General features: G+C 36.1%; 1 protein-coding gene across 10 annotated transcripts; it reads right to left on the bottom strand.

Annotated features, from left to right (window-relative positions):
- Window positions 1–39,574: 39,574 nt before the first annotated feature.
- On the bottom strand, window positions 39,575–65,637 carry GPR174 (G protein-coupled receptor 174). Of its 10 annotated transcripts, XM_045847351.1 has the most exons (6): window positions 65,454–65,637; window positions 65,142–65,198; window positions 58,789–58,828; window positions 58,381–58,420; window positions 57,184–57,276; window positions 39,575–44,286 (listed from the first exon to the last, which is right to left on the bottom strand). In XM_045847351.1, the coding sequence occupies exon 6, from the start codon at window positions 43,760–43,762 to the stop codon at window positions 42,761–42,763; it is 1,002 nt and encodes a 333-aa protein (XP_045703307.1). In that variant the 5' UTR covers window positions 43,763–44,286; window positions 57,184–57,276; window positions 58,381–58,420; window positions 58,789–58,828; window positions 65,142–65,198; window positions 65,454–65,637; the 3' UTR covers window positions 39,575–42,760. The 10 variants fall into 10 exon arrangements, with proteins under 10 accessions (XP_045703307.1, XP_045703304.1, XP_045703303.1 ...); XM_045847348.1 differs by having other exon boundaries at window positions 65,142–65,637; XM_045847347.1 differs by lacking the exon at window positions 58,789–58,828 and having other exon boundaries at window positions 65,142–65,275.
- Between the last annotated feature and the right edge of the window lie 6,452 nt (window positions 65,638–72,089).

Here is a 72,089-nt window from a genome sequence, read left to right as displayed (position 1 = left end):
AATCAGCCTCATATTAGAACATAAAGGGAGTTTTTTATAGTGGGATTCTAGATATAGAAATTGAGAGGAGAAAAGTGCATGTTAAGTGAAATATTCAAGAAAGATTTGCTTAGCAGACAAGATTTGTGATGGGCTTGAAAACAATGGGGATGGCATTTGCTTGGATGAATGTCAAGTAGAGAGGAGGACATTTTGTTTAAAGGGTTCTCCTAAAGGGGTTAGGAAACAACATTTATGAGGGATAGGAAAGGAAACTAGCATGAGTGGATAATAAAGAGGAGTGAGACAGAATATTAGAAGTTTCCAAAATTTCTGAATGGGGAATCATAAAGTAATTTTAATGTACAGAGTGTATATTGTTTAGAGCACCCATCTCTATTCTCTGCTATAAAGCAGACAGTTAATGGCATGAAGTTTGAATTTTAATAAGTAACTCTTTTAGATGTTTTAGCAGAAAATTCTCATTTTTTTCTTGAGTTTTTTTTATAGTCTTCTTGCTTGAGTGAGACTTCTATATTGCAAATTTCATATTACCCCTTCTCCTCTGGAACTATTCTCAAATTTCAAAATGAAAACCTAGAAGAACATGTAAAGCAACCACCATGGAGCTGTAGTCAGATTTCTATCATAGGAACTGTGTCTTCCACCAGTTAGATATAAAATTTTGCATGATACTTCAAGACTAAAGTAACAGATGAGGTAAGGAGAAAGCCAAAAGCCCAAAGGCAGTTCAGAAACAAAACCCATGACTTCCTTTGTTGGGTGAGGGATCAGAAGAGGGCGCCACAGCCTTTAGGAGAACTTTTATCAAGCCAGTGTTAGCCCTTTAAAGAGGAAGTTAGTTAGAATGATGAAACCACATTATTATGGTTTTCAAATAACTATTGGGTGTTTCTGTATGAGCCCTTAAAGGAAGCATTTCCTCAGAAGATAGAAATAATCATGCTTGAAATCTATTTCACTAATTTTTAAAAGTTTTTATCCTGAACTCAAATTCTTAAGGCAGTTAATGTTTAAAGATGCCAGGTTCTTTTCTGTATGCCTACCTAATAAAGGAATAACAGAAGGTAGCACCTTAAACTTAATAATTTTTGCTATTTAAATCCAGAATCATGGAGAACAATCATGTCTTAGAGATCTTCTCTAACTCTCTTATATGACAGGAAAAAAAACTTGAGGTCCTAGGGAGGCACACTTGGATCTGACAAAGTTGGGATGCGATTCCAAGATTCCAAGTATTCCGTAGGGCCCTCTGTAATGTAGCAAGATAACACGCCCAGTAAAAAGTTATGTATATGGTAGTAATCTAAAACAAGAATGGTCCACATCACTTAGAAATGCTTACTAAAGCATTTATTAATAAAATGACATCACATGTGGAGTATGTTTTAAAATGCTTTACTAAATATTGTGAAGGAAGGCAGATGAATACAATAAGATTTACAAGATGTTCTTAATTATTAAAGCTGTGTCATGGGTGCATTAGAGTTCATCACACTAGTCTTTCTGTTTTTCTGCATGTTTGAATATTTCTATAGTAAAGAGTATTTTTAAAAGTAACATGTTGGGGGGAGCCTATATAGCATAAAATTAAACCATTATATATATATATAATATATAAATATATATATATATATATATAATATATAAATTTTCATGATCCAAGATCATGAACATGCTCAAGAATTTCTTGTAAAAGACATCTTAACCCCAATAGAATAGAGTGTGCCTGTTTATACTGTACACTATCATGTGTTAAAATGGGAGCTTTTGCTTCTAAGATAAATATGTTCAATTCATAGTTGCAGAGACTATAACTTTATTATTTGTACTATATTTCATCTGTTGGTTCCTTCCATTATACTCAGCAAAACCAACAAATCTATGGTAGAGTATATATGTTTTTGAATGTGGGGGCAGGAGGAGTAGGATGCTTCTCAATACAATTTGATTCTACAATGATTGATTCAAAAGAACATTTCCAAAACAATTTGATAATCTCTGCACCAAAACTTTAATTTTCAAGGAGCACAAATCAATTACAAAACAATTCCTCTATCATCACTCACTCTATAGATACACAGACACCGAATATTGATGAATCATCAGCAGGGGAGCATCAGTGAAATGGATCAAGAAGAGGAGAGATGAGACTCTGGCTACATATAAATATACTGGATTTTCTTGGAAGAGACAATATCTTTTAATACCTGTAGACAAGGATCATATGTACCGTCTGTTTGCATAGCACAGATGACAACTAATCAAAAAGTTAATGCAATATACAGAAACCCCTTCAGAAAAACCATAAACAAATACAATATGATAAATAAGCAAACCCCTTTTGTTATTTAGTAAAGAAGCTAGCAAACATACATACATACATACATACATAAACAAACAAACAAATAAATAAATAAATATAATTTAGAGGTGAGAGGGGACCATACTTTCCAAAGCATTTTTGGAACTGTTTTTCTATAATTTTTCTGCTCCATAAGACCACTGGATAGGAGAATAACTAAGAATGGCTTCCGCTTCATGAAATGCAAAGTACTTCTCACTTTCAATTTACTAAGGTAAATAGATAATTTGGTCTAAATATACTAACATTCAAACATACTGATACTGTTTTTTTCTCCAAATGTACATGAGATTCTATTACTTCGCCCTGAGTTTTTGTTTCAACTTTCATATACTGTAAATTTTTATTTCTGTTTCACGAGGCACAAGGGGCAATTTGCCAAGAAAGGCACTGGCTTAGTATTGAGCATTTGCAAACAATAGGTCTTCTTATAAAGTCTTGCTTTCTCTCCTTGAAGGAAGTTTCTGGGCAAATAATTGACATTTTGAAAACATTTTGAGAAAAATGTCTAGATATGGGAAAGTAAAGGTCATGGGGAGCACAGGGCTTTAGAAAATCTAGCTTGTGCAGGCAGTGTAAAAACGTTGAAATGTACAAAGATAAATGAAGCCAGGTGCATGAAAGAAAGACAGATGTCAGATCTGGGTTAGAGTCGAGTTACCCATTTGGGAGTCCGGTTTAGATTTGAGTTGGTATGAGGGAATAGGGCCAAAATATGAAGTTTTGGCTGGGCAAAAGCTAAATGAGTCTGATGAACTTAGAGACTGAGTTTTACTTTGAGTAAAAACTCACTGTAACTTTTTAAATGGAGCACTGCAATTTCGATTTTAAAAGAGAGGATTTTCACTTAAAAATGCCCTGTACTTGCAAGAATAAATACTTTCCGAAGCAAGGGTATAAGTGGGAAGTGAGAGAAAGAGAGGAAAAAGCTTATGTCCAAACAGAATATGCTATTTAGAAATAAGATTATAATTGCATTCAGTACACCTGGATTTTAACAGCATTTATAGTGCTAACTTGCTACTGTAGGCAAGTTCCATCCCTCTCTGAGTCTTAGTTCCTTCAGCTGATTATTTAAGATGATTATAAAAAAATGGCCTTCCAGGTCCTCTATAATTTTGCATATCTGGTTAAAGTTATTTAGAATCAATCATTTACTGCATATATGTTAGGTTTTTACTAGTGTTCATTTATAGCTAATAGCAACTAATAAAGCTAAATAAGCTAACATATTGATAGTAATTTTAGTTGGAGGCTCTTGCTACCATTCATATTGATGATAAAGAAGGGGAATACTTGGTTTTGAAGCATTATAATTAGCACCATGTCTCACTATGTCTACAGATAAAAACAGAGAAAGTATAGGGAATTGGGCTGACTTTAATGAATCCACTAAAACACATTCTGAAAGTGGCTGATTTGAAGAAATCTCTGACACTAGCTCATATGTATGTGTGTGTATATATATGAAGTTTATCTGGAAAAAGTTCAATCATTGTTAACATAACAAGAACAGTTTGTGTGACATCAATGTAACCTGGCAGCCATGGGCAGTGGACTGGAAATGCACATGCATGAACAATGAGGACTTCACTGTACTAGTCCGGGAGGATGGTAGATGCTGTTGAGTGAGCATGTGTACTGTGTGGCTGTTGCATCAAAATGGCTGAGAGAGCAGAGCAATGAACCTGCATCCAATTTTGTGTTAAGCTTGAACATTCCCCTGCAGAAGCTATTTGGATGATTCAGAAGGCTCATAATTGGCAGCTTCATCACGACACTGTGCCTACTCATGCATCACGTCTCATGCAGAGCTTTTTGTGAAACATCAAATCATCCACTACAGCCCAGGTTTGACACTCTGAGACTTCTGGCTTTTCCCAAAACTAAAATCACCTTTGAAAGAGAAGAAGTTTCAGACTGTCAATGAGATTCAGGAAAATACACAATGGGGCAGCTGATGGCAATTGGGAGAACTGTGTGAGGTCCCAACATGCCTACTTTGAATGGCATTGAGGTATAATTGTCCTATGTACAATGTTTCCTATATCTTTTTCAATAAATGTCTCTATTTTTCATAGTACATGGATGGATACTTTCTGGACAGATCATGTGTCTTTGTGTGTGTGTGTGTTCCAAATGCCTCCTTGGCCAGTAGGATTTCCAGTTAAACCTGGTGTTCTAGTCGTAGCTGGCTAGTGAATGTTATATAGCTGCTAGGAGATATAATCAATGTTTAATTTCCCCTTTTGTCTGTAAAGATTGAGGCTTTGACCATCTGAATCCATCTATATCAAGATTTTTTTTCTTGGTCCAACTCTGGGGATGTTCTTTCCCATATTTAAATTCTTCCCTTTAACTCTCATAATTGGGAGTGCAAGTCTAAGTGTGTCAGTAAATTTAGGAAGAAAAAGTTATGTGACAATCTATTAAGCCTCAAGTAATAGCTCTTCTTTGAAAAGACAATTTAATATGAAACTTGTCTCCATGAAGTGTACAGAAAAGAAGTTACCTTTCTCAGGTAGTGTAACGTTCCTGTAACCAGATCAGCCTTGTATTTCCTATGGCTTTGTTGTGTGACCTCAGACAGGAGCCAGCCTTTCTGGGAAAAAGAAATTATTTGTTACATACTCTATGGATACAAAGCAAGTATAGATCTGAACCCACTGGCCACAAATGGCATACAAGATAATTTTGAGAGATTTATGGGCAAAAATTTTATTCTAATAACTAATTAATTTTTATAATGGGTTACTCTTTATTTTTTGCAATTACCATATTTTTGTGTCAGGTGTGACTTGCTTTCCAAACATATAACAATGTAACATTTCCTGTTAAATAAGAAATAAAGTTAAATAACTTTAAATAAAATTAAATTTAAATAAATTATATCTATCTAAAGAATATATATGAAAATATATATATGAAAAGCAGGTATTGAAAAATCATGCAGTAGGTAAACCAATGATTGAACTTTGGGAAACACAGGACCAGATAACCTCAAAATTGCCATCAGCCCTCTGATTCTGTGATTTAATCAGTGGTCACTAAAAGAAGAATTAAATTATGAAATTATTTCCTCTCCACCTCCTTATCCTCCTCCTTCCAGACAGTGCCATGTGTTTTAGTATTTGATGTCTGCTGAGTGCTCAGTTGTTCCAAAAGCGTAACCACTGTCTAGGTTATCTTCAGCAAGAGTAACTTGCCTACTAGATGAAAGGCTGTCTTACCACATGTTGACATTGTTCTTCTCGGAAATCATTATAAGTCTATAAACACATATACTTTTTTCAAAAGCTGTCAGAACAGTGAGAGAGATAAGCCATGGATTCTCATTTCACCAATAAACATTGACTTAAAAAATTTCATCTGTAGCTGATGGTCAGAATAAACCTCAAATGACAGACTAGATTTGGGGGCTGCATGGTTGTTTTACATGCTGAGGTATAGGTTCTCTACTATTGTGGGACATATGCATTATGAAAGGCAAGGAGTTATTTGAACATTGCAACTCAGAATAAAATCAAAAGAACTATCTCTTATGGTAACCATGGAAAAGCAATTTCAAATTCCTTCAAAGGAAGCAACATAGCAGGATTATATACATATATACTATAGCAATTAATGAAGTTGTCTTTTATATAAGTAGCACCTGTACTTTCATTAGGGTCTTGAATTTCAGACAACCTAATGAAAGTAGGCAGAGCAGATGATATTGACCTCTTTAGAGGAGAGACCACTGAGACCTAGCAGGGAAGGCAATTCTGGTCCGCATGCTTCACATCATACATTAGTGACAGAGTAGGCAGCATAATTATACAACCAAGGAATTTTGGCCTCTATGTAGACTAGGCTGTCACTAGAGGTAGCAGTGATAAAGGGTTTTAGATGATGAGGCAAAGGTAGAGATGATGGTCCTAAGCTCTCCCTTCAATGTTCAGTGATATCTTGAAAAGCAGGCACAGACCCATACTCCTGAACTATCCCAAGAGCTGAGTATCCCTGGAAGAATATGCTCTGGTGCCCTGGTGCAAATGTGTAGAAGGAAACTTTCTGAAGTATGTTTAATATGCATGACTTTTGACCTGCCCTGTCTGAGAACAACTGAATCAATAGTTACACTGTTTTTTTTTTCCTTTTTCTTTAGGTGACTAAACTTCTGATTTTCACTTTAAAGCAACATTTTGCCTAGCCATAAATTTCCTCTAAACATTGATAAAGGCAACAGAACTAAGAACAGTATGTCTGTAGCTATTCCTCTGTCTCTGATTATGACAGATTTTCAAATAACATTAGTAACGAAAGTGAAGAGAACAAGAAGCCAAAACTAAAGGTTTAGGAATAATCAGTGTAGGGGTAGTAGTTGAAATCATAAAAGTAGATGTACTTGCCTAGCATGAGTTGGACGCATGAGGAGAAGAGCAATGACTCTTGGATGTAACCTGGTGAAGAACAATATTTAATGCCTGAGCAAGGGAGAGTTGTAGCAAAAGGAGAACAAAAGGAAATACACGTAGAGGTAGAAAGAAAATCAGAATAACTATTGGCTTAAGAAACCTAAGGGAATAAAATTTCAAAAAGTGGTGGTGGAGCATGGCAGACACTTTAAAAAGTCAAGGACAATAAAGACTTGAGACAATACCATTTCATGTATTGACTGGTGGTCACTAATGGCATTTAAAAGAATATTTTCATTACAAAATGGGGAGTTGGGGTTTTAAGAGAAATTGGGAGATAAAGATGGGTACAGGAGGTAAAGTTCATTTTTAGTAAAAATTTGAGTGTGAAAAAGTATAAAAACAGAATTTAAATTTAATGAAAAAGAAGTCTGCCGTGTCTAATATATAAATATTTTGTACCTTAAAAATCAAAACAAAATTGCTGTTAGATGAAGCAATGAAATTCATATAGCTTGTATTTGCCTATCTTTATGTTAGTAAGTTTAAGTCAGTAAACAAAAACACCTAAGTGTGTACTTTTGCATTTGCTTATAATATAGGGGAAAAGAGAAGTGAGTTCATTGCCATTTTAGCATGGCATGCCACTATATATCCCAGTACTGTCTTCCTCATTTTCCACTAAGACAAAGTAGTGCCACCCATACTGTTTCCTGACTCTGGGAAAATATTTTCCTAGTTCAAATGGTACTATTTTTAAAAAACTTTGTGAATGTTCTAGCCATTTATGTCACCTGTTAAAGACCCTCTACTTGTCTCTGTTTATAAGTTTCAGTGAAGACAGGTGGCTCAGGGAAAGAAATAGTAAGTGCTGATGAGACTAATGAATAGTCCAGAGACAAAAATAGTCATTTCCAACTGGGACTCAATATTTTCAGTTGCTTTATAAATCCATGCCTTTGCATGTTTATTCATATACAGTGTGTGCCTTTTCTTTATTTTTACAATATTTCATAGCAGCTTCTCTCTGTAGTAGTCAGTGGTGGGGTTCTCAAAATAGCAACCTGTTCATAATGAGAACCCAGGGAAAGTCTGACTAACACTGTTGGCAAAGTCTCAAGTTCCCTGCCCATCTCACACCTTCCCCTTTCTCCTCCTTGCATTTCCCTGTCTTCTTTTTCAGGCTTAATCCCCAAGTTGAATCATAGCCTTTCAATGGCTGCCAGTTCCCATTCCTTTACTAAGTGTGGCTGAAATATGAATCTATAGAATCCCCCAACCTGGGGTGAAACGTGTCCAGGGCCTAAGCAGTTGACCAGGTCATATTTCATCAGCAGCAGTGGGTAGTGTCAGAGAATGCGATGCATTCATAAAGAGGCTAACTTTGTCTTAGTTTGAGTTTTATAAGGGGATCCTCCAGGGATTTCATGGCTTTTTTTTCCCATTAGAAATGTATATGTGTTTCACATCACTAGTAATCCTCAAATGCAATTTATTGGCACCTGTTTGTTGAAATTCACTTGCTTATTTAAGGATCTCAATAATTTTACTTAAATTTCAAATTCCCAACCATCTGTAAGCTACTGGTTCTAAATTTTAATATTTGCAATAATTCTACTTCAGATCTAGGTATTTTTAAATGCTAACTTTTGACTTAAAATAACTCTGTATTGTTGCTTAGTTAACTCAAACCTTATTAATTATATTACTTTGCCATTCAAAGATTTCATGTAGTCACTATTTTTTACAGGAAATATGCTAAACACTTTATCTGGGAAATTTAAATTGTTCAGTAAGTGCTTTTGTGTCCACTTCCATATAGTAAGTATCCTGAAGGCAAACCTCCTTGGTAACTGCAAGGCTCTTAAATCTGCTAAGCCAGGATTATATCTCACCTACTAATCCTCAGCACCTATAAGGAGGTCCAGGACTACTCTCATAAAAAATGATGAAAGGATTTTTCGTTAGCACCAGAGACATTCCTTTGCCTCTACTGACTTGGATGTGCCTATTATCCAGCTCTATGTTTAACCAGCAGATCATACTACCTTTGAAATTCTTCCTCTTAGGCCTCAATTAAAATCTCATGACTATATAAAAACAAGCAATGCCTCTACAGTTTCTTAGTTATCTTTATTCCTTACAATAAAATAAAACAACATGAACAAGGAATAATTAATAATATATTTGGCCCTTAGCAAAGCCAACTTAATCTAACTACGTTGTGCATAATGTCTGTAATTAACATGAGTGAGATAACTACCAGAATTGCCTATTTTTAGAATATTGTTTTTGTCCAATCCATTATCCTACTGTATTTACGTAGGTGGGTATTTAAAGAAAAACATCTGTGTGCTTAGTCCACACATTTCTGATGGACTACAGCCTGCTTACTGGAATCAAATCTCTCCAGAAGATGAGTCTAAAGAATGGTGAAAAACATTTTCTTGTCAAAAGTTTTACTTACAAGTGGAAAGATACAACCATTTGTAAAGATTCAACTAGCTGGAAAAAGCTTGAGCACAGAAGAATAAGAAACACACTGGCTAAAGGACTTATTTAATATGCCTACATGTATGGTGATACACTAACTATTTCAACTATAGATATAAATATTACAGTAAAAACACAGTTCCAGAAAATTATAACAGAAGGTGCTGGATGACCAGTTTTCTTCATTAAACAGAAAATAATAGATGAGGTTGATGGGCTGGGGGACTTTGAATATTTGCTTGAAATATTGTTGACCAAAAATCATCCTGAACACATCTTTTCTCTTTTTAAGGAAATTAAATATAAGGCAAGATGTAGATCATGCAGTTTTAACAGTAAGAGCCTAATGGAGAGGAAGTCACTGCTGAGTTCACTACAAAGAGTTCATTTTCTCATCAAATAGCAATTACTTTTCAAACCACACATCCCTCCCCATCTAAAATATCTGTACCATTTAAATTCCCACCCACCCACCCACTAACATAGAACAGCAACTCACAAAAAATACCTAGACGCTTTGAAGAAGAGAAGAGTAGGAGTGGGTCAGCACCCACTTTTTCCTACTGGACTAAGAGCACTTCTTTCCACTTGGTAACTACAACGGTGAAGAGCACAGACTTTGGCACCAGACTACCTAAGGTCGAATCCTGGTGTGACCTCTTATAAGCAATGTGAATTTTAGCAAGTTGTTTAATGTTTTTTTTTTCTTAGTTTCCTCATTCATATAATGTAATAATAGAATCTGTATCATAGGGTTGCTGTGATGATTAAGGGGGGTGAAATACTTTTGTTAACATTATTTTAAGACACAGAATTGCTCATCATGCTTTCCTTGCTACCATTTTCATCTAAGCCCAGAATATTTATTTGTCTGGTTGGTTACAATGAACTTCAAAGTACTCCTTGATGTGAGGCATGTTTATATGTATATTTTGTTTGAGTGAGATGTTTGCAAACCAGAAAGCTTTGTCTATTGCATATATACAAGGTCCTCATATAGGAATGTATGTGTGTTTGTTTGTGTATATGAATGTTCCCTCTCTGAGCATGTCTACACCTGAAATTTTAGGCCAACTGACAATGTTTGCTATTTATCTTTTTCATAAGAGTAAATATTTAAGATGATTCTTACCCTTTTTTCTCTCTATGGAATGTTCTACTACCATGTTCTTTTTCCAGATTCTTAGCAGGCAAGTGCTTTTAAATATAATTTCATTCAATTATTTTCTTTGCTTGTGGTTAGTACAAGTTCAAATTAAACATAGTGTAGTGGCCTGTGAATATTATTAGCTTATTTTTATGTTTTCTTTAGTGCCAACATGTACTTCCACACCCTACTGCCATCCCCTATGGGTCCCCAGGGACCCACTTCTCTATTTCATAGAAAGAAAGGTGTGCACTTTTATCTTGCACATGCGAAACAGAATAGCAAAAGCCACTATTGCCCCACCCTGCCCCCAAAAGCCAAGTGCAGAAAAAAGTTGTTCCTCCTTTCTTTTCTGATTTTGCCTTCTTTCATATAGATCAAAATATGTTTTTTTTTAAGCTTTGAAACTCGTAAGGGTCTTTCAGACAATGTTTTATTACTGTTTTTTGAACACCCTCCCCACTGTCCTGTTGCACATATAGAGGAAAGGAGATAAGCTGTGCCTGTTAGATACATGGTAAAATAGTTCACAGCTGCTGCACCCAAGGTCTGCATTTTTGTTTGAATGTGGTTAAGCTGGGAAACTGAAGTGTGGGTGTCTATGGAAACAGCGGCCCAAGTGATTATGAGATGAGACATAAAGAAACTAACTTGTAAAGGGGGTGTGCTAACTCCAGCCTCCTCCAGCAGTGGCAAGTGATAACTCTTTGCATTTCTCAAATTGCAACTGGGGCTAGGAGGGCCGCCTTCAAATTTTCCTTCCAACAGACTCAGCAGCTGAGCTACAACCTTTCTCTTGGCTTAAAAAGATGGTTCTGAGTACTTGGGCTATAAGCCAATTTTTCTGGGTGCAGTCTCTAGCTACCCACCTGTTTCCACAAAGACTGAATTCTTTTGACTATCATCTTTTATAAGTGTGGCCTCCCAGCTTATTTGATGGTGCAAGGAGTCTTCTGTAGTGGGTCATATGAGACGATGGAAAGAACACTAGCATTACAGTTATGAACGTGTTCTCAGGTCCTGTTCCACTGAATTATTATAAAAAATCCAGGAAGCTCTACAGATTTTTGGAGTCAGAATGCCTGGGATATTAATGTAAACTCTGCATTTCATGGTTGCATAACCTGGGGAAAATGACCTAACCTTTTTTAAATCTCAATTTTCTCATTTATGAAATGGTTATAGTAATAACCTATATCTCGCAAAGCCACAGGAGAATTTAATGAAATAATACATATAGCTGGTCTAAAAAAAGATAGTAAAATTTTAGTAAATGTTATGTCACTACCAGAATTGTCATCATCATCAAATCTATACTACTATGCAGGGAAAACCAAATAACCTTGTTTCTCCTTAGTGGACATATCTATAAGCTGACAATAATGACATAACGTTATTGAGAAAAATTCCAGTATTTACTAATTCTAAGGAAACATGGTTGGTTCTGAAGTACATGTATTAAAGGGTAATAATAATTATTGATTATCAAATATGTAGCTAGCAAATGACTACATGCCTCATTCGAGGCCCCTTTTCTAGAGTAAATTTAATTGTAAAAGTAAGAGGACAGGCACTCTTTCCCAGCTGTTTCAGAGTACATTAATCTTAGTTGTCCCCTTCACTAGCATTTTTTAAATAGCCCTTGCGTACTTACTGTATTCCAGATATAGTGATGCCTTCAAGAATATCAGATCAGTTGCCCTAGAGCACACAGGACTCGGATAACCGATCTTTTTGTTCCTGGCATGATACATTATCATAAATTTGGAAAGATTATTCTTCATGTCCTTTGATTAGCTAAACCTGTATTTTCTTTGGGATCACAAAGGGATTAGAAAATTTGTGGTGCTCTTCTTGGTTGTCTTTTAATAGAATTGTAGCTTTTCTCCATAGCATGTCTTTTAAAAATATTTATTGACTATGCTATTACAGTTGTCCCAATTTCCCCATTTGCCCTCTATACCTGGTACCCCCCTTCCCTCCAGCAAACCCCCTTTGTTCATGTTCATGGGTCATGCATATAAATTGTTTGGATTCTCTATTTTCTATACTATTCTTAACCTCCCTCTGTCTATTTTTTCCTACCAATTATGCTTCTTATCCCCTGTACCTTTTCCTTGATTCTCCCCCTTCTCCCTCCCTGCTGATAAAACCCCATGTGATCTCCATTTCTGGGTTTTATTCTAGTTGCTTAGCGTGTTTTTTTAGATTCAGTTGTTGATAGTTATGAATTCGTTGCCTTTCTAATGTTCATAGTTTAGATCTTCTTTTTCTTAAGTCCCTATAACAATTCATGTAATAGTGGCTTAGTGATGATGAACCCCTTTAACTTGAACTTATCTAGGAAGCACTTTATCTGCTCTTCCATTCTAAATGATAGCTTTGCTGGATAGAGTAATCTAGGTTGTAGGTCTTTGCTTGTCATCACTTTGAATACTTCTTGCCAGTCCCTTGTTGCCTAAAAAGTTTCTTTCAAGACATCAACTGATAGTCTTATGGGAACTCCTTTGTAGGTAACTCTATGCTTTTCTCTTGCTGGTTTTAAGATTTTCTCTTTATCTTTAACCTTTGGCATTTTAATTATGACGTGTCTTGCTGTGGTCCTCTTTGGGTCCAACTTGTCTGGTACTCTCTGTGCTCCCTGGATTTGTATGTCTATTTCCTTCACCAAATTCAAGAAGTTTTATTTCATCATTTTTTTCAAATAAGTTTTCAACTTCTTGCTCTTTCTCTTCTTCTTCTGGCACTCCTATGATTTGGATGCTGGTACATTTAAAGATGTCCCAGAGGTTCCTAAGCCTATCCTCATTGTTTTTGTTTTTGAGTGTGTTTTTTTTAATTTTTTTCTTCCTGCTGTTCTGATTGAAATCTTTTTTCCTTCCTTATGTACCAAATTGTTGATTTGATTCTTGGCTTCATCCTTGCCTGTTGGTTCCCTGTAGATTTTTCTTTATTTTACTTAGTGTAATCTTCATTTCTTCTCTTATGTTTCTGCCATACTGAATAAGTTCTTTGAACATCTTGATCATCAGTGTTTTGAACTCTGCATCTGATAAGTTGGTTGTCTCCATTTCATTTAGTTCTTTTTCTGGGGTTTTGTTCTGTTCTTTCATTTAGGCCATAATTTGTTGTCTCCTCAATTTGGCATCCTCCTTGTGTTTGTGTTTGTGTATTAAGTAGAGCTGCTCTGACTCCCTGTCTTAGAAAAGGCACCTGCAAATGGGACAGAGCCTTAGTTACTTCCCAGGGTGGGACAACCTGCTTCACCACTTTGTGGTTTTGTGTGGGGGGAGGGCTTGGAGAGGGGACTCTGCCACTGCCTGGGTCCTGGAGGTTTTCCCAGCACTCACCCCATTTCCAGTCACTTCATCCACGTCCTGTATGCAACTGGTGCCCTTCCAGCTGTTGCCCTGGTGGTGAGTCCCAGACTGGGTGGGTTTGCCTATGTTGTAAGTGCATGTAGCCCTTTAAACGGATTCTCCTGTAAACTTGGAAGTTTCTTCCACTGTCCCAACCCCTACTGGTTTTTACAACCACAAGTTTTGGGGATTTATCTCCTCAGCATTGGAACCCTGGGCTGTGCATTCTGGCCTGGGGCTGGGATCATTCACTCCCCAGGTGTCCCTCCCAATTTTTATCCACCATACCTGAATGAGAGCACCCATTCTGCCACAGCTGCTGCCTCTTCATGCCACACTGCATTTCCACACCTCTCTGCCCATTTCCATCACTTCACCCCTCCTACCCACCTGGATGAATGTGGCTTCTTTAAATTCTTGGTTAGCAGACTTCCATACAGTTTGATTTTCTGTTGGTTCTGGTTGTTATTTGTTTAGAGATATAGCTGTAATTCTGTTTGTGGTTGTGTGAGGTGGCAAAGCCTGTCTACCTATGCCTCCATCTTGACCGGAAGTAGCTCTAGAAGCTATAGTATTTCTTTATCAACATAGTTAAGTGACACTTTTAAAAAGCCTAAAATTAAACTCTAATATCACATATTTCTACAATTGGTGAGGTTTGAAGAATGTCAGCTTTTTAATTTTTCTTTGTTTCTAATATATCTTTCTCCAAGCCAGAATTCGCTGGATGTATAGGGGGTTATGTTTCAATATTTAAGTGGATCCTAAGTTGCTTAAATCTCCTAAAAACTGTTACCTGTCATAATCATAGTACTTGCAGTGCCTTATATAAGGTATTACTGCTAACACTTAGAGCTAGGCAACACTTGCCACCATTTCTTGTTATCCAACCCTTTATCAGCTCACCAGGAGAGAGGACCAGTAGCTAAATCTTCAGAAAGCCTCCATGGTGTTTTTTGTTTTTTGTTTTTGCTTTTTTTAGTCTCATTTTCTTTTGTTTTTGTTTAATCCATGTGTGCCATGTCCATGGAGTGCCACCCTGTGGAGGGCTTCCCATTAAAAAAAAAAAACAAAACCCTTAAACTGTCGAAACTTTATTCATGTCTGAGGAAGTAAGCTCACTAATAATGTCTTGATCTTGAATGATAATTTTCATGTCTTTCTTGCATGAACACATGCATGTTTATGCACTCTCAACACAAGGGAGAGCAAGTATTTCAAATTATTCTACACATGGGGTGAAACTAAAATCCAAACAAGTATGGAAGACTATAGCATAAATAATTTCATTGCAAATATTACTTTTCTCTCCTAGGTCTTAGGTTCTCCATTTAAAGCATGTTGGGTGAAACTAGTCAATCTTTAAGAGCCCACACAGCTCTGACATTTTTTGGCTTCTTGTGTCTGTAAAACCTGCAGACCAGAATGAGAAGAGTATAAAACAAATGTCATTGTCTGTAGAATGTGGCAAAGGTGAAGGGATGAGTCTTAGGTGTTGTTCTACTTCTGCACATTCCATTAGTGCTCCTTGTCAGTTAAAATCATTTGAATATGTACCCTCATTAAATTCCATTTATTTGTAGCACATATACTATTGTTAAATCTTTATTAACAATACATAAAGCTTATTTTTATTATTTTTAGATTAAAATAAGTACATAGAGAAATTCTAGTATTTTCTTCCCATACCCAAAGGAATCATGTATTTTCTCTGAGTGTACATATCCCACTTTGAAGATATCTCATTTAAAGGGCATGTTCAGAATTCATCCCTCTAGATACTTTAAGCTCTATTTCTAGGTAAAATAAGACTTCTGAAAGCTACACATCTTATATGACTTTCTCTGCCCTATTCCTATAATTGGAAGTTTCCATTGTCTCTTTAAAAGCTCCAAGCTCATATATGTTTAGCTTCAAGTCCAGAAGACAGTTCCATCAACAATGTCAATATTGGATTTCATTAGTTTGGTTTGTTAATATGAGCATCTCTGGACTAATCATGACAGCCTGGGAATAGAATAAACTGACCAAAATTGGGTTTATGCTCACTTCTGAAAATAGTGGAGAGTGTGGCAAACACACAAAACACAGACTAAGAATGAAAGAGGTGTTTCCCAAAATAAAAATCTGAGTACTCTTATGTGAATGAAGAGCAATGGCGCTAGGGTTTTACGCATGCCCACAACATCTGATTTGGTTATTTTTATCATGAGAAAAGGTTGTAAGACCCATCATATTTCACCTTTTGCCTTGACTTCTAGGAAGGTGAAGACAAGGCTTTGTGCTGTGAGTCAACATTTATCCTAATTTATTCTGGCAGTCCTTTCTGTTTATCATCTTGGGCCAGCCACCCACACATCCATGTCAAATACCCACATTAACCTACTGTCTTTTGACTAGTGATCTTATAGTATCCATTTTAAATATTGTAACTGCTTTAGTCCCTTTGCAACTAGATGGCTTATAAATAATTATCTAGTAATATTGCTACATGATCTATTATCACATTTGGCTAACCAAAGAAGAAGACAAGCCCAGGTCAATGTAAATAAACAAAATGCTTAATTGCCTAACCCAAGTATCAAGGTATCTCCTTAACTTTTCAGATCCCCAACTTTGGGTACTACCCTAATGTGCAGGAATAGTGTATTCTCTGGAATAAACTTTTCCTCTCTTTTTTAATGGTGAGCAAGTGCTATGAAAGGAAATTCTGCATGGGAAAAGGTGACACTTCACATGGACAGCATACATTGCCTTTTAACATAGTGTGATTTGAGTGATACTAAGCAAGGCTACCTTGCACACATTAAAGAGAAGAGTGCCTTCACCTACAGGTAAAGGTAATTTCTTACCAAAGCCAATCTATAATGGCTGGAAGAAGGAACTGTTTCTTCATATGTGCAGACACCTAAGCAAGCTTACAAGAATAATGAAGAATCAAGGAAACATTACAATACCACGTAACACAGTAAACTTTCAGTAACTTCACCCAAAGAAATGGAGATCAATGAACTGCCTGACATATAATTTAAAACAGTTGTTTTAAAGATGTTCAGAGAGTTACTAGAGAATGCAGATAAACAATTTAACAAAGTCAGTAAAACAATGCAAGAATAAAATGAGAAGTACAAGAAAGATAAAACAATAAACAAGAACCAAACAGAAAATTTAGAGCTGAAGAATAAAATGACTGAACTGAAGAATTTAATAGAGAGCTTCAACAGCACACTTGACAAAGAAGAAGAAAGAATTTAAATTATCCAGTCAGAAGAGGGAAAAAATAAGAAATGAAAAATAATAAATAAAGGCTATAAAACTGAGAGAACACTTTTGACAGAAACAATGTATGAATCATTGGATTACCAGAAGGAGAAGTTAGAAATAAAGGGGTTGAAAGGTTGTTAAGGAAAGAAAGAAGGAAAGAAAGAAAGAAAGAAAGAAAGAAAGAAAGAAAGAAAGAAAGAAAGGAAGGAAGGAAGGAAGGAAGAAAGAAAGATCCAATGTTGGCAAGGATGTGCAGAAACTGGAACCATATGCATTGCTGATGAAAATGTAAAATGGTGTAGCTCCTGTGCAAAACAGTATGATGGTTCTTAAAAAATCAAAAGTAGGAATACCACATGATCCAGCAATTCAAGTCTTGGGTATGTATCCAAAAGTATTTGTAGGTAGAGTTAGAACAGATATTTATACAATCATGTTCACAGCAGAATTATTAATAATAGCCAAAATGTAGAAACAGCCCTTTTGAAATATTATGCATAAAATATTGTGCTACTATGCATAAAATAACATTACACTAAGCAGACTACCGAAGGACAAATATTGTATGATTCTACTTACATGAAATACCTACTATAGGCAAATTCATAGAGATAGAAAGTACAATAGTGTTAGTCAGGTGCTGGTGGAAGGAGGAATGGGGAGTTATTTAATGGATATAGAATAACCATTTAGAATGGTGAAAATTTTTAAGATGGATAGCCATAATGGTTGCAAACATGGGAATGTACTTAATGCCACTGAACTGTACACTTTAAAATGATTAATATGGTAAATTTATGTGATATGTATTTTATTACAATAAAAATAGGAATATAAACATATTCGAACACTTATTCAACAAATATCTACAAAGAACCTATAGTATGACAGGCACTACACTAAGTAGGTCATTAAGTGCAAATGGTAAGTGGTATGAGTGTACAACTTAAGTTCCAAATCAGATTCTATCACTAACCAGCCCTTTATTTTGGTAAAAAAAAAAAATTTCTTCTCTATGTGCTTTAGGTTTGTATCTCTAAAATTAAGGTATTTAATTAAACCAAACTTTAATTTACATCAGAATTATTCAGAGTACTTGTTATTAGACCTATTACTCAGCTTTACTCAACAGGTTGTGCTCATTGATTTGAAGATGGGGTGAGGGTTATCTTTAAAATGAAAATTAAATAAGTACTACCAGGAGGTTGTAGTGTAAGTGGGCTGTAGGCCAAACTTTGAGAAATACCCTCAAGAAAGTCAGAGGATTCTTTTAGCTCTAAAAGTACATGAATCAATTTCATTCACTCTCCACTCACAGTTTTAGAATTATTTCCATCAATCATTTCTTTATTTTGAGTGCTATATCTAGTTTGCTCACTGTTGTCACCATTAACACATCCATATCCATTTATCCATTAGCATGGGTTATTCCAACAGATTAAAAAGAGCTTTAGAAATCTGACATTGAACTAATCACACAGCTCATTTGGCAAGTCCAAGGATACAAAAAAAGCAATATTCCCCTAGGAGAACAGAAAGGGACAAGAAAAATGGGAAAAAAATTCTTATAACATATGTTATAAGGAAAACTGATTTATTAGACCTTTCTTTCCTCAGCTCCATCCTGGGCAAGTTACCTATTTAAACTTATCGAAAACCCAGCCCATTTGATGACTTCTACCAAAGTAACTGAAAAAAAAAATGCACATGACAACTAAAGCTAGAGTTTGTGTGAAGGGAAAATTTGAGGTTTTAGGGGCCCAGAAGTTGGGATATATTGGAAGACAATACTTCCAATCTAGTTCCCAGAATAATAAGACCCATTGGGAGATTTACATGAGATATTCAAAGAGGAAAATTGCCTCTTAGTGAGTTGTCTAGACCAAGAAAAACTAGATTTTATTTGGATATCTAATTATTAATCTCTCTTAGCTGAAAACAGAGTCAACAGTCTTAATAGTTTTGACAGATCTTCCATTATTAATTATATATGGAAAGAGTCTATTTTGTCATCTTCAGACAAAGTTAACTAGCTGCAAATAGATTCTTCTCAGATCACTGTCTAGGATGGGGTGTGTGAGATGAGGGACAGGAGACAGATATTAAGAAAAAGTTGGATGGAAAGAAGGAATAGAAGAGAAGAGAGGGAAGGGAAGGGGTGGGAAGGGAAGGGAAGGGAAGGGAGGAGAGGGGAGGGGAGGGGAAGGGAAGGGAAGGGAAGGGAAGGGAGAGAAGAGAAGAGAAGAGAAGAGAAGACAAGACAAGACAAGACAAGAGAAGACAAGAGAAGAGAAGAGATTTTTCCCTGGTAAAGGGGTCAGTGAGAAGCTTTTGATTATTGTAAATGTCTCTCCTTCTCAAGGGAAAGGTGACAAACATTTACATGTCAAGCATCTTACAGAAATCATCTCATCTACCCCATAATGGCCCCAAGTGGAAGTGATGTGACAGAAGGTGAAGGACATGACTGAGTTTCAATTTAAGAATGGTGGATTGAAATAATGTAAGATGTACACACAAATGTCATGCAAAGGAGTCAGAGTTAAATTCACTACCTCTATATGTTTATGAATACAGGTGGTGTGCTTAACCCTAACCTAAGAGAGTTATTAATATTTTCATTTGATGAATGAGGGTTCTGAAGACAGTGCTAATAACTCTCAAAAATAAGATTCTAGCCTATTTAGGCTTATCCCAATAATCACTGATCTTTTGTCTAGACAATACATTATTTTAAATTTGTCTTCAAATTTTCTTAGAAAGGAAATTTCTTCTGGGCACTGAACTTAGGCTTGTGGGCTCATGAAAATTTGCTAGAGCTAATAGTCAACCATGAGTTCCATCACTATTCTACTTGGACCTGAAAATAGAAGCACTTATTGTAGGCTTATGGAACAGTGGTTCTTTTATTATCATTGTTGTTCAATTACAGTTGCCCCACATTTTTCCCATTGCTCATCCCTGCCCTGCCCACCCTTACCCCACTCTCACAGTCAATCCCCACCCCGTTGTCCATGCCCATGGGTCCTCTATACATGTTCTTTGACTTGCCCCTTCCCCTTCTTTCCCTGTTATTCTCCACTCTCCTCCCCTCTGGTCCCTGTCTGGGTTTTTTTTTTTTATTTCAATGTCTCTGGTTCTATTTTGCTCACTTGTTTGTTTTGTTGATTAGGTTCCACTCATAGGTGAGACCATATGGTATTTGTCTTTCACTGTGTGGCTTATTTTACTTAGCATAATACTCTTCAGTTACTCTTCACTTAATACTCATCCATGATATCGCAAAGGGTATGAGTTCCTTTTTTCTTTCTGCTGTTTAGTATTCCATTGTGTAAATGAACCACAGTTTTTTGATCCACTCATTTACTGATGAGCACTTACGTTGCTTCCAGCACTAGGCTATTGTAAATTGTGCTGCTATGGATATTGGGGTGAATAGGTTCTTTTGAATGATGTTTCAGGATTCTTAGGGTGCAATCTCAGCAGTGGAATTGCTGGGTCAAAAGGCAGTCCCATTTTTAGATTTTTAAGGGAATTCCATGCTGTTTTCCACAACAGCTGCAGCAGTCTGCACTCCCACCCACAGTGCACTAAGGCTCCCTTTTCTCCACATCCTGTCCAACACTTGTTTGTTGATTTGGTTATGATGGCCATTCTGACCAGTATGAAGTGGTATCTCATTGTGGTTTTAATTTGCCATCTCTCTCTGTTGGCATCACTAGCCATCTCTCTGATGGAAAAATGCTCAACATCTCTCTGATGGCTAGTGATGTTGAGCATTTTTTCATGTGTCTATGTGCTCTCTGTATGCAGTGATTCCTAAATAGTAATTTACAATAACATTTTCATAGAATTTGAAAGACAAATAATATATCTCCAATGTTGTGCTGGATTTTCTCTTCAGAAGGATAGACTTCTGCAAGTTCTCTCTGGTGGGTGAGTATCTGCCAAATTCTGCACTCACCTAATATTTACTTGACAGCAGCAAAAGGGATCCAGGAAGTTTTGCAGACTGCTGGTTATGTAGCCCAATTATCGGTTTGTCTATCTCTTACTGTCTGAAATGGTGGGCAAGATTCCTCTTGGGTACTTTCGAGCAAGGTACAGAAGAACACTTTTGTTGGTGTATGGATGTCTAATTTGTTGATTAAAAGGGCAAATAAAAGGAAGAAACATCTTATGTTGCCATGTTGCTTATGTCACTCTCCCAACATATATTTGAGTGCCTATATTTTGCAGGTAATCAGTTGGGCATTGCAGACACAAAAGTGAACAATTATTGTATTGAAGTAATATGGACAAACAAAAATAAATAAAATATAAATTATAAGAAGACCCTGGAGAAAACTCAAGGTAATGTATTAGAAATTAACTTATATCTGAAAAGGTGGGGAGCTGTTTAGCTAGAATGTATAGTGTTCAACTTTCAGAACCCATGGACTTAACAGACAAAATAAGATAGCTGTTGGAAGATCATTCTAGGCAGAGAAAATATATGGCACAAAACATTTTTCAAAAATTTAATATTTTGGATCAATTAAATTTGAGGACAAGCCTATGCTCCTCACCTAAGTTGTCTCATTGATGAAAAGTCATAAAAAGGCAAAAGTTTCTTCCTCTATGAGAACAATAAAAAGAGAGTATAGGTGGGATGCTGATATTTCCTCCTGCTTGATCCTCTATGCTGCAGGTGTTAAGTCTTGTCTATGTACTCCCAAAGGACCACCACCACAACATTTTTCTAGAAGCTGATGTTCTTTTCTCTGTAGGTGTAGATGCCACTGGATGATTTAGATAACCCCCAAAGAGGAATAAAAGTGCTCCATTAGAGGTAAGTAGTGGTTTTATAAAATGGAATGAGCATAAAAGAGACTACTGGGGTTTACAGTGTTGGAATCCTTAGGGAAAAATGACATCACTAGTACCTATCATATCCATGAAATAATAGAGATGTACCCATTTTCTCCCACATGTGTTTTCCATGTTTTTCACAATAAAAGAATTTCGAGCTTAGCATGTGGCAACCCAGAATAATGTTTACATTTTCTGTCTACCTTGTAGTTTGGCCAGGACATGTAATTAATTTTTAGACAGTTGGTTGTAAGCAGAAAGGATTTCATGATTTTCAGTGATCCTCTTAAAAGGAAAAGTCATGTCTCACCTTTCCCATTTCTCTAATCCTACTAGCAATAATGTTGATGTGATAAGATTAACCAGTCAGATTAAGGGCACACCCAGTAGATGTTAGAGTTACAAGACAAGAGCCTGGATATTTGAATACTATATATATATATAGTCCACCAACTGGCTAAGACTCCTACACAAAAAAGAACTACATTTCTTTCTAGTTTTAGCCACAGTGCTATCAATCAATGCTAAACCGATAGTTTACTAATATAGCTTTGCAAGGCAGATCCAAAGGAAAAAAATTTGAAATGTCCAAGGGAAATTTTAGAGAAATCTAGCCAACTCACTAAGAACAATGTTCAGAGTTCAAAAAATTATGACATATATCTTAGAAAAATTTTAGAATGTATATTTACATAGATGTATTCTAATACTGCTCTAGGAGTATTCTTTACTGAAGTATTTTGACCAAAATTTAGACATTCAAACTGTCAGAAATGGAATTTTTACATTTAATAGAGATGAATGTACTGGACTTCTTCCCAAGGGAGCCATAATACATTTGGAACAAGAAATCCCTGAACTGAATTCAACATTAGTATTTATTCCACTTCTGCAGTAGAAGGAAGGCTCACTCAGCTAAGGAAAACAAGAGTCAGGGTAATAGATGATTTATCTAAAGTATAATGTGTTCATACTGATCACAAGAAACTGTTTATACTTGGAATTTAGAGTTTGATGTCATTATTTAAAAAAAAAACATGTAAAATCATTTCTTATTCCTTAACCTGTTTCGATAATTTATTAAATAGTTCATTTAAGTGGTTCTATCACTAATTAAAATATTTAAATATAGAATTATATCTGTAATATACCTTAATATAATCTGGAGTAAAAAGAATGGGTGCAGACAAAGAAGAAAAAGATTGGCCATATGTTGGTCGAAGCTGAATAATGGGTATATGAGAATTCATTATACTAATTGTTATTCTTTTGAATGAATACATATGAACTTTTGCATATCTATATATCCCCATATACACATCTGAGTGAAAAATTAAACTTATTTAATAACAGAGAGAACTCCATACCACTTTTTAAAGATTTTATTTTTATTTTTAAAAATATTTTATTTATTTATTTTTAGAAAAGAGAATGGAGGGAGAAAGAGAGGGAGAGAAACACCAATGTGTGGCCTCCTCTCATGTGACCCCCACTAGGGACCTGGCCTGCAACCCTGGCATGCACCCTGACTGGGAACAGAACAAACAACCCTCTGATTCGCAGCCTACACTCAACCCACTGAGCTATACCAACCAAGGCAGATTTTATTTATTTTTTGAGAGAGGTGAAGGGAAAGAGATAGAGAGGTAGAGAAACATCAATGTGTGGTTGCCTCTCGTGCGCCCCTAATGGGGACCTGGCCTGCAACCCAGACATGTGCCCTGACTAGGAATGGAACCATCAATCCTTTGGTTCTCAGGCCCATGCTCAATGCACTGAGCTACACCAGCCAGGGCCATTTTTAACCCAGTATTACATGTTTTAAGTTAAACAGGCATGGTGTGGTCAGTTTATAATAAGAACAATTACCTCAGAGCTAAGATGGTGGTGGAGTAAGTAGAAGTTTCACTAACCTTTCCATAACACCAAACTGCAATTACAACTAAATTATAGAACAATCTCCCTGAAAAACCAACTGAACACTAGCTTAACAGAAGGTTTTTTAAAAATTTTTATTGAATTTATTGGGATGGCATTGGTTAATAAAACTATATAGGTTTCAAGTGTACAGTTTTATAATACATCATCTGTATAGTGTATTGTGTGCTCACCATCCAAAATCAAGTCTCTTTATGTCACCATTTATCCCGTCTTTTTAAAAAAGATTTTATTCTTTTTTTTTAGAGGCAACGGAATGGAGGAGGAAGAAAGGAAGAGAAACATCCATGTGAGAGAGAAATATCAATCAGTTGCCTCTCGTACATCCCTGACTGGGAACCAAAACTGCAAACCAGGCATGCGCCCTGACTGGGAATCAAACCAGTGACCTTTCACTTTGCAGGATGACATCCATGCAACTGAACTACATTGGTTAGGGCACATGTCCTTCTTGACCCAATTCTACCTATCCCCACCCCCTTTCCCTCTGGTAATCATCACACTGTTGCATCTCTGTGAGGGTTTTTTTTCTTAACCCCTTCAACTTTTTTACACAGCACCCACCCCTCTCCTCTGAACAAAAGTCTTATAACCAAGGATTTATAGACACCAGATTGAGACTGGTATAAAGGGCAGAGACTGAAAAGGGCTGGCCCACTACCCACTTGTAGTGGTTGAGAATCCACAGAGATATCTCAGCTGCAAAGATCCTGAGTCACACGGGGTCTCAAATACATGCCAAGGTTCCCTACTCAGAACATGAGAGCTGGGAAGAAGTGCCCATATCTGGCTGTAAAAATCAGCAGAAATTGGGTTCTCTAGGGAGGAGTGGAAGTCTGCTAGAAACCCAGGCACCCTCTAAAATAGCTAACCAAAAAAAAATCTTTTTCATAGCCACTCACCCTGAGTTCCTGAAGAGGGAGGGCAGCTCAGAGCAGACTGGAGTTGTGTGAGAAGAGACTGGGTTTTGTGATTCCAGGGAGAAAGCTAAAGGGACAGCTGCCAGAGCCCTTAGGTTCAGTCCCTTACCCACATGGCCCACAGAAGCCATCTTTGCTGGGTCAAGTATTCCTCTCCACATGGTACCAGCATTGGAAAATCCACTAGGCCTACCCTCCCATACCCATGATGCCCCACCCTGCAGACCTCACACCTTGCAGGGAAATCAGCTTCCTCAGCCCAGGATATACACTGCCTTGGACAGATGTTGAGGAGGTATGGGAAAACTCAGGGGGTGACATAGATGGAGTTGTGTAGCTCTGGAGTGGGACACACTTCCTGATCCCTACCCTGCCAAACCTAATGAGTGCCACCTTCCATAGGAGATCCAGTAGCCCCACCCTGTTGAGCTCACACCTTGCAGAGGTGTCAGCTTATTGCTGCCAGCCTGGACCCATAATGCAGGCTTTCTTCAAAAGCTCTGAAGGAGGTTTGGTCAGACTTGGCTTGGACTGAGTTGTGTGGCTCTACAGCTGGGGTTATTTTTTTCATCACACACATGACCAAAACCACCATTCCTGCGTAGAGCTCACCCTTTGCACAGCCAAATATTAGTCTGTTTGGGCCTGATAAATTCTGATGGCCTCACCCTAACAACTCCCTATAGGCACCTGTTAGATGGAGGCTGCCTTTAGTGTACCCTTGGACATTTGCTGGGTGGCCTGAAACACAGCACTGATGTCAAGTTTGAATCTGCATTAACCTGGTAAACACCACACACCCCTACCTGGTGACTCACTGAGAAACTATCTGACCAAATTTGTATCACCAAGGCTTTTTCAGTGACTGAGCCTAATAGGCAGCTGGCAGATGGAGACAGGCAATAGCAAATCTTGTTGTGACTTTGGCCTTTTGCTGATGTGCCTCTGGGCTCAGTGCTAGTAGAACCTGGCATTGGTGTGTATCTTGGCCCCTCCCACACACACCCAGGCTCATCAGAGTTAGTCACTAACTGTGGATCACTTTGTAGCTTAAAACAGGTATTTCAGGGTCAGGAGGCCCCAGAACAACACACCTTGTAGCGGACTTCAGACCACATTAGAGCACTACCCAAATAGCTCCAGAAGCAGCATACCCAAAGAGAGATATAATCAGACATCAGACACTGCTAGGGAAAATTTGTTTGATTGGGTAAGCCCCTACACAGAAGCTCAAGTACACACTATGGTTGGGTCGATCTTCATGATCAGCCAGCCTGAAGGTCAACCCCACCCATGGATGTCCCAACAGCAATCAAGAATCAGCTACAAGAAAATAGCTCATATAACTTACATGAGGGATATTCCTGGAGCATCTAACTCAGGTGACCAGAGAGACTACAGTGCTGAGACTCAGAAGACATCTACTACATGAGGCCAACACACCAAGACTGAGAGACCTAGCAGATCTATCTAACAAACAGAAACACATACAGATGCAACCAAAATGGAGAGACAAAGAAACATGACCCAAATAAAAGCACAGTAGAAATCCCCCCCCCCCCAGAAGAACTAAATAAAATGGAGACAAGCAATCTACTGGATACAAAGTTCAAAACAATGGTTATAAAGATGCTCAATAAACTTAGAGGAAGTATAAATAAACTAAGCAAGAACTGAAAGAAAAGGATAGTAAGCATAAAAAAGACACTAAAACCATTAAAAAGAATTAATCAAAAACAAAAGTACAATATCTGAAATGAAAAATACACTAGAAGGAATTAGCAGCAGATTAGAAAAAAGCATATGCTCAAATCACCAAATTGGGAGACAATGTAGCAGAATACATCCAAACATGGCAGCAAATAGAAAAAAGAACTTTTTAAAAATGAGGATAAATTAAGAGACCACTTGGAGACCATAAAGCATGACATCTGCATCATAGAAATATCAAAAAAAAAAAAAAGAAGAAAGAGAAAACAAGGGACTGAGAACCTATTTGAAAAAGCAATTACTAAAAATTTCCCTAACTGGGTTAACAAAAAAGACATACAAGACCAGGCAGTACAGAGAGTCTCAAACAAGATGAACCAAAAAATGACCATACCAATTTGTGGCCAAGATGGAGGCATAGGTAGACACACTGTGCCTCCACACACAACCAAAATAGAGACAACAAAAATTTAGAAACAGAATAACAACCAGAACTGACATAATATTGATCAGAATGGAAGTTGTACAACCAAGAAGTTAAAATAGACACATTCATCCAGACCGGTAGGAGGGGCAGATTCCGGCAGCCAGGCGCAGGTCACGGTGCGGAGAGCACAGAGTGTTGGGACTGGGCGGTAAGACATCCAGGGTGCACAAGACCGCAGCAGGTGGACCCTGAGTGTGCAAGTGGCAGCTGACAGACCCCAGCCAAGGGGTGGCAACCGGCAGACCCAGCAAGGCAGTGATTGTGAAGCAAAGCACTGCGTGCAACCCAGGATCCCAGCGCTTGGAAATAGAGCCTCAGGACATTGATTGAAAACACCTGTGGGGGTTGAGGCACAGGGAGATACTCCCAGCCTCACAGGAGAATTCATTGGAAAGACCCACAGAGTGCACAAGCCCATCCACACGGGAGTCAGCACCAGAGGTTGCTGGTCCAGGTTGCTTGGGGGAAGCGGCGGAAGGGACTGAAATCCATGGAGAGCGGAGCAAGCACCATTGTTCCCTCTGGGACCCCACCCCCACATACAACATCACAACCCAGCAACTGGGGTGCCCCACCCTGGTGAACACCTAAGGCTCTGCCCCTCATACATAACAGGCTCGACCAGACCAAAGGGCAGGGGGGAAGATGACTCAAATAGAATCGAAAGTGCCACAATCAGTACTTTTAAGCAACCGAGAGATAGCCAATCTATTACATGCACAGTTCAAAGCACTGGTGATGAGGATGCTCACAGAATTGGTTGATTTTGGTCACAAATTAGATGAAAAAATGAAGGCTACTATAAGTGAAATGAAGAAAATGCACAGGGAACCAATAGTAATGGAATGAAAGCTGGGTCTCACATCAATGGAATGGACCAGAAGGAAGAAAGAAAGAAACAACCAAACAGAAAAGAATGAAGAAATAAGAATTCAAAAAAATGAGGAGAGGCTTAGGAACCTCCAGGAAATCTTTGAACGATCCAACATCTAAATTATAGGGGTACCAGAAGGAGAAGAGGAAGAGCAACAAGTGGAAAACTTATTTGAACAAATAATAAAGGAGAACTTCCCCATTCTGGCAAAGGAAATAGACTTCCAGGAAGTCCAAGAAGCTCAGAGAGTCCCAAAGAAGTTGGACCCAAGAAGGAACACACCAAGGCACATCATAATTACATTAGCGAAGGTAAAAATGAAAGAGAGAATCCTAGAAGCAGCAAGAGATAAGGAGACAGTATCCTACAAAGGAGTTCCCATCAGACTGTCAGCTGATTTCTCAAAAGAGACCTTGCAGGCAAGAAGGGGCTGGAAAGAAGTTTCCAAGTCATGAAAGGCAAGGGCCTACGTCCCAGATTGCTCTATCCAGCAAAGCTTTCATTTACAATGGAAGGGCAGATAAAGTACTTCTCAGATAAAGTCAAGTTAAAGGAGTTCATCATCACCAAGCCCTTATTTTATGAAATTTTAAAGGAACTTATCTAAGAAAAATAAGATTAAAAACATGTATAGTAAAATGACAGCAAACTCACAATTATTAACAACCACACCTAAAACAAAAACAAAAAGAAACTAAGCAAACAACTAGAACAAGAACAGAACCACAGAAATGGAGAGCACATGGAGGGTTATCAACAGGGGAGTGGGAGGAGGAGAGAGGGGGAAAAGGTACAGAGAGTAAGTAGCATAGATGGTAGGTAGAAAATAGACAGGGGGAGCAGGAATAGTATGGGAAATGTAGAAGCTAAAGAACTTATGACACATGGACATGAACTAAAGGGGGGATTGTGGGTGGGAGAGGGTGTGCAGGGTGGAGGGGAATGAAGGGGAGAAATGGGACAACTGTAATAGCATAATTAACAAAATATATTAAAATAAAAATTACAAAAAGCTTTTCCATAATAAAGAAGTTTAAAATAGTAAACTGTAAGGAGAAGTACTGACAAAAATGCATTATATACCTATTTTTGTCATGTATAATATGCCCTTTTTTGCCCAAATTTTTGAGGGAAAAATAAGGTTGTGCATTACACATGGGTAGTACTAATTCTGTATCTATATAAATCATTTTAATTCTTTTATTTATGCTTATGCATTAAAAGTATAACTCCTTTAAAATAAAAAAATGACCATACCAAGACACATCCTTTAAAAAGTAAAAAGAAAAAGCAAAGGTTTCCCTGGCTGATGTGTCTCTGTGGATTGAGTGCCAGTCTGAGAACCAAAGGGTTGCTGGTTCAATTCCCAATCAGGGCACATGCCTGGGTTGCAGGCCAGGTCCCCAGCAGGGGATGCACAAGAAGCACCCAGACATTGATGTTTCTTTCCCTCTCTTTCTCCTTCCCTTCCCCTTTCTCTGAAAATAAATAAATAAAATCTTCTTTAAAAAGTAAATATTAAAAACAAAAGCAGCAAGAGAAACACCATTACTTTACCCAGTAGAGAGTTCCCATAAGATTGTCAGCCGATTTCTCAATAGAAATATTTCAGGCCAGAAGGAAATAGCAGAAAACATTCAAAGACATGAAATACAAGGACTTACAACCAAGCCTATTGTACCCATTAAGGTTACCATTTAAAGCTGAAAAAAATAAAATAAAATAAAATAAAATAAAATAAAATAAAGAGTTTCCCAGAAAAGAATAAGCTAAAGGAGTTCATTGCCACCAAACCAGTATTAGAAACAATGTTAAAGGGACTTCTTTAAGGAAAAGAATTTTAAAAAAAAACAGAGGAACATAGTTACAACAAATAAAATGGCAATAAATATATACCTATCAATAATCATTTTAAATGTATATGGCTTAAAAACTCCAATAAAAAGACATAGGGTAGCTGAAGAATAAAAAAGGAAGACCCATATATATTATGTGTACAAAAGACCCAACTCAGAATGAAAAACACAGACTGAAAGTAGAGGGGTGGAAAAAATATATTTCATGGAATTAGTAATGATAAATCCAGGGTAGAAATATTTATACCAGACAAAATAGACTTTAAAACTAGGTTATAATAAAAGACAAGTAAGGGCATTGTATAATGGTAAAGGAGCAATCCAACAAGAGGATATAACCATGGTAACATTTATGCACCCAACACAGAAGCACCTAAATATATAGAGGAAATCTTGATGAACATAAAGGGAGAGGTAGACAGTAATACTCACATGGTAGAATATTTTAACTTCCTATTGGCTTCAATAGATAGACCTTCCAGGCAAAAATCAACAAGGAAACAGTGTTCTTAAATGACAAACCAGACCTGATTAATTTAATCGATATTTTTATAGCATTTTACCCCAAAGCAAGAAAATACATATTATGTTCAAGTGCACCTGGAAAGATTCTATCTAGGATAGTCCACGTGTTAGGACACAAAACAAGTCTCAATAAATTTAAGAAAATTGATATCATATCAAGAATCTTCTCCAACCACAATGGTATGAAAATAGAAATAAGTTATAATGAAAAAACCTGAAAAACACACAAAGACATGGAGCCTAAATGACATGTTACTAAACAATGAATGGGTTAAAAATAAGATCAAGAAAAAAAATCAAAAGTTACCTTGAAATGAATGAAAATGAAAATATGATGACACTATGGGACACCTTAAAATCAGACTTAAGAGAAAAATTCATAGCATTACAGGCCTACTTCAGGAAACAAGTAAAATCTCAGAAAAATTCTAAATTTACATCTAAAGTAACTAGAAAAAGAACAACAAACAAAGCCCAGAGTGAGTAGAAGAAAAACTATACAGACCAGATCAGAAATAAAATCTATAAAAGCTATTGAAAAGGTCAATGAAACTAAGAGCTGTTTCTTTGTAAATATAAACAATATTGAAAACCTTTAAAATACACATTAAGAAAACAAATAGATGGGACTCAAATAAATAATGTCAAAAAGGAAAGAAGAGAAGTAACAATTGACTACAGATATACAAAGATTTATAATAAAATATTACAAGTAACTATATGGCAACAAATTAGAACCTGGGAGAAATGGATAATTTCTAGAAACATACAAATTCCAAAACTAAATCAGAAAGAATCAGAAAACCTGAATAGACTGATCACAACTAATGAAATTGAGGCTGTAATCAAATAACTCCTAGAAAACAAAAGTCCTGGACCAGATGGCTTCACAGACAAATTTTACCAAATGTTCAAAGAAGAATGAACACCCATCCTTCTGAAACTATTGCAAAAATTTCAAGAGGAAGGAAGACTCTCAAGCCCATTTTATAAGGCCCATCTTATCCTAATTCCAAAGCCAGATAAAGACACTACGAAGAAAGAAAATGCTATGTCAATATCCCCATTAAACATAGATACAAAAATCCCTAACAAAATATTAGCACACAAAATTGTACAATACAATTAAAAGATCATATGCCATGACTGAGTAGTATTTATATCTAGGATGCAAGGTTAGTACAATGTCTGCAAATCTATTAACGTGATAGTGATACACCATATAAACAAAATAAAGTATAAAATTATATGATCATATCACTAGATGCTAGAAAAACATTCACAAAATTTAATACCCATTTATGATAAAAAAAAATGTTCCAGCAAAGTGAGAATAAAAAGAACATAAATCAACATAATATAGGCCATATATTAAAAACCTACAGCTGATTTCATACTTAACTAGGGAAAACTAAGTGTCTTCCTTAAAATCGGGAACAAAACAGGGGTGCCCACTTTTGCCACTCTAATTGAACAAAGTAGTAGAACTCCTAGCCACAATTAGACAAGAAGAACAAATAAAAGTCTTTCACATTGAAAATAAAGAAGTAAAACTGTCATTATTTGCAGATGACATGATGTTGTAATAGAAGATCCTAAAGACTGAACCAAAAAAAACTACTAAAACTGATAAGACAAAATCAGTAAAGAAACAGAATATAAAATTATTATTCAGAAATAGACTACTTTATACACCACTAATAAACTATCAGAAAGAGAACCTAAGAAAACAATCCCACTTACAATTGCATCAAAAATACTTTGAAATAAATTTAACCAAAGATGTAAAATGTCTGCACTCAGAAAAATAATAAGATACTGGATAAAGAAATTGAAGAAGATACAAATAAATAAAAGCATATACCATGCTCATGGGTAAGAATTACCATAATTAAAATATCCATACCACCCAAAGCAATCTATAAATTCAAGACAATTTTGTCAATATACCAATGGTGTATTTCACAGACCTAAAACAAATCATCCAAATATTTATATGGAACCACAAAACACCCTGAATAGTCATAACCATTTTGAGAAAGAATAACAAAGTTAAAGGTATCGTGCTACCTGATATCTATAGTATTGAAAACAGCATGGTACAGGCATAAAAACAGACACATTGATCACTGGAAGAGAACAGAGAGCCCAGAAGGAAATCTACTCCTATGTGGTCAGTTAATATTTGACAAAGGTTTCAAGAATATACAATGGGGTAAAAACAAGCTATTCAAAAAATGGTGTTGGGAAAACTGGACAGATGCATGCAAAAAAGTAAAACTAGGCCAACTCCATACACTATATATGCAAAAAGGATTATAGACTTAAATGTAAGACTCAAAACCATAAAACTTCTAGAAGAAAATACAGACAATAAAATCTCTGACATTCCTTATAGCATTATTTTTTTTCTAATGTATCTCATCAAGCAAGGGAAAAATGAAAAAAAAATAAACAAATGACACTACATCAAACTAAAAATTTTTGCACAGCAAAGGAAACCTTTGACAAAACAAAAGGAGAACCTATGCAATGGAAGAAGATATTTGCTAATGATAGAACTGGTAAGGGTTTTATATCCAAAATCTATTTTAAAACATATATAACTCAACACAAAAGGAACAAAAATACAATTAAAATTGACAGAAAATAATGGTCAGAAAACTTGAATAAACACTTCTCCAAAGAGGATATAAAGATGGTCAACAGACATGTGAAAATATGGCCAACATCACTAATCATCAGAGAGATGCAAATTAAAACCACAGTGAGAAATCACCTCACATCTGCCACAGGGGCCATCATAAACAAATCAACAAGTGCTGGTGAGGATGCGGAGAAAAAGGTACTCTTGTGCACTGTTGGTGGGAATGCAGATTGGTGTAGCCACTGTGGAAAACAGTAAGGAGTTTTCTCAAAAAAATTAAAAGTGGAACTGTCATGTGACATAGCAATTCTACTTCTGGGTATATATGTGAATAAATCCAAAACATTAATTTGAAAGGCTATATGCACTCCTATGTTCACTGCAACATTATTTACAATCCCCAAAATTTGAAAGTAACTCAAATGCCCATCAATAAATGAGTGGATAAAAAAGTTGTACAAATATCAACAAAGATATTGAAGCACTAAACAATGTCTTAGATCAAATCACTTAACTGATATATATATAGAGCCTTTCATCCCAAAGAAGCAAAATATACATTCTTTTCAAATGCACATGGAACATTTTCAAAGATTGACCACATGATAGGACATAAAACAAGCCCCAACAAATTCAAGAAAATTGAAATCATATCAAGCATTTTCTCTAACAACAAGGGACTAAAATAAAAAATCAACCTGAAGGAAAAAATTCAAAAACACTCAAACTCATAGAGATTGAATAGCATGCTATTAAATAATGTACAGATCAAGAATAAGATCAAGGAAGAAATCAAGTTTCTGGAAACAAATGAAACTGAACATATAACAGCCAAAAACCCATGGAACACAGTTAAGGCAGTCCTGAGAGGGAAGTATGTAGTGATACAGACCTACCTAAAAAAGACAGAAACATTTCAAATAAATAACCTAACCCTACAACTACAAGAACTGGGGGAACAACAACAAAGACAGCCCAGAACAAGTAGAAGGAAGGAAATAATCAAGATGAGAGCAGAATAAAATGGCATAGAAACTAAAAGCACAATTCTAAGGATCAATAAATCCAGGAGCTGGTTCTTTGAAAACATAAACAAAATCAACACGCCTTTAAGCAGGCTCGTCAAGAAAAAAAGAGAGAGGACACAAATAAACACAATCAGAAATGAAAGAGGAGAGATTACAACTGATACCACAGAAATACAAAAGATTGTAAGAAATTACTACAAAGAACTGTATGCCAAGAAATTTGAAAATCTAGTTGAAATGGACAAATTTCTAGAAAAATATAATCTTCTAAAACTGAATGAAGAAAACACAGAAAGCCTGAACAGACAAATAACAGCTAGTGAAATTGAAGCAGTAACAAAAAATCTCCCAACACACAGAAGCCCTGGACCAGACGGTTTCACAGGAGAATTCTACAAAGCATTTAAGAAAGAGCTAACCCCTATCCTTCACAGACTATTCCAAAAAATCCAAAATGATGGAAGACTCCCAAATTCTTTTTATGAATCCAACATCATCCTAATCCCAAAACCAGATAAAGACACAACAAAGAAAGAAAACTTCAGGTCAATGTCACTGATGAACATAGATGCTAAAATCCTCCACAAAATATTGGCAAACCACATCCAACAATACATTGAAAAGATCATACACCATGACCAAGTAGGATTCATCCAAGGAATGCAAGGATAGTACAATATTCACAAATCAATAAACATAATGCATCACATAAACAAAAACAAAGACAAAAATCACATGATCATATCAATAGATGAAGAAAAAGCATTTGATAAGGTACAGCACCCATTTATGATAAAAACCCTCAGCAAAGTGGGAATAGAGGGAGCATTCTTCAACATAATAAAGGCCATATATGAGAAACCTACATCCAATATCATACTCAATGGGCAAAAACAAAAATCTTTTCCACTAAGATCAGGAACAAGACAAAGTTGTCACTTTCACCACTCCTATTCAACATAGAATTGGAAGTCCTAGCCAAAGCAATCAGACAAGAAAAGGAAATAAAAGTCATCTATATTGGAAAAAAGGAAACAAAACTGTCATTGTTTGCAGATGACATGATAGTATACATAGAAAATCCTATAGACTCCACAAAAAAATTGCTCAACCTAACAAATGAAATTGGCAAAACAGCGGTATACAAAGTCAATATTCAGAAATCAAAGGTATTTTTGTATATCAACAATGAAATATCAGAAACAGAAAACAGGAAAAAATCCATTTGATATAGCAACAAGAAAAATAAAGTGCCTAGGAATAAACCTAACCAAAGAAGTAAAAGACATGTACTCAGAAAACTATACAACACTGAAGAAAGAAATTAAGGAAGACACAAGCAATTGGAAATGTATACCGTGTTTATGGATTGGAAAATTTAACATCATCGAAATGTCCATACTATCCAAAGCAATTTATAGATTCAGTGAAATCCCTATTAAAGTACCAATGACATATTTCACAAATACAAAACAAACACTTCAAAACTTTAAATGGGAGTATAAATGACCCCAAATAGCTGCAGCAATTTTAAGAAAGAACAAAGTAGGAGGGGTCATAATATCTGATATCAAACTGTATTACAAGGCCACTGTAATCAAAACAGCCTGGTACTGGCATAAAAACAGGCACATGGACCAATGGAACAGAATAGGGAGCCCAGAAATAAACCCAAGTCTCTATGGTCAATTAATATTTGACAAAGGGGCCAGCAACATAAAATGGAGCAAAAATAGCCTCTTCAACAAATGGTGTTGGGAGAGCTGGACAGCTACATGCCAAAAAATGAAACTTGATCACCAACTTACACTATACACAAAAATAAATTCAAGGTGGATGAAAGACTTAAATATAAATCATGACACCATAAAAGTCCTTAAGGAGAATATAGGCAGGGAAATCTTAGATATTCCACACAGCAGTATTTTCACTGATATGTCCCCTAGAGCAAGGGACATAAAGGAAAGAATAAACAAGTGGTATCTCATCAAATAAAAAGCTTCTGCACAGCTAAAGAAAACAGCATTAATATGAAAAGAGAACCAACCATATGGGAAAACAGATTTGCCAATGATAACTCAGACAAGGGTTTGATCTCCAAAATATATAAAGAACTCACACAACTCCACTCTAAGAAGACAAGCAACCCAATTAAAAAATGAGCAAAGGACTTGAACAGACACTTCTCCAAAGAGGACATACAGAGGACCCAGGGACAAATGAAAAGATGCTCAGTATCTCTAGCCATCAGAGAGATGCACATTAAAACCACAATGGGATACCACTTCACACTGGTCAGAATGGCTATCATAACCAAATCAACAAACTGCAAGTGCTGGATAAGTTGTGGACAAAAGGGAACCCTAGTGCACAGTTGGTGGGAATGCTGACTGGTGCAACCTCTATGGAAAGCAGTATGGAATTTCCTCAGAAAACTAAAAATGCAACTGCCTTTGGACCTGGCAATTCCACTGCTGGGACTATATCCTAAGAACCTGAAACACCAATCCAAAAGACCCTATGCACCCCAATGTTTATAGCAGCACAATTTACAATATCCAATTGCTGGAAGCAACCTAAGTGTCTATCAGTAAATTGTGGATCAAAAAACTGGTACATTTACACAATGGAATTCTATGCAGCAGAAAGAAAAAGGGAACTCCTACCCTTTGTGACAGAATGTATGTAACTGGAAAGCACTATGCTAAGCTAAATAAGCCAAGCAATGAAAGACAAATACCATATTATCTCTCCTACAAGTGGAACCTAAACAACAAAAGAAACCAACAAGCAAAATATAACCAAAGACACTGAAATAGAGGACAGACTGACAGTGACCAGAGGGGAGAGGGGAGGGAATTTCAGGGGATAAGGGGGAAGGGTTTACAGGAACAAGTGTAAAGGACACATGGATAAAAACTAGGGGTGGGTGGAAATGGGAGGGAGGTGGGGAGGGCTGGGTGGGTGGGATGGGATGGGAGTAAAAGATAGAAAATTGTACTTGAACAATAATTAAAATAAAATTATTCTTAAAAGGGTGGTACATTTACACAATGGAATTCTACACAGTAGAAAAAAGAAGGAGCTCCTACCCTTTGCAACAGCATGAATGCAACTGGAAAGCATTATGCTAAGTGAAATAAGCCAGGCAGTGAAAGACAAATACCATATGATCTCACCTTTAACTGGAATCTATTCAACAAAACAAACAAGCAAGTGAAATACAACCACAGTCACTGAAATTAAGAACAATCTGACAGTAACCAGAGGGGAGTGGGGAGGGGATAATGGGGGGAAAAGGTGAAGGGTTTACAGGAACAACTATAAAGGACACATGAACAAAAACAAGGGTGGGGTGGAAAGAGGAGGGAGGTGGGGAAGGCTGGGGTGATGGGGAGGGGTGGTGAGAAAAGGCAAAAAATTGTACTTGAACAATAAAATTCAAAAGTATTTAATAAAAAAAGAAATGTAAGCAAAGATATGGTGCTTAGAACTATGATGAGTTTTGATATCCATTAATAATAATAATATGTCTCTTACTGGCCCAGAGAATCATGATTTATGGGCCAGTAAAAGCCATCTTATTATTATTAATGGATATCAAAACTGATAAATAGAACTGATAAATAAGATGAACATTTCAATTATTATGTCTATGAAAAAAAAGTTTTCATACCCATATACAATGGAATATTACTCAGCCATAAAAGAGAATAAAATTTCACCATTTGTGACAGCATGGATGGACTTAGAGGGTATTCTGGTAAGTGAAATAAGTCAGTTAGAGAAAGACAAATAGCATATGATCTCAGTTATATATGGAATATAAGGAACAAAATAAATGTACAAACAAAATTGAAACAGAGTCATAGATAGAGAACAGATTAATGGTTGCCAGAGGGGAAACCCCTCTGGAGGCAGGTGGATGGTTTGGGGGACTGAGTGCAAAAGAGGAAGGGACTAAGAAGTACAAATTGGTATGACAAAATAGTCACAGAGATGTCAAGTACATAGGGAATATAGTCAATAATATTGTGATAATGATGTACAGTGTCAGGTGGGTACTGGAAATATTGGAGGGAACACTTTCTAAAGTATATGATTGTTGAACTACTAAGCTGTGCATTTGAAACTAATACAAAATAATATTGAATGTAAACTCAAATTGAAAAGTAAAATTTTAAAAAATGTTCAAAATAGACCAAGTACTTCATGCATTTATTCCCTGAGCTTAAAACTTGGGCCATTTTTATTTCAAGTTGTTTATGTTTATCCTAATTAGATTAACATTTCAAAGGTATGAAACATACCAATCTTTGTACAAGTTGTGGATAATCAGCATTGTTTAGAAAAGGCTGGAAAAAAATCTTAATTATTGGTCAGAGTCAAACTTGAAGACCAAAGATACTAGTTCTGCCTCTCAGCTATGCTTCTGAAGCTCCTGCAAAATAGAAGACACTGGAGTCAGGGAAATAGGCTTAATGACAGACACCACCCTCCAAGGGGCAGTTTCTCTGTTGTTTGAAGAGATCCAGGAAGGAAAATGTAAGGCCTTAAGTGCTGTGCCTATAGATGAACCAGCAGATGTGCAGTAAAGGGTTACATGAAGAAAACTTAGTCAACAAATAGAAGAAATGTGATCTTGGCAAAGTGAAATAAGTGGTTAAGGCTGAGGAAATTCTGCTGAGGAAATGGTCTGTGAAATTCAAGAAAGTTATAACTGCCTGCCCTCCAAACACACATTACATTCTTTAATAAGTGAGGAATACGTGAGTTAAAATAGCCACATTCACTTGACAGTTTATCTCTTGCTCACTCCCCCTCCCCCAAATATGGTAGTGAATATAGTGAAGTTACTTTTGGGAAGGTGCAGAAGAGGTATATATATATGATTTGAGGACAGTTGGAGCATGGAGCAGATCCCATATTTATATCCCACTATTTTTTTTCAGGTCTACCAACACATCAGAAATTTCTCCTTAGGAAAGCATTTACCACTTCCTAGGAAAATCTTTCTACAACAGCCAAAATGCATACTTCCTAACATATTGGATTTTCCAGAAGATACCTGAAAGTACTGGGGATACAAAGTGCCAAAAAGATAACTGAGATGAAAAGAGGATCACAGACAATTATTTTGACTTCACTTTTTTTAAAAAAGTAGAACTGTTTTGGGAAGAAGAAACAGGGACAGTGGAGAATAGATTTTTCTTTCTGCCAATGCACAACGAAAATCAGATGCTTTGTTGTTGACAAGCTTTAAGACTAAAGCAAAAAAAATTTCCTCTGTCACCTCATCTCCTTTTCTACCCACAGATTATATACTCTAGTAAATATAGGGTTTTAAGTCATTCAAATGAAATTGGTCAAGATCTGATGGTAGAGAATAATCTCAGTAAGGTATGGATGATAATGGATTTATCTATGCAAGGTATATATAAATGGTAGGGTAAGATGGGGGAAATGGCTCATCTTTCCATTGGAGGAAAGCATGCACCTCTCCAGGGAGAGAAAAGGAGAGTAGCACCTCACAGTACTCACCCATGTGTATGAGAACTCTGAGAAAGATCCTCATGTATATCAGTGAGCTTAAGAAGTGATTAAATACAAATTGACTTCTGGAGGCAGAAAAGGTCTACATAACTACAGAGACCATCTTTATTATTAAAATGTATATTTTTAAATTATAGACGTAAATAACTAGATACCAAGTGCAACATTTTTACAGTGTCTTTGGAGTAAAAACAAAAAGATAAAATAAAAATGAAGTTGCACAAGATTTCTGCTTATGCACCCTTTCAGACCAAGGTAACTTGATTTGTTGTTCCTATGGCAGGTGGCTCTTTTCATGGAATTACAGGTTAATAGAATTAGTTGTTTAAATGAGTAAAAGTGAAAACATATAAAACATATGAATAAAATAATAATTATAATAATGGGAATAATAGTAACATAGAAATCTCCCATATTCAAAATCTGTCTTGTTGGAATAATTACATATATATATATACACATATACATATACATACATATACATATACACACACACACACACTTGGAATCATAACTTAAATAACTTTATATAGAAAATGTGAGCTTATTTATCTTGAATTGTATATTACTATAGCTCAGGATGTTTACTTTTTGTACCCTAATTTTGTTGAACCCAGAGAGTGATAAATGGAGGTTCAGAGAAAAGATTCTCCAAGGAAAGAAGCTCAGAGAGGAAGTTGCTGTCTGGATAGCAGCTGCAGCAGTACTTCTCTCCTAGTTTAGATTTTTCCCTGAAAATCAATTCCAGAGTTGGAAAGCGAAAAGTTAAAAAAGAAAGAAAGCAGAGATCTGAGAAACTGATAGCCATGCTTATAGATACATGTCTTAGAATTTGGCATCCCCATTATGGTAAACCAAGTAGGTGATCACTTACTACATATATAATCTGAAAAACAGTGTTGTAAAACCCACTTCTTCAAAGTATCTTCTCTTGTACTCTGTTTCAGTGTTTTTAATTCCCTTCATTAAAAGTTAGGGATTAATACTTTGAGTTAAGGCTTATTCCCAAGACCTAAAATTTGGATATCCCTGGGAAAATTCATACTAAGCTAACATTAGCACATTAGCATCTTAGTATGAATAAATTGACCAGATTACTGATTTGCAGAACAAAGGAATAAGACAGAAGACAAAACATAATGATGGGGAGGAGGGGTAGATAAAATAAACCAGAGCAATGAATACAAATTCAGATGGATAGGTCTGGGGAGAAAGGGTGGTCATAGCTAACCAGCCTAAGAATACTGGATACTTATCTCCTTGAATGATGTAAATGATCTGCCAGGGCTTTTTGGCTGTCTAATAAGTGGGCTTCAACCTCAACCATTTCTCTAAAAAGTTTAATAATCCCCTGATAATATTTCCCCTCCCCTTTAAAAATGATATGTTTAAAGAGAAAATAATATTTTAATAAAATTGGGTTACTGATCTCACAAAATGACCATAAAAAGAAGAATTCATGCTTATGTGGAAAATAGTAAAAACATATAGTATAGGCAAGACTCTCCCATTCCAAGTACCCACAAATTCTTAATTGTGAACCCATTACAACACTAAATTATATCCAAACACAAATCACTTTAAGGCAAACAGACCAGACATAGTTACTCTTTCTAAAATCACAACACTTATTTAACACATCAAAATATGTACCTTACAATATATAATTAGGAGATAGATACACTATTGCTAGCAGCACATTGTCAGTCTTCTAATAGGGTATTATTTTAATAACAAAGTACAAACAATACCAACACTTGTCCAGAGAAAACATTAGAAAATTTCTATTTATCTTAGATATTCCACCGTTTTCCCTCCCCCAAACATATTAGTATCATAACTGTGTGCCTAAAACAACTCCTTTCTTCTAAATATGATGAAACCGTGGGTTAATTTCCATATTCGTTCCAGATTCACAATAACGTGTGTCTTTATTATATAGTACACATTTTTGAGTAGAGCATTTTTTTAAGTTAGAGCTTTTTGCTAAAACATGTTTTACAGTTTTGAAATGTTTAAGACCTCAGGTTTAATTACTATTCACATCCTGGATCTATTTCCTGATACTAGTACCAAACAGGTAGCAGGCAAGGCATTGTAAAGAGTGTCCAATGCTGCCAAAGTTAATCTTATGCACTTTTTTTAAAAGGTGAAAAAATTGCCTTCTCCAGCTGTAGGGAGGTAGGCTATACCGACCTCAGAATGGTACCACCGAGGCAAAGCTGGACCAGACAAATTACTGAAGACTAGGTCCCACGTGCCTAGTTGCTTTCAAACCCAACTCTGGCTTATGGATGTGGCTTGACAGTTGCCACCTAACTTAAAAGAAGAAATACAATATGGTGAGGCTTTTAAGAGCTCTACCCAACTCCTTTTTCCTCTGATCTAAACTTGGTGATTAATTAGTGCACTACTTATTTCATAGGCTCAAAAAATGCAGTAATCTGTCAGAGGTACTTCAACATCACTCTGGAAGCATAGTGGAAACGGCCTTACAAGGCAGGTACATGCATCTCCAGAGGTGTTCTTCAGAAATAATTTAAGGGAACCAAATTGTGATTGTGACCTATCTGCTGTCTCCTGACTTATAGAGGTAATTTCAGTCACATTGTGTGGACTTTGCAAGCTATCTGCCCTGGGTGGATTCCATATGGCAGCTTACACAGTCATAGAAAGTTATTTTAGGTGAATCTGTTTCTTGTCCTTACTCTTAACATAATACAGGCCCAAGTTCAGATTTTCATTCTATGAAAAGGTGTGACAGATGATGTTTCATATTGACACTGAAATGAAGGAAATAGCTATTTGAGTCTTCAAACCCTAGAGTGTAATCACACATGGGAGATAAAAGTGATCCCATGTTTGTAACACTTTATTTTCACAGAATAATGTATTGTCCATCCTGCTTAAAATATAACCAAAATATGATATTGGAATATAAACTGTAGTTACCAGTATAGACAACTACATTACCTCTAAATACTCAGTGTCCACTGTGACAAACTAAGTGCTTGTGATGACACCAAAGTAATTATCTCTTTGTGTCTTAGGTTCACAGATAAAACTGATGACTCTAGTTGAGAGCATATTTATTTGTACAGGCTGTCACTGAAATTTTATAGTTCAAGTCTTAAAGACTTGGTGACAAATTACTGGATGGACACCAATGATGGTAGAGTATAATGCTCTAAATAGGTTCTGATATAAATATGTGAATTCCTCACATAGGTAAGATAGAACATAACCAAAAAGCTGTGAGTGCTTCCGGTGATTACTTTCCAGTAGCTTGGGGCATTACAAATGTATTCTGATATATTTTCATTTCCAGCCACATTCAGTTTTTTATTTAGCACAATTCAGTTGTCATAGTAGAAGTAGTATGGTTGCTCACAAAGGATTTCACATGGAGTTGGATGCTATCATTCAAATCTTGTCTTGAAAGCCGTCTTCTGAACTCACTAGTGGTGAAGTAATATATGACTGGGTCAAGGCAGGAATTCAAACTAGCAAGACACAGGGCAACAGAATGAAATATCAAAATCACCCTTCTGGCTAGGCAGCTTTTAATTTTGTTGGACTTGACCAGAAAATCTAAAGGAAAACTGAAGTGATAAGGTGCAAAGCAAATTAAGAATACTCCCGCACAAGTTAGAATCATCTTCAAGGCTTTCTTTTTCTCTCCAACGTCTTGAGCCACAGGATATTTATCTTGCAGTGATAAAACAGCCTTCCAGGTACAATATAGGACAATCAGAAGAGGAGTGACAAACCCAATCAACTCACCAATGGTAATCATGGCAACAGACTGGGCCACATTGACATTCCTAGTAGGAAGATCTACAAAGCATTTGGTTCTGTTGCCTGAGGTGTCATCACTGGTTCTCAGGTGAGGAAAGAGCATACAGGCAAGGCAGATGAAGATCCAGCCAGCAATGCTGATGCACAGGTCATATTTCCGTTTGCAGTTACGGAAGCGAAAGGGGTACATGAGAAACCAAAATCGTCGCACACTGATGCAGACCAAGAAATAGATGCTTGCATACATGTTGACATACTTCAGGTAGAAACAGAACATGCAGAGGCCAGACCCAAATGGCCAGTCCTGATTTAAATAGTAGAAGATCCTCAGAGGCAGGGAGAGAATTTGTAGTAAGTCAGCAATGGCTAAGTTTATCATGAATATCACAGCTCGTTTGGTTTCTTTCATATAGCCATAAAATACCCACAAGGCTAATATGTTCCCTATGAAACCTGGCACAAGAATGACAGTGTATGTCACTGCATAGATAAAGTATCGTAAATCTGTAATGTGTCCATCTGGCTCAGCACATGTGTCATTAGTAGGCATTTTTCTTCCCACAGAAACTGTCTTTGCCAAATGGCAGTTCAAAACCTATATTCACAATCAATCTCTGCTCTTTCTTAAAAATTAATTATTGATGGGCTGGACAGGCTGAATATAAAATAACCTCCTTCTTATGTGTAGATCTCAGCCTCTAGATATGATTTTCAAAGAACTATTTGCATGTTTGCTTTGATGTGTCTACAGTAACTGCATGGAAGTCTAATGTGCAAGCACAGATAACAAATTGTTACAATTTTCCCCTTTTTTTTACTCCATCATAAGGCCTTCTGGGACATCACAAAAGTTGATTCTCTCTCATTTGAATCATGAATATGTGATACAGCAATTCTCCTAATTTTCATATGATGATAGCCATCACTTTACAGGTGTTTGGCAGGCTGTTTTTCCTTTTATGGCTCACATAGAAGAAAGGCTTGTATAAGTACTCGGTAGGTCTGCAACTCTTCAGAGATGATCAATGTAGATGCACCACCTTTTCTGGGAGTTTTTCAGTTACGTGTCGAAAGCTAAAAAGTGAAGAAAAAAATTATTGTCTGACACTTTAAAAAAAGCCTATGTGTGGAAAAATCTATTAGTTTACATAGGAAATTCTGATGTGAGTAAGGGTAACATTCCACTGTTTCTACAAGGCAAGAAAGTATAGCTAGGAGGATTCTGAGAGGTAATCTAGCCCTTTACTACTCAAAATATCATCCTGAACCAGCATTACCTGAGAGCTTGTTAGAAATACAGAACAAATACAGAAGAATCCCCTGCCCCACCAGATACCTGCTGAATCAGGATCTGCAGTTTAACAATTACTACAGGTTTTTGTTTTACATAATAACATTTGCAATGCTCTGATTTAAACCATTGCTTCACAAACCCCACCAATTGTCAGGCTCATCTGGGGACATTTTTTAAAAAATAAACCTTTCCATAGATTTCTTGGCATCTCCTCTAGAGATTCTGATTCAATATATAGGATCTGAAACTTGTATTTTTAAAAAACTCCCCAATATGATTCAAATACAGCCAACCCAACATTTCTCTTTGAGCCATTATTGAGGGGCCACTGATTTGATCTATATCCTTCCCAGATGTCTGAGAAGAAGTGGGCAACCAGCCTCTCTTTAATGCTTCTATTTACATGGGTCATTTAGTCACCTCTCAATTATCCAAGACAACAAACCATAGCACCAGTGAAAGAATCAAAATCCCCAGAAAGTTGACTCAGCTGGGTCCATGACCTTTGTTCTGAGGCAAACAAATTTTAGAGTAGGGACTTGGAGAGTTGCCTCAAGGCCACTGAAATCCAGAAGGATTTAACTGACTTTAAAGATATGGGGGAAGAACAAAAATGAAATAGAAATTATGAAACATCCTGCTTTGGATTATAAAACCCATGTGGTTTAAAGTGCTTGATTCAAACTCTGAAGGAATTGTAGTTATTATTTTGACTCTTTTGCCCGTTAAGTAAAAGAGCACTTTTTATTCAGAGATGTGGTGCTCACTGTAATTAAAGGTCTGATGAATACCATGAACTATGCATTCAGGTTAAACGCTTGAGATTTCTCAGATAGGGAAGTAAAGGAAGTATAGAGATGGTGTTGTAAAATACAAGGAAGTACAACTGTAAAGAACTTCAATATTGAAAGTGTGGTTAAAATTAGAGGTCCCTCAGCTGCTAAACTGAAATACTTCTTTAAAATGTTTTCAGAGGTACTGATTATGCTTAGGTGATAGGACAAATTAGGTAGCATACAAAAAAGTGAAAAGCCCTGGATTTTGAACTTCCTTTTAACTATTTATACAAAAGGCATCGCCAACTAATGTCACTGATTAGACATTAGAAATTTACAAATATTTGTCTAGTCAACCTCTACTGAACATCCATTCACTTCTCCTATCATGGCCAATGAGTCTTAAATCTATATCATCTCATCTGAGCCATAGCACTCTTTCCAATTATATGTAAGACCTCTTGCATATTTCATCATCATCTCAAATTCACTATAACTATTAAAGCAAAGTTATCTTTCACTTCCTCTGAGCAAAATGTTATTATCTATGAAGATGTTAGAATTTCCCCAATCAAAATGTGTTTCTGTATTTTAATAAAGGAAAGTAAATTATTAAAAATGCTAGATCATCAAATCATCTAATTTTTAATGCTGCTCTTTGAGACATATTAATTGCAAGTAGAGACTATATTTTTGGATACAGAACCCTGCTGAGCAACCATCTGATCACAAGCCATAGGCAACCACTTGCTCAAAATCCAACTTTATTTTGGAGTTCTGGTTTGGTAAACACTTTAGGAAGCCAAGAAAAAGTAGAATTAGTGCTGCAAGTGACTGAAATCATGCAGGGCTGAACAAGGTGTGTACATATTGGATAGGAAAGAGTAGAACAAATTCTTCTTGATTTTAATCAGTACACATAAAAACCTCAAACTTCTTTTTCAGTTTTGAAAATCTTCAAAGTCAATTAGCTTACAATATTTCCAGTAAACCTGTTCAGCAATTGCCTCAAGGTAAAGAGCTGACTACAGCATAGTCATACAACACTAGAGAAAGTCTTTGCCTGTTTAATTCTTCTAGGGAATTCACCAGTTCTGTCCCACTGAATGTTCCATCAGATTTTTTTTTATTTGAAAGGGCAGTGTTCTACCCATATACCACATTCCTTCAGGCTCCCAACTTCTCTTACTTTTGATACCTTCTATGATTCCCCCATAGACCAACTTCATGAAGGGAGAAAATACCTATGTGCCAACAGGCAATGTAGTTATTGTGAACAGTGGCACTGTTCCAGGAAATTCTTTCATTTAGCTGAGTCAACACATTTCCACTGAGACCTGAAGCCCATTTCCTTTCCAGCAGGTAGTGCATCTTGTTTCTCTGCTCTGAACAGCACTCTTTTAATTACTTGGAGATAACAAGATGGTCATCACTCGACCTCATATCCCCAGTGAATAAGGCCCAGTCACACTGCCATTCCTCAGATATCCTAATTCATAATTATTTCATATCCTGGAGGCTAGGGCACACCAATGGGTTTTCAGGACTGGTAACTCCAGAGGCTATTGAAATCTGTACCAATAATTAACAAGTTCTTTAATACCTACCGACTTCCTTGCTCCTACCACTTACTTAAAAATATGTTCATCAGGTTTTTTTCTTTCACAGATCCCATCTCTCAGGATCTTGATGTCATTCACATGATTTAGAGGTTTCTACTTTTATTATTTCCCTTTTTCTTAAGCATGGTTTCTCAAAATGTGTTCCTGGGGCTAACTGTAGTACATATTAAAATGAAAATCCCAGATGTACTGAATCTTAATTACCAAAGAGTGGAGCCAAGGTGTCTATATTATAACAGTCTTTACAGAGAACCAAATCAGAAAGCATTCAAACCCGAGAGTCCTTGAGTTATAAAGGGCAAGACCAATATCATTTCATTTTGTAAAGCTTCATAGCCAAATTAGATCCTTGCAGGTATTTCCTGTCCTTTCTTATCTTCATTGCCTATGTTCTTAATTTTCCTTCTGCTTAAAATGCCGTACCCCATCTTTACCTATTGAAATCCTGCCTATCCTTCAAAGGCACTATTAAAAAAGTTACCTTCTTCATGAAGCTTTCATTATCCCCTGCCTAGCTGTGACCATACCTACCTGTAAACTCCCATAGTCCTTTTTTTGAAATATCTAACCAATACAATTTGATCAAAAATAGAAGTTAAAGAATAAAAGTAAAAATATACGGAAAACAATAAAATTATCAGTTTTATGAATAATATGATTACATAGCTAGGAAATTCAAAAGAATGAAGAGAAACATTAGTAAAATTAACAAGAAAATTCAATAAGTGGCTGTAAACAAAGTGATATAAGTTTCCTGTATACTAGTATTAAATAATTGAAGTATAATTATATACTCATATCAAATATAAGGTACTTGGTAAAAAAAATGAGAAAGAAATATATGAGATCTATATAAAATAAATTACAAACTTCCTGAAAGTCATAAAGAATATTTCAATAAATTTAAAGCCATGCATTATTTTTGGATAAGAATACAAAATATACAGACTTGAAATTCTTTCCAAACTATTTTAACTTGTAATAAAATGTTGATCAAAACTCTAAAGATATCTTATCTTAATTTGAAAAGATAATTATAATCTTCATAAACATACAAGCAGAAATCAAAGAATTTGGGGGATATTTACATAAAGGAGTTAGTTCACATAAAGGAATGTGCAATGAAGAGAACTAATTGGTAGTTACAAAATAGTCATGGTAATGTGGAGTACCATATGGGGAGTATGGTCAATAATATTGTTATAACTATGTATGGTGCCAGGTGGGTACTGGAAATATCAGAGGGACCACATTGTAAAGTACAGTATGTGATTGGCCACTATGCTGTACATCTCAAACTAATACAAAATAGTGTTGAATGTAAACTGAGATTGAAAGATAACATTTAAAACTTTTTTAAAAGGATCTTAATTGGTATTTTTCTATTACTTGACTATTTGTTCAAGATAATTGGTTGATTGATGTATCTTTCTCTCATTGTTTTCCATAGTACTTTATATTAGAAGTATGTTTCCTTCTTATACTACATCCTACAAAATCATGAATTCCTTACCCGCTAAGAATGTTTTATGTTTTACTTACTTTTATAATCTTCTACCCCCAAAATGTGCAGCTGCTTTGTATGCAGTAGGAACTGAAGTAGATTCAACTCAACTAAGTTTTTGGAACATCTAGAGCAGAACTCAATCTAACAGGATGATGTCTTTTTGTAAACAATTTAATATAGCTCCATGTTGTTTACTATTGTTTAACTCATGATTCATAGTGGATATCAAATACTTAATTATATATAGCTAAAATACTAGAAAAAGTCATAAATAAGTTTTGATAGCACACAGTCTAGAATTACATGTAGCCAGATATCTTGATGTCATTGTCTCCTGCTTTTACCACTCTGGGTGCTTTAATTTTAACTTTTAATTGAAAACACAAGTCACCGTGTACAAAGTTCCATTTTACACATTAAATTTCTAGGATTTTCACTTTGTAGAAGTGATGAGAAAATTATGTTATGTTACAGTAGGAAAACTGCATGTAGTATTTCCTGTTCTCAGTGCTGACATGGCTGTGGGAGTTTTCCGCAGTTTTTCTGAATGTTAACCTTGTGTCTCAGACCAGACATGAGCATTTGAAAAATAAAAGGCGTTCTTAGGAAAGTTATAAGCTTCCAAGATTACATCAAATAAACTAAGGTCGAAGATAATCAGGTCCTTATGGCCCTCTTTACTGTTTTGCAGTCCTTTCCTTGCATTTTTTTTCTTTAAGAATGAGCCTTATCTACTGCTTCATAGGATTAATAGGCCACAAAAGTGGAGATATAAACCAACCTTATGCATTCTGGTTAAAACCAGCAAGAGTAAATTGGAAAATTAAACCAGTCTCTGGGTCCTCACATCTGTGTTGGTCTTGATTTTGAGTGTAGGTAGCTACTTAACGTGGCGTGATTTCAAGAGTTGCCAAAAAAAAAAAAAAACTCATTTAAGAAAAAAGGCTGTAGCCCTGACTGGCATAGCTCAGTGGATTGAGCACAGGCTGCGAACCAAAGTGTCGCAGGTTCGATTCCCAGTCAGGGCACATGCCTGGGTTGCAGGCCATGGCCCCCAGCAACTGCACATTGATGTTTCTCTCTCTCTCTCTTTCTCCCTCCCTTCCCTCTCTAAAAATAAATAAATAAAATCTTTTTAAAAAGAAAGAAAAAAGACTGTAATTGAAGAACAATAATTTTTTTTTAAGAAAAAAGACAGAAGTTCCTTTCCACTTGTTGACTGGGGTTTAAATTCATTTTTCTTATGGATAAGCCTTTTGCTCTACATAGTTTAAGCTTGGAATGCCAGACTCTCACTTTTTAATAAGGTTTTATTTATCTATTTTTTTAGAGAGGGGAAGGGAGGGAGAAAGAGAGGGAGAAAAACGACTGAGGACCTGGCCTACAATCCAGGCATGCGCCTTGACCTGGAATTGAACCATTGACCTTTCAGTTCACAGGACAAAGCCCAATCAACTGAGCCACACCAGCCAGGACAGACTCCCACTTTTAAAGCTGGAATCCGGGAACTTAATCTTGGCCACTTTTCCTGAGTAATGTCAGTACCCTTTACAAACTCAGAAATTCTGGATCATGTGCAATACATCACAGAGCTTCTGCATACTTTGCCTTTCAGCAAGCTCAGTTAGTGTAACAGCTTTTTCTGTTCTTGGTGCTTAATAGTTCGCCTGCCATACTTACTTATGGTTTACTTATATTTAGACCATTTTCTCCACACTATATCATCCCAAACCTATAAAATTTTGTTTTAAGCAACAAAAAGGTAATATGGAACCTCTTCACAGACACTAGGATCTTCAGAAACTGCATAATCCTGACCAAAATGGTTTAAAATTTAATATTTTAAACACTAAAATGCAAGTGGCGAAAAGAAGTGTTTAGCCCTTAGTGATTACACTAAAAATTACCCACAGAATCCTCAATAATTACTCTTAAAATGCTCATAGAACACTTAATACCCCAAGAGAGAGTCAATTAATCTAAAATATGGGGATCTCATTCTTGGATTTTAGGTGACAAATAACAGATTCTGTCGTTAGATCAGGCTTCAAGTCAGACATGGGCAAAGGGTAGAAGACACTGAACACTGCTATACCAGGTGATTGGATATAAGACTCCCCTCATAGAAATTTTGTCTTTGCTAGACCTGTCTTGTTTTCTGGTTCTTTACAGCATGACTTATCTAGTATTCCAACCAAACAGTATTCTGGATGGTTACTTCTCAATCTTCTACCATGTTTTCTGTGCTTGGAAAGTGATCTTATAAGTTATCCAGAGTTTTCTTTGTCCCTTCAAAATGTAAACCTCCCAAGTCCTTGAGTCACAGCTCAAGAAGTGATCACATGCCAGGGACCATTACTGCAGTCCTACACTTCTCTTTCCAGCAGTACAGCCTTCCTGGATTAATAGAAGCAAACCAAGTCTTCTGAAAACTTGACCCTTAGAGGCATCTTTCTGGTTACTGGCACTAAAGTGTCATAAAAAATATGACTGGATGGATTCCTTGACTAATCTTCTACCAGTGATAGAAATTCAATGACAGGCACATGCCTCCTGGTTTAGGTGGAAGCAGGTAGAGTAGCACATCACTTTTAACACAGACTCTTCTTCCTTTGTAAGTCACCATATTTGAGAAAAGAGTTATAACTATAAAGTGTTAGAGCGGGAGGTGTCTGTTGCCTTGGATCTGTCTCCAAAAGCAGGGCTACAGGAATAAAATAGGAAATGTCCTAAACTAACCTCGAAGACTCTAGTGCCAAATCTACTGTACTCATGATTCAAGAACCCAGGTCATGATATATTTACTTGGAAGTCTCTATAGCCCAAGTCTGGAATAATCAATGCTCCAGGTATGAAACATCAAACATCAAATTATTTTGTAGGTTCTTATTAGAACTGTTGTCACATTTCTATGAGATAACATGAAATATATTGATTAAAAGATGGTAAAAATTGAGCCTGTCTGATGAAACCCTTTCTTATGATACCCTCTCTTCTTCCCACACCTATCTTTTAAGTAATAGATTTTCAAAGACCAGGAAATTTTACTCTCCTCTAGGACAAGGCTGAAATGTCTTTTTAAAAATCACAGACCCAATCTAAGTCAAACCTGGGATCATGTCAGATCTTGGAGTTTATTGTATAGGCAATATTTAACTGGAATTTTGCATACTTGTGTTCACTGCATAATGTTCTGTTACTAAATACAGTAATTTTTAATGAGTGGCATTATTTGCTATATTTGGTTCATTTTGATAACTCTTTATTTTACTGGAGTGAATAGTAATGCAATTTAAGATTGGGATATAATCAAGGAGGACTGGACAGGCCACTGTTGTGAGATCTTGTTCTTTGTATTTAAAAGTAGAATATATACCCATTCTTGTGTTTTTTTTTCAGTCTATAGTATGAGTTGAAAAGTATGTATGAAGCTCACAAAATCCCTTTTTACCAAATTTTTTGCAGATGCTCTTACAGAAATACTAAGAGCTTTTACTTTGAGTTGATTCAAAGGACAGGGTAGCAACTTCTACCTAAAATAAATAGGCAAGCAAATAAGAAATCTCACTGGGCAAATGAAAAGTTTTTATACCTTTCCAGTACAGTATCAGTAACATCTAGCAGTATTTCAGAAGGAGGAACAAACATTCATATTTTATCTCTGTTTATAACACTTTGACATGAGTAATGGGCATACTTCCTTTTTATTATGTTAAATAGCATACTTTCTTATTTTAGACTCACATATTTCTGCAGATGTCTTTATCAGATATAGGTTGAAGCATATCATGCACTTGTGCAAAATTCTCTGAGTGTCTACATTGTGATGGACTAAAAATCTGAAATTCAAACCTCTATTTTCTCTTTCTAGCCAGGTCTCCTATACCCCTCCAAAGTCTCTTAGGCTTTTGCAATGCCAGGCTGTTCTTGAATATATCATGTGCTTTTATGTTTCTGCCTTTTATTTTAGTCTGAATGTTTTTTATGTTCTGTTCCCCCATCCCCACCTCCTCACTTTCATAGGAAACTCCTTGATATAAAGGAGAATTTGGATTATCTCATATCCTCCTCCAAGACTTCCTTGAGTCATTCAAATTGAAATTACCTTTCTTTCCTTTGACTTCCCACAGTATATTACTTGTACCTCTATTGTAGCCTGATGTGTATCTTCCTGTCCAATGGTGTAATTAGTTGTGTATATTTCCACTAGATTATTAGTTACCTGAGAGTAGGGACTTTGTCCTAATCATCCATGTATCACTCACAACACTTAGCATAGACCTGTACTAAATAAGTACTCATTAGCAGACATGCAGGAAATATCTGTTAAATAGATAGTACAAATGTCCCAGTATGTTTTCAGAACCATTTTCTAAATGATCTAGTTATGCGTAATTTTTGCAGTATGTCATTTAAAGACTTTTCAAGTTATAAAATCTAAACACATATTTAGTAATTTCTAGCTATTGTTTTAATCATTGAGATTCATCATTGTAAAGCATTTGGAGATTACAGAGGGCACTTTTTGAAGAATATTTCCTTTTTATTTACTAAGAATTACATATTTTTCTTTATAAAATTCTTTTTTCTCAACAAGAAAATTTCCTCTTCATTATTGGTAATCTGCCAATGAATAAAATAAGTGCTCTGAATACCATCCCATTGAACTAATTAAGATTTCCTCCATGGTTTTCCCAAAATAACCACCGCATATTCACTTAAAGTGCTTGGGAATAAAATCAAAGAAATTTCAGAAACAATCAAAGAGAAAACACATCCTTCACGGTAACAGTGGTCCCCACAAGCTTAATGTCCATTTGCCATTTAAAAAATTACCCAACTACAAATTTCCCATATTTATCCTCAGTCAATGATCTAAGGCATAGTACAAGACTCAAACACACACTCCTTGCCTTTTTAAAAGAAATCCGAACTGTTGGGAATATACATTTAAGCAGCCACATTGTATTGTGATGAAAAGAAGTACAAATGAAGGTCAGTTTTAAAGCATATCACCTTCTCACCACACATACACACACCAAAATGGAGGACAGCACAATTCTTTGTGGCAATGTGGTGCTATTTTTAATTTCTCTACCACAGCTTGCTGCCTTCTTATGGCAGGAAATGACAAGTCCTTCCCCCACCATAGTCAGGGGAGTGAGAAAGTACCCAAAAATATGTTAAACAGGCACTTGTCCCCCAAACCTGCAGTTGTAAAAAGATTATCTATATAATTAAATTTACCTGCTGGTTTGTGCACTTTTACTTCTGATACAGTACAAGAGCTTACCTCTCTATGTCATTATCTACACAGAGAGCAAAGCTGGACTTCTGAATGTTTTTAAACCTAGGGGATTAATTTGGCCTAGGGTAAGTCTAGGCATAATTTAGGCATAAGCTTATTATTTACTCATTTCTAATTCCTTTCCCTTAAATGAATTTTGTAAAAAGCTAAAGAAATAAAAGGTGATTTTAATCCCAAACTGGTGACAATATATAACAAGATTTTTTTGAGAGAACAGCACTATTATTTTTTCATTTGTTTTTCAATTATACTTGACATATACTATTGTATTAGTTTTAGACATTGATGTACCTTTGAAACTGATCACCATGATAAATTTAGTACCTGTCTGGCACCATATATAATTATGACAATATTATTGAATATATTTCTTATGCTGTATTTTCAATCCCTATGACTATTTTTAACTGGCAATTTGTTCTTCTTAATCCCTTTTACCTTTTTTGGCCATCTCTCCAACTACTCTCTTATCTGGTGACCATCAATTTGTCCTCTGTAACTATGAGTTTATTTCTGTTCTGGTTGTTCATTTATTTTGTTTCTTAGATTCCATATAAGGCATTTCTTACATCATATGGTATTTGTCTTTCTTTGTCTGACTATTTCACTTATCATAATACCCTCTAGGTCCATCCATGTTGTGGCAAATTACAAGTTTTCATTCTTTTTTAATGCCTAAGTAATATTCCAGCGGATATTACACAGCTGGATAAAAATGGAATTATCAGCAATATTTGCTTAGATTTTGATGGCTCTTTATTTCACTGGAATAACTAAATGACTAGCCACTTCTCAAAATTCAGTTACATTGAGTTCATTGCATTTTCTTCTTGTTTTCTTAGACATTTTATCAAGTGTTATAACAATGACATTTTGCTCAAAGAGATGGCAAAAGGTTCAAATTTAGATGCTCCCCACCCCTTGTATTTACCAACTTAAGTACATGTCAGATACAAAGAGATTGGAGAAATAACTCTTTGACAGTTGGCAGAGCCAATTATTTCAATGGTAGATGTCAGTAACACAGTAATTGATGATATGTGAAATCTGGGTATTTTTTTTAAGATGGCCATTAATGTTGTTAATGCTCTTTATTATTTGTTGTATGATTGACCTCTTATCTATCTATAATCTATCTATCCATCTATCAGTCATTTGGAGAAGGCATCAAAGGTGGGATTATAAGAAGATTAAAACAAATGACTAGCATTCTTAAAGGTAAATTTATCTAAAACTGAGAATGCTCTTCTTTCCCTGTCTTTCCCAATATTGAGAATATCACTGATATCACTAATAAGTTAAACTTTCCAATTTAAAATCTTCTTTAATTCCCCTGCCCCTGCTTCTCTTCTCTGCCTCCTATGCAGGCTGTTACTTGTTTCATATGATCTTTCCTGTACATTGTTCTTATCTACATTATTTTTACCTTAGTTCTAGCTCTGTCTGACTTCCTTAATAACTCTCACAACTGCTCCAACTATGCCATCAACATATCCTACATATCTCATCAAGTTATTCATCACTAAAACAGTCTTCTTCTCCTGAGAGAATGAATAGTATTCTTTACTTGGAACCTCTACATCTCGGAAAAATCACCCAAGAAACACAAAGCAACATAAAACACATACACAAACACATTATCTTTCTGGAATCCATCAATGAGTTGAAATTTTATTATTTTTGTTTTTAAAACTTTTTAATTGTTTATATGTTTAAAAAATTATTTACTATATTTGTTTATTATATGTTTAAAATGTTTTATTACATATATTATATGCATACATAAATGCTGTGGCCAAAAAGCGATTGCCAGCTAATGTTTCCTGGACAAAATCATTTAAACAAATTATAGAGGTATATTTACATTTTTATTAATAAAATGTTTTTATTGTTTTGTTTTGCTTTGCTTTTTTGTTTGTTCGATAGTAGTACTAGAAGTATATTTCTCTTTCTTTTAATTCTGAGGTTGTATCTTGATTAGGGACTTTCATAGCTATTGATAAATTCAAATGCATTTCAATTTCCCCCAATTAATTTGAATTTCATATCACAACAGAAATTCAGGCTCAATCAGCACTTCCATATGTTAATACCTCCAAGGGAGGTATAGTACTTTATTTGAGCCAACCTATAATTACTTTTGACAATAGAAGTATGTCTTTAGCTCTGTAGTCTACTCCATCTATTATTAATCACTAATTCATGACTGTTGCAAGCATAACATGTTCTGGACAGGTGCCTTATTTTTTTTCTCCTTGTTTCACTGAGCTCTCCAACTATACTCATCCTGATTACATCAGGGGGGAAATATCTCAAGTGGTCTTGAAGAGAGGCTCTTTTCATTTTTATGAGAAAATGCAAACAGAAAGAAAGGATGGAGTGACTTAAATTTGGCTTCCAGATATGCATAAACCCTTATACTAAATACTTAATTTAAACATGAGCACTCTGTATTCACATACAGAGCATTGCACTATAAAGAAGTGTATTGTTGAAACCCTGATCTCCTGGTTAGGGATTTATCTGAATGTGACTATCTTCTTCATGTTTAAGTAATCTATGCAGTCATTTTGCTCATGATCTTTTAAACTAAGCTTAAATATTAGACATGCCCCCATTCAGTGGTTAGATATCTAGGTTGGTGCAATGATAATACACTTCTTCTAAGTATAGGCACCCATACAAAGGAACCAAAAGCAAACATAACAAACAATTCTCCTTCTCCAAAATCTACATCCTTCAAATCTGTCCTTAACCTAAGACTCATTGACTTTTTAGCTTACTAATCAGTAAACACTTGCCTAAATGGCATCCCCTTCCTCAACACACACACAAACACACATGTTATTCTCTACTGTATGACCAAAGTGGCCAATATGTGTGTGTATTTGTGTGTGTGTATATGTGTGTGTGTAGTATATGTAATATATGTACATTTATATTTATATTTATATATAAAGTTAAGCATTGAAATCACTGTATAATTTCTAATGTAGACCTACTTTCAAATGGGAATAAAGAATTAGGGTGAGGCGAGTCACACAAAATTTAAGGAGTTGCCAAAGAACTCAGTAATAAAGATACAAATATTTTAGTGCAATATTTTTTAAAGGTCAAAATTAATGCAAATCTATGATAACCATAATATCAAAACAGTAAATAAAGATAAGATCAGTATGACTAATTTTTCCTTTTCCCTCAGGCTCTAATATGACTCACAGGACAGTATTAAATACCACATTCTATCAAATATTCCAGAAATAACAGGCTTTCATCTATAGGATGATACTAATAGACTGTGAAAACCTGGCCATTACCTGGTAATTCATCAAGTGGACAAGCAAATGTGTGACTAATAGCCAGTGATGGCTCTTAGTACTTGCCCAGGGCCCACAGAGTGAAACAGCACCCTTTCGGGGATGATACCAAAACACAGGTCAAGAACATATATTTGACTACTTAACTGTTTTCTCCAGTGCTGGTAGAATTCCTTAATCAGAGCAATAGGGTTTCTTGAGGAAGCCATGGGGAATCTGGCTGGATCAATTTATTCATGCCTGAAAGAACATACAGTAAAAGAACAGTGACCAATTGAATCTTTTTTTATTGTTGCTAAATTTCAGCTGTCCCAAATTTCCCCCTGTTGGTCTCCCCTGCCCTGCCCACCCCTCCTGCTCCCACAGTCAATCCCCACCCTGTTGTCTGTGCCCATGGGTCCTCTATACATGTTCCTTGATGACCCTTCCCCTTTTTCCCCCTTTATTCCCCCCTCCCCTCTGGTCACTGTCAGTTTGACCAATTGAATCTTGAAGGAGATTTTTACAGAGGGCTGGGAAATTGCAACAGGTGGAAGCTGAGATCTCCCAAATGTAATACCATGAGCAAAAGAGAGTATGGAGAGAGTTACACTTAGCCCTTAGTAGTAGCAAAGTAGGATTAATGGGAACTCCTTTACCACTTGACATTTCTTTTTGACTTGTTAGACTTTGGAAAGGGTGAGAAGGTAGAAATATCAGTGGTAGGGTTCACAAGTCATCCCCTGGTCACCAGCAGCTCTTAACTATGATGGGATATCTCAGAAAAATTCCACAATTCTAATCAAATTCACAGCACAGCTGGAGGGTAGAAATTGTCTTTTTCTCAGTTGGGGATCTCTTCTGAGTTCTCACAACTGCAACTGTTTCATGGGTTAGTGAATATACATGGATGGAGACCCAACTGGCCACTGGCTGTCAGCAAAGCTGGTGCTAAGAGGTATATTATCTTCTACACAAAACTGCTGTATAGGTACCCTTGTAATGCTTGTAGATGGCTTCCTATGCGGGGTGACTTAGGGGCATCAAAAAACCACATCTCACTCTTCTCTGCATCACTCTACCCAATGATCTCTTGTACAGGCTTGCCACCTTTCCTGAAATATTCCATTATAAATACAATACTGTAAGGAACTTTGTCTCCAAGAATCTTCTAATAAAATTAAGAACACTACAAGGAAGATTTTTACATTAACCCATTAAATGTAATCCATTACATAGCTAGTTCTCACTATAGAAAGAGGGTGGGATGAAATACAAAGAAAGATACATCTTACTTGGTAAAATAAGGGAAGTACAGGAACCTTGAGGGGGACAGTCATAAGTGGTGCAACATAGTAAGATTACCTGAAAAGCCAGATTTCATCATAAGTGTTGGCAGGGGGTTCTAGAAAGGAGAGAAGGCGGCAAATAAAATAGAAGACAAGCAACCAACATAATAGTTGTCATCTAAACCAATTTGCCTCAAGCTAGTCCTTTCAACAATCTATAAGTCATTTTATTTATTATATTTCATGGATAGGAGTCAGGCAAGTTCAAACAATGAGGTTTGATTTAGGGGTCACTTTACCAACTTCTTTCAGAACAGCTGATACATTCACTAAAGCCATTGTGTTTTACTTGTGTTTTTTGTTTTTGTTTTTGTTTTCAATTCCCAACACAGGTCTCTTGGTAGAAAGCAGGGTATAGAGGAAAAAGCACTGGTCAAAAACATAAGCTTCTAGTCTTAGCCTTATCACTAATTAGTAGTATTACCTGGGGAAAGTCCCTTCTATCTCTGGGCCTCAGTCTCCATCTGCAAAATGAAGTTGGACTAAGTTATCCCTCAGGTTCCTTTGAGTTTTAATAGTCTAAGTCTAGTAGAAAGTTTGAACTAGTAAATTGGCATGATTCTAGATAAAATTTGAAAAAGATATAAAGAAATATGTATCTTTCCTTTCCAATGCTTTATCATCTCAGGTCTGATAAAGAATTCTCATATCATGACCCGAAATGCCTAGTCTTAATATCCAGTCCAAGACCCACAGTCTCAGGAAGACTTTCCTGGTTGGTACAGATTTGGTCCTGTCATGTACCCATTAAAACAGTCCTTTGGGCCAATATGTCTACTTTTAAGCTCAAAACCACTGAGATTTAATAAGTTCATTTATGCCAATGCATTACTGACAGAGAAGTGGAAAGTATTAGCCGAGGCCTTCAAAGATATATGTAGACATTTTCCCAAAAGCCTTATTTTAAGAAATAATGGGAACCATTGCAGACCCAAGCAAAAAGGATCACAGTGATTTGGGAGGAGAGTGAGGGAGATGTTATAAACAGGTTGGATATCTCATATCATACCCTGAAGCCTGCTCAGCGACCTACACATCAACAAGTTCATTTAGAGCATACCTAGTGAGCATGTGGGATGAAATGCTATTTTCATAGGTGAGCCCAAAGTTGTCAATGATTCAATGAGCTTTTTTAATAATGTTTCAATTGCTGGCAGAACTGATTGAGCATTTAAACAAATATTAGACTTCATTAATATTTATTAAATCTTTTTTAAAGATGTTATTTATGTTTAGAGAAGGGAACGGAGGGAGAAAGAAATGGGAAGAAACATCAATGTGTGGTTGCCTCTCAAGTGCCCCCTACTAGGGACCTCGCCCACAACCGAGGCACATGCCCTGACTGGGAATCAAGCCAGGATCCCTTCGGTTTGTAGGTCAGCACTCAATCCACTGAGCCACACCAGCCAGGGCAATATTTATTAAATCATTATTAATAATCTATTAATCTCTTTTGATCTTTGGTTTTTGCAAAGAACATAACTGAGGCCTTGAGAAAGGAAGGAATTCATCCTGAGCTACATATCAATTAATGTCAGAGGGAGGACTAGAATCTAAGTTTTAATTCAAAAGCCTTGTGTTCCTTTGTCCACATCACACATCCTCCCAAGTACATATTCTCTAATATGTATGTGGATAATTCTCTTTCCAATCTATAGTAATATCATTTGGATATAAGCTTTATTTATGCTACAAAATTCTGTGAAATTTCTAAAACATCAGTATACAAATACCTGGAAACAAGTGTCCTTCATTTTCTTTCTGCAATGGCATGGAGGCCAGTGTTTTTACTATGTGCAGAAAAAATCAACACCTATTTTGCCTCTTTCCCACCTCTCTTCCTCACCACCCTCCCTTACATATAGAAACACAGACACACAGAAATTCATTTCCACTGCCATGCAAGACTGGGAGAAAATAACCAAAATGGGACAAATGTTCTTTTTCCTCTCTAGCCCCTTTCCTCTGCTACAGTTTTGTAAACTATCAATCTAGGAGGAAAAATGAAATGATGAGATGAGTAATACCTTGTTGTAAATCAAGTCACTATGCTGGATGTCACTGCAGATAAAAAGAGAGGAGACATGGCCTCTCTCCTTGAAAACCTGTAGACTAGCAGCAGTGATACAACATAAAGGCAAGAGAGAAATGAGTAAAATCAATTGCTAAACTGAGTAAGTCAAATGCTAAGTTCTATAAAAAGCTGCCATATATTTAAGATACAAACCTTAATGTGGCTGGGACAGTCCATCTGGCATTTCTAAAGGCAGTGATTTCACTAATCCATAAAACTCCTACTTCTTCTTCTCATGTACTCAGCTGTAAGCCTTATAACTATTCTGCTCCTTATACGCATTTAAGTTGTAAGCTCAACCAAGCATAATGCTTCAATGTGCTGAAGGAAATCTGGCAAGTGCGAGGCAGGTGCAACTTAAGTTTCCCAGTGTGATTTAAAAGCAATTGCCCATGGCATTTTGCAAATTGTACAGAGGAACTGTGACCAAAGGAATGCAAAGCACCTAATAGGCATTAGTATGGTGATCCATGCCCTCCATGGTGATAGAGAGATGCCCTCAATCACACCACTTTCACTACTAGAGAAACTGAAAAATGAGGAGGCTAACTGCCTTGTTCATGTTTATGCCCCTAGCCAGTCCCAACTTGTGCTTTTTGCACAAATTGAAGCTCAAGCTTGTGACTGGTGCCTGCTAAAAGTATGATTTAAAACACAGTTCAGAAATGGATGTCCCAAGGGCCTTTATTTCCTCTTGGACACTGAAGATAGATAGGGGGTCAGGAGATTGCAGAGAGCAGGAGGACATGGGGAAAATTAACATTATCAGGAGACAATCCTAAAACCTATTCTTGTGTTTGTTTTAGTTTTTAACCCAGATTTCTGTAGCTAGTTGGGTCAGATGGTTATAACACTGAGCTGCTAAACTTAAGTGTGTGAGTTAGATTCTAGTTAATTATCTCTGTAACATAGTCATGCATTGTACTCTGAACCTGAGACAGGTATCCCATATCTCTGAGTTGTTGTTCCTAGAGAAAAAAATGACTCACAAATATATAGTTCTACTCTCTTCTTACCTTTGGTGTGTAACAGCAATTTTGTATATGAAGGATCTCATAATTTCCCCTCCAATTCTGTTGCCATACAGCTAATGTAGAGTGCAGTAGGTGGCCAGTTGATAAGTATAAACATAAATCTATTTCCTCATACCTGTTTAGGAGAGTCTTTATGAACACATTTTTTGGAGCCATTTCCTTGTGTTGATTTTAACTTTCATCTAAAATCACATATTCTCTCCTAGTCTCTCATATAGACTTACATGTAGAATTCAGAAGCTTTGCTCTAATCATAGCATAACAGATATTAGGTTAGGAATATAAATTTTTTTCAAAAGCTCTAATGCCATGACCTTTTTGCATCATATCAACTTATTGTAAATGAAGATCATGACTCCCTAAGACAAAATATATTATTAAGTCACATTCTTCTTCTAAATCCCTATTTTATAGTCATATTTAATATGTTCTAGTTTGTCCTCCCCAAGCAAATAAGCTCCATGAGGGCTGGGGCTATACATTATATAATTCCTACTATTACCCATTCTGTACTAGAAAATAATAAAATACTATAAATATTGGTTAAAGAGAATTAAAATATTTTTACCTGGTGTTGTATGTGTTTTATTGTCCTCTCATTTCCTAGGTCACCCAGACTAAATCTAATAAAAACAGAACCTATTTTTAAACAAGTGCACTTTTGACTCCCTCTATTATAAAATCTCTTGATTCTAAAAAAGAAAAGGATAAAATAGTGAAACGTGACTGTACGATATTGAGACAGCATAGCATGATGAAATGAGCTTTGGCAACAAGCAGAACTGGGTTTCAAAGTCAACAAAGGCAGTTGTGCAACTTTGGGAAAGTTATTCATTTCCTTGACATTGGTTTCCTCATCTATTACCTATAAATGAGGAAATTAAATACAGCTATTGTCAAAATATAAGAGATTTTGCCAAATGCTTAGTACTTCATAAGTATACAATAAATAAGAATCATTATTGTGTTAGAATAGTAATATTAGGAAATCCAAAATCAAAGTTAGAGCCAATATTAGATATGCTCCCAAAACCTGGTGAATCCTAAATTCTCTGTAGCTTATTAGATATTTATTTTTAATTATATTTCATTGATTATGCTATTACAGCTGATTAGATATTTTAAAGCTTTTTCTGGAGTCATTACTAGGAAGATACTCAATTTAGAGTAAGGCATAAGTTCTTTGGGGGAGAAAATCAACAGCTCAGAGATGACCTAAACCTAGTGTTGACCCGCAGCCTGTGGTGAGGAATTTGCCCCTGACTAACATTCACATCTTTAGATTTAAGGAGGATTTGAGAACCACTAAATGTATCTCTAAAAAAAATCTTACCGTGTAATTACAGCACCCAGTATGTAATATGGTTGTATTACAGCACTTAGTGTGTATCAATTTGCATTTTGGGATTTTTTCTGTGGGCACAATAGGAATAATTCTCTCCTATTCTTCCAAGGAAATAGTGCTAAAACCTCCATATCACAGTTTGCTACAGTATCAGCGGCCCTTAGGAACAGCCTAAAGTATGCCCCTGGTACTGAGAGGTTCTCGAGCAATTTCAAAATGACATCTTTTAACATTTCCCAATGAATAATGCATGTATCCCTTAATCCTCAAGCATTGTTATTCAATAAGAAAAAGAGAAATAAGCACTGGCTGAGACATCAAGATATCTAGGTTCTAACCTTTTCTCTGCCACAGATTCACAGAGGTACTTGGCCCAGTCATTTCAACCCTGAGCCTCAGTTTTCCCAATTGTAAAATGAAAACTGTCAATCTATGTCACTTCCCAAAGCATAAAAGAGTCTCAGACCCTTTTTGCCATTGCTGGAGTGGCAGGATTTTAATCTGTTTCTAATCTTTTTTTATTATCTGACTAGGGTTATGGAGACTGAGTCTTGAGACCTGGGACACAAGAGGAACACTTTTGGGTGGTCACTTTAATGGACAAGGGAAACAAGACTATTTTGTGGTCCATTTTCACAGCAATATGTAGTGGTCAGAGAAGGAGTTAAATTCCCTTTTTGGTTCAGGGCATTTGATTGTGCCAAAAGTATCTATGAGAGTAAAGCAAAAAGCATTTCAGCTTACCTAGTACAAATGGTGATAATTGAGTTCGTTCATTCCTAAGAGTCTCTTGGTGGAAATTCAGTGAGGTTTTTGGAGGAGTCAATGTCCTACTTTGTGTTTTTTCACCTTTACAATATTCAGGACCATATTACACTGGCTTCAATGGAATAAATATACTAGATGATTCTTGCCTCACAGAAATATTACTGTAAACACTTAGCAAGGCAAAGCAGTGCATGTGTTCACAAGTGCAAAGAACATTTTCTGTAATTAAAAGAAATACCCTCCCCCTTACACAACCTTCTTCGAAGGCAGCTTTAATGTAATCCAAATATTTGCTAGTATGGCTGACAGAATCTTTCCCTGGGCTTAAAAACTTGAATACTATCTGTAAGATTGATGCTTTTGCCACCACATTTGAGATTTACAGAAAAGAAATACCCCTTGCTGAATGAACCAAAGCTCTCTAACAAATAGTTACTCTGCTAACTGCATAAAATTATAAGCTTTTTCTTCCCTACAAAGATTTGAGCAGTATGAAATGAAGTTCATGCACACCGCTATTGACAACAGAGAAAGGAGCAGGAGAATCATTTGAGATTTAATACTTGGTCATGTTGTACCATGAAAATCCATCCCTTCCTTTTTTATAACCTTTGAATGCTGCTTTTAATACTTATCATGACACTGATAACCTCATCATTGGGTTAAAAGTTAGGAGGAAACTTCCTTAATATTTTTTCTTTGAGCACAAAAGAAAAACAATATGCAAATCAGGAAATAATTTCACTTACATTTTATTAAAGTAACCTAAATCAATTATAAGTATCTAATAATGTCAATTTAACCTAATGTCATTTTATTCATTGTTGATTTTAATGTACTGATTATTTATTTTTATATAGCTTATCTATGAGAAATAGAGCAACTGTGTCTGTTGTTTTTCTTTTTCCTCTCTCTCTCAATATAAATTTTTTTTCTGGATTTCTTTCTTTGAAAGCAGATTCTGTATAGCTAACAATAATTACAATTCACTTTTACAGTAAGAATGTGTAAGTTATACAAGCTGATAAGAACATGCATTCATATTCATAAAGGTCCTGAGATATTACTGCTTTCTTATTTTTTTAAATCAGAGCTCATTTTAAAATAACACAACATAAATTTAACCATTTTAATCACCCAAAAATAAAAATATTAATTTTAAAGAATTATAGCAAAGAGTAGATTTCTAAAAATCTTACATATTCATGCAAGTAACTCTACTTAATAGAGTTGGTTAAATTACAAATGTTCACAGGGCTATCTTATTTAATATGAATTGAGTGAAACATCATGAAAAAACCTCTTCATATCAAACTTACATTTTTCCAAGTTCAAAGTTACCTCCCCTCTCCCATCTCAGGCAACCAACCATATAATTATTTTTGTTTGTGCAAATACCAAGGAAATGACATATGGGGATGGTCCAGGTTCATTATATTCATACCACCCGTAGATCTGACAGGTTACCCAGAATCTGGTGTGAAGAAGCCAATTCCAGATATCAAGGGTAAAAGGCACAGAAAATGCTAATTATTCATTTGAAAAGTAGAACCTACCGTTTTAGTTTCTTTCTGTTTTCTCCATAGGTCTCCAAAGAATTCATTTGACAGCCACTGCAACAAGGACGATACTGATCTGTACATCAATTCCAGCTCCCTGTTCTGAGAACAACCAATCTAATCCCCCTTTACTATCGGGAAAAGAAAAGAAAGAGAGAGAGAGAAAGGGGGAGAAAGAAAGGAGTGAACAAGGGGGAGAAAGAGGAAGTGAGGAAAGAGTAAAACAAAACAAAACAAAACAAAAAAGGAAGCCAAAAGAAAAATAAAGAAAACAAAAGGCAAAAAAAGAAATAAAATTATCAGCATTACCTAATCACTACCATGTTGAAAAACATGGTAGTGAGATGTCAGAGTGAAATATGCAAGCCACTCTGTGCACACTGAACATTTCCGTTTTCCAGAGGGCAGCGTGCTCTCGCTCTCTCTCTCTCTCTCTCTCTCTCTCTCTCTTTCTCTCTCATTAATGATGCAAGGTGCAGGGCTACACTATGGGCTGTACATTGAGCCTGAAAATCTTCACACTTAGCAAGGAAAGTCTCATTTCTATTTATAGGGCTAGAGTATATTGTCTTCCAATCCTGTGGTTGCACTCAGCATTGAGTTTGTAATAATACACAGACTATATTTATTTATGGAGCCCTTTGTTTAAGCTAAGTGCCCTCTGGTCCCCTCCATAGTTAGTGGACCACTACAATCTTCACTGTGATCCTTTCTCATAGCTCCTCAGTTGTTTTGTTTAGGTAGCAAACTGGATATTCCTTATTTAAGGATATCCCTTAGGTAGTTCCCACTACAAGAAGTCAAGACAGGGTAGACTTCTGCCTAGGGTATTTTTTATGCATACATCTTCAAATTCATAATATTGAAATAAATAGCTACTTTTTTTAGAGGAATTTGGAGACCTAAACTCACCTCCCACTTCCTGTTCACTCATTCTGCCTTCCCCTAAGAGTCCCTGTGACAAGGAAGTGTAGGTAAGCTCCCATTTCCTCTCAGTGGTTAGGGAGGATTGAGTGAAAATGAGCTGGTTTCCTGTAGCTTAGACCCATAGCCACAGCCTCTTGAAGATGGTGTTCCAGGGAGTCTCTGAGCCCCAGAGCCCAGCGCTACACTCTATTAGGCACCTAACACCCCGCCACCACTGCTACAAGATGAGCAGAAGGCACCTGAAGCAATCCTCAAGACTAGTATTTCTAGATCAGAACAAGAGTATTTTTCAAACAGGTCATGGGACAAAGAAGTATGTTAGTGTAGGTCCAGCCTCATGCTAGGACATATCTCTGTGATGTATTATAAAGAGCACCTGTAAGGCTCTCTGCCTCAAAATATTTCCTTCACTAGTACCTGAAACATCAGTGATTTGGAGGTAAGCATTCCCTTCTTCCTGAAGTCTTGATTTTCAAATCCTGATGCTCCTAGAAATATACTTACTTGAAAACCTTGGTGTGATTGGGTTTATTAAAATTGGAAAGATGGGAGTAGATAGTAGGAGCAGGATATAAAGGAAAATTGAAGAGCTCGCAGGATAAGAAAACTGAACTTCCAAAGCAATCTTTAATAATTTTGTATTACTCTAGTTATGGTGAAAACAGTGCTGAGTAAGTGGGATAAAATATAGGGGGAAAATGTAAATTAATCTTAATTTGCATTTGGTCAGATATGTTGACAATAGACTTAAACTACATTGCCTGAGCTTTGTCTTTTCATTCTGTATCCCCGGTACTGGCAGAACATGTGGGTGATGCTTTATTTAAAGAATTTTTTCCTACTTGCTTTTGGTGTATCTAGAGTTTATTGTGATGTTCTTTCCCCTCACACAGCCTTAGCTCCATTCAGCAAATGTCTATTGAATAACTGCTAAAAGCAGAGAAGTGAATCAAATACAGCTGGGGAAGAGAGAATGTGGTAAAAACTGTGGGAGGGGGCTGATGGTAAAAGAAAGGGTGTCACCTCTCAGCAGCTTTTTAGAAGCTAGATAAGTGGATAAGACATTATGCAATTGTCTCAAATATAAAGCAACATGTATGTGGTGAGGGCCTCCTAATCATGTCATATCTAGTGCTGCAAGATTTCACAAAGGAAGTCAGAGATCCTGGAGGACTGGGATAAAAAGTGAAATTTCAGGGAGGAAGTCAGGCAAGCCTTCCAGGAGAAGGAGTGTTTGGACTGAACTTGTTAAGAATAGCAGCATTTCAATAAGTAAAAGAAATAATGATATTCAGATTTCTAAGAACCCATAAATGTTGCTGCTTTGTACAAGCTCACTTTTTACTATTTTCATTTTCTTCCTGTCTGCTTCCTCCAAATATGCTTTAAGAGACAATGATCATGTATTTTGAAATAAAACACCCCACGGTGAAATTTCCTGAGCTAGACTGCATTTATCTTTCCTATTTAGGTCAAGGAACATTAGCCTGATTAAAATCAAAGGAACACCCCTATAGCAACATTGTTAAATTCCACTACAAATTGGCTAAATAATAATAATAATAGTACATGAGAGCTGAAAGAGATATGAGTGATTATTTAGTCGAAGCTTTCATTTTAAAGATAAAGAAGGCAAGAGAGAAGGAACTTGGTTCTTGTATCACAGTGAGTTAATGATAAAGCTAGGATCTAAACCCAGATTTCTTTACTTTTTTTAAGATTTTATTTATTTATTTTTAGAGAGGGAAGGGAGGAAGAGAGAGAGAGAGAGAGAGAGAGAGAGAGAGAGAGAGAGAGAGAGAGAGAGAGAGAGAGGGAGGGAGAGAAACATCAATGTGTGGTTGCTGGGGGTCATGGCCTGCAACCCAGGCATGTACCCTGGCTGAGAATCGAACCTGCAACACTTCAGTTCACAGCTCATGCTCAATCCACTGAGCTATGCAAGCCAGGGCGGTTTCTTTACTTTTAAGACAATATCCTCACCAAAGTCATTTCCTTCTGGCCAGCTGCATTACATCTGTCAAATGGATGGTTTATTTGCAGTTATATCATTGGTGACAAAACTGTTTTCTTAGCTACAGAGGAAAGGTCAAATACCAACAAGCTCAAAAGCTAAGTTCTATGGTTCTGTCTGTACACACAAAAGAGGTGGACATTTTGTCTTACTTAGATCTACTTAAAAAGAAAAGGGTCAAGCCCACTCAAATTAAGGATACAGACAGACCAAAATGATTCTTTATCTTTTTTCAGTAGTGTAATTCTGAAATGTAAAAAAATATTAAAACAGAAATGAAGAAAAGGTTTGAGCTTTTATTATTAGTTTGAGGAGATAATTTTCCTTTTAATATATGTTTCGGTATCACTTAATGTTTACCTTATGATTCTAAAATTATTCTTTCAACTTAGCTTCTTTGTTGTGTTATACATAAAATATGACATGGTACAATATAGATTATCATTAATATAGTTTTTGTAAACATATTTACCCCATCAGATCTGCAATTTACCCCACAGGATTCATGAGTTAATAACCTTCAAGGAAACAGTACATTTTTCCAAATAAGATACATAAAAACCTAAATAATATGAAAGGACATTTCAAGGCAATGCTGAATATAAAACAATAGTGTTGAACAAATATTCAACTGTGTCTTTTTAAGATAAGATGTTCAGGTATTCAGTGAAATCATTTTAAAGTAAATTTTGGACAAAGTTATAAGTACATGTGAACTAATCTTAATTTGCAACTAAGTATTCATGAATCTGAATTCCTAAATTAATAGAAATACTTTATGACATTTTAAGATGCAAGAGACTTAAGTAAACATGAAAAAATACAAACAAATAAATACCATGAGTTTCACCTTTCCAAGAATTTTCTATAGTTTTAATTTTTATTGGTCATGATTTAATCATGTTTAGCATTTATTTAACACTCTATAATCTGCAAAGTGCTTTATGCCTTGTTATGTAATTGTACAGAATTAACACTTCATCATCAATAAAACATCATAGTGCTTCAATTAACAGATTAAAAACATTTTCAAAAACAGTTTACCTAAATTCTTTTCTTTGAGGAGTTACTACTTAAAGCACTAATTATACTCATCCTTTTCTAAGTAAATTACTTTTGTTGTGGAAGAAGAGAATATTTTATCATCTGTGAGTTGGCAATGTGCTAGCTGTACTACCAGTTTCACATCTTTAATCTTATTATTTATTCTTCCAAATAACCCTGTGTTTTAGGTACTATTGGTTCCCATTTTATAGTTGAAAAACAAAGCTCAGATTTGTTAAGTAATTTCCCAAGTTACACAGCTTTGACAGTTCATAAATGCTGAGAATTAATTTGAAGTTTTGAAACTGAAATTTCAAGACAGATTTCACTTATATGTGGAATCTAATTAACAGGAGCTCCTACCCTTTGAGACAGCGTGGATGGAACTGGAGAGCATTATGCTAAGTGAAATAAGCCAGGCAGTGAAAGACAAATGCTATTTGATCTCACCTTTAACTGGAACATAATCAACAAAAGAAAAAAGCAAACAAAATATAACCAGAGACACTGAAATTAAGAACAATCTAACAGTAGCCAGTGGGGGGGTAGGGGACAATGGTGGGAAGGGTTTTCAGGAACTACTATGAAGGACACATGGACAAAGCCAAGGGGGAGGGTGGAAGCAAGGGAGGGAGGTGGGTTTGGCTGGGGTGGGGGGGAGTGGTGGGGGAGAAATGCAGACAACTATAATTGAACAACAATAAAATAATTTTTTAAAAAAAGTAAACTGCAAAACAAAATAGAAACAGAGGCATAAATACACAGAACAGATTGATGGTCAGAAGGGAGCAGGGAGTGGGTAATAAATGAAAGAAGGGGAAGGGATCCAGCAAAGAACACATATGCATAACCCATAGACGCAGAAAACTGGTGTGGTGATGGCCAGAGGGAAGGATAAGGGCGGGTCTGGGTATAAGCAGTGAAAAAGGGAAAATGGGGACATTTGTAATAGTGTCAACAATGAAAATAAAGTAAAAATAGATTTCAAGTCAGAAACTATTTTTGTAGGCCTATTGATAAAGTATATAGTATACTATTGCAACCAAATTTATATTAATCATGTTTTGCCTTGGGCCAAACATGCTGACCACATAGACTACAGATAATGAAATAAAAATCTGTAAATGTTGATTCAAGAGATATACAAGGCCAGGAGAAAAATCCTCACAACCCTGGCATTATGGTAATATGCCATAAATAAGAGTCCATATTTAGGGACCTCCCACATAGTCCTAAATAGATGACAAAATATCTCTCAGTACCAAAATTTCAGGCAGTCTCAGCATAGATAATCTGTTCTACTCCTTTCTTGACAAAGTTTTCTTATATCTGATATCTGTATGTTTTGTATTTCTTTCAAGGTGAGCCTTTGTCTTGATCATGGAAGAAAGTGGAATTACAGAATTCACTTTACAGAAAGTCACTGAATTCAGGAAGAAAGTACAGGGGAATTGGTGAAAAGTTGTTTTTCTATACCTGACAAGTAGTCCAGTGACCAAGCACAAAAAGCCAGTTTACTCAAAACCATGCTCATTTGCTAAATCAATGTAGTGAAGAAGTTGAATTTATCCATTGAATTTTTATGCTTTATCTAGGAAATAAAGGAAAAAATTAAATGGTCCAGAACACAATGCCCAAAATAAGAAATGATTGTGTTATTATGTATTAGAACACATTTGGGTCCTGAAGGAAGCCTAACTTGTTATTTTGAAAATGTCCAGAGAACATAATATAAAAGTCACAATGTAAGTATAAAGACCACTGGATTTCCCAATTTAAAAAAACATAGAACCCAAAGACATAGAGGAGAGAGGTGCTACTTGGATCTATGTGCTCAGATCAAAATCTAAGGCTGGAGCATTTGTTGTTGTGTGTTTTTTTTAACATTTTTTTAATTACTGTTCAAGTTCTGTTTTCTGCTTTTCCCCCCACCCCTTCCCACCACCCCAGCCCTCCCTACCTCCTGCTCCTGTTTCCATGCCCCCCTTGTTATTGTCCATGTGTCCTTTATAATCGTTCTGGTAAACCCTTCACTCTTTTCCCCTATAATCCCCTCCCCTCTCCCTTCTGGTCACTGTCAGTCAGCCTGTTCTCTATTTCAGTGTCTTTGGTTATCTTTTGCCTGTTTGTTCGTTTTGTTGATTAGTTTCCTGTTAAAGATGAGATCACATGGTATTTGTGTTTCACCGCCTGGCTTATTTCACTTAGCATAATGTGGAGCAGTTTTATTGTTACTGATTTACTGCTACCAATTTTAAGTCATAATTAGCAATAGACATTTAGTGCAGGTATATACTTTATTAGAGTCTTGGTGATAGGGGATTCAGCTAAAACCCACAAAGGTCACACTACACAGATCTACATGTGTGGATAAAGCCCTAAAGAGAGAGAAATATGCTTTTCCAAAAACAAACTAGAGGGTCACTTATCCCAAGCAATACCATACTCAAGGCAAGTGCTACATCCCCCCAAAGTCCATTCACATACCCGACACCAGGTTTGAAAAGTCAGTATTCCAGGTGTGCTCTTTTTGGTCCTTCCCCTTCTGTGTCCTTATTACAAAAGCAAACTGTTTTTGAGAAGGGTAATATATATATAGGCTCGAAATCCTTAGTGTAAGTTTATCAGGTAAATCCACTCTCAATAGAGATCCTGGAAGTTTCAAGGCAATTAACAGGAAAAGAATGAAGAAGAACAGGAAGACTTTGAGAAAGTATCTACCAAAACCTTTGCCTTGGGCCAAACATGCTGGCCACATAGATGGACAGAGTTTTTAAATAAAAGGATTCTTAGACATCTTCCTGTGTATCAGTTTTTACTGGTCAGCAATGCATGGACTTCAGAAGGTCCTGGAATCTCTGAAATGTGTATGATCTTTTATATGTGCAGTAATATGTGCACTTTTGAGGGAAGAAAGTCTACATTGTAATTTGATTATTGAAAGCGACTGGGAACAAAAA

Source organism: Phyllostomus hastatus, unplaced genomic scaffold (genome assembly GCF_019186645.2).
Source record: "Phyllostomus hastatus isolate PE091 unplaced genomic scaffold, TTU_PhHast_1.1 phas_contig_551, whole genome shotgun sequence".
Classification (NCBI taxonomy): Eukaryota; Metazoa; Chordata; class Mammalia; order Chiroptera; family Phyllostomidae; genus Phyllostomus; species Phyllostomus hastatus.
This window is presented reverse-complemented; position numbering and strand designations above follow the sequence as displayed.

Excerpts from the sequence above, each read along its gene's own strand:
- GPR174 (XM_045847348.1), bottom strand. The coding sequence starts at position 43,762 with ATGCCTACTAATGACACATGTGCTGAGCCAGATGGACACATTACAGAT.